The sequence below is a fragment of the Brassica napus genome, chromosome C5, assembly GCF_020379485.1.
Source record: "Brassica napus cultivar Da-Ae chromosome C5, Da-Ae, whole genome shotgun sequence".
Lineage (NCBI taxonomy): Eukaryota > Viridiplantae > Streptophyta > Magnoliopsida > Brassicales > Brassicaceae > Brassica > Brassica napus.
In genome coordinates, this window is record NC_063448.1 from 18,796,352 (window position 1) to 18,868,440 (window position 72,089).

Sequence of the window (72,089 nt, forward strand, 5' to 3'; positions counted from 1 at the left end):
ATGGAACGTACGAGAAACTCAATAATAATCACAAGAAATTATATAATACTAGGGTCGGCCCGGGCGTAGCCCGGGTTTTTTGTTTAAATTTTAATATTAATTATATATTTAGTATGTTTATCTTAATATATAAATAATATAATATATTATAATAGTATAAGTAGCTAGCTAATTATAAAATAAATTTAAATTATTCATTGTTTTTTGTTTTATGTAAATCTAAATTTTTAGTATTCAATTTTTTTATTGAAAATTATATAAAATGATGAGTAGAATAAATAAAATTAATTAAATTTTAGTTATGATGTTTAATTGGCTGAATCGTAGACATGTTTCCTTTGCAACTTTTCTTCTACGAAATTGTATACAAAAGTGTAATTATATATTTTGTATAAAGATGCAGATAAATGGAGATTTTTCTTGGTCGTCTTGTTTGTCACATCACATGGGATAATGTAATACTACTTATTCTAATTTTTCCTTTAGTTTTCCTTCAAAAAGTTTCCCCTTTAATTTTCTACGAATATATAAAGTTTGTATGTGTTTTTTGTATGATAATGAGTCTGATTGGTTGAAGCTGTATCTGCTCTAAGATTTAGGTTTTAAATTTTTAGTTTTGGCTTTAATTTATTTTGCTGTAAATATTTTTTTAAAGCACTAAATAAAAGCTCTAGAGAAGTGTTTTATAAAGCTAACATATTTCATATTTTAATGTTTTAGCTTTGGATTCAATTTTAAAAATAAAAGCATGATTGCTTTTAAAAATGGCTGTAGAAATTAAAAGTCTATCTACAACTTCTAAAATAAAAACATGATTGTTTTAAAAGATGCCTTTAGAAATTAAAAATGATGTCCACAACTTCTACGGACACTACCAATTACCCCAATGTAAAATATTATGTAGAGTGACTAACATGAAACCAAGAAAATCCATGCCAAGGTTATTGGTAGAAGAATTATTTTATTCAGACTAATTTCAAGCGATCATTAATCATTTATAATCAGTATTGCATATATATTTTATATTCTTTTATGCATTGTTTTAGTTGTGTCAAATTGAACTAAAATCTCTATATATTGTAATTGGGTAGATTATGTATTAAAATAATTACGTACATAGTGTAGCAAGAAATTCAACTGCAACTTTGCATAATTCAGAATTACCATGGAGATTTTGAAGGCTTTAAGTAAATAAATAACATAACCTTGTTGTTCTTACCACTGTTTTCGATATTCTATGAAACTTTTGATTAATAAGCTCTAAGCGTTTAACTTCTATTCGTTTACAATAGTCTCTCTCTCCTGCGATTTTGCTCTCAGACACGATTCTAGAGGAAATCTTTGACCACTGGTTACTACTCTGCTACTTGCTTTACCCTACGGCTCTTTCACCTTTTCAGCTCTTTACCCTCTGAAATTCCCTGGAACTTTTTAAAAGTTTACCTGTTTTGGAAGTACCCATCGGTCAATAGACAGCTCCCCCCCCGTTAATCTCGTCTCTGGTCAGAACCTCGCCGGGTTCAGCCCCTGACGACGTCGGAGGGTCAGCCAGGACCTCCCGTGCCGGTACATCACCTCCCTTTATTCTCTCACCCTTCCAAGTTGTGCTCCACTCAAGCTATAGATCTACTTATGGAAGAGCTCAGCTGAAATTGATGGAAGGTAGTTTCAAAATCGGTTGTTATAACCTCTTATTACGCCTCCCCAACCAACAACACTCAGGAGCATTTACCACAAAACGCATTTAATACGCCTGGAAATGATATATAAACTCTCAAGCTGGTCCTAGGTTGTTATAACCTCCTTTCCAAAGGTTTCAAATCTTCTCAAGTCTCAAACCACCAATATGTTTACTTTCCAACAAAGCGACAAACCGGTTTCTGCTACTCAAGCTATGGCTAGACGCTACAGTCGCTCTGAGAAAGAAAAATGGCAGTCTCCCTCTGAGCCACCAGCCAAACGACCTCCGGTGCGCATACCGGCAAACGACTGCGAAGATCTCATAGAGGCCAACAGACTAACTATCATTGGGCGGCTAACGAACCCTCTGGTCCAAAAGCCTCGAGCGGTTATCGACTTCATTGGTCAGGTTTGGAACCTGGAAGGACGAATGGAGGGACGAGTGCTGGGACTAGACAAGTTTCAGGTCAAGTTTCAAACTGAAGATGACCTCCTCCAGGTCCTTGAAAAGGGGCCCTATCACTATAAGCGATGGATGCTACTACTACAACAATGGGAACCAACTGTATCTGATCAGTTCCCATCTACCATCTCCTTCCATGTGAGAATCCATGGAATACCACTCCACTTCTGGTCAAAAGGCACCATTCTCACCATTGGAAAGGAACTTGGAGTGTGCTCAGTTAAAGATGTCAAAGAAGCCAAGATATGGGTTGAGGTTAATGGTCTTATGCCCCTGGTCATGAAAATGGAAATTGAATTGCCTACAGACGATGTAACTGAAGTTGAGTTTGAGTACATCAAGATTGAAAAACATTGCTTCACATGTTACTCTTTGTTTCATGAGGAAACTGACTGCCCTCAACGACCTCGTAATGCTCTCCCTCCGAAGGAAAGGATACTGGGAATAACTCAAAATATTGCTCTACAAAGAATTGAGGCGGAAAAGATGAGACACAATGACAGACGAGGTTATAGATGAACCGATGATCTCCGCTCAACAATAAAACTTAACACAGATAGCTATCTCCCCAGAAGAGACAGAGCTACGAGTAGGAGTTATTACACTCAAAGGAATGATCAGAGAGGACAATCTATCCTGTCCAGAACAGCACGATCAAACTCCGGTTCCTATAGACACGATGCTCCCTCAATGCAGTATCGAGTGGTAGATAAGAGCAGGCACAGCTCAGGTTCCTCTGGTTTTCACCACAATACAGAAACTCGAGCAATACGAGCAGTAGGAAGGAATACTCCAAACTCTGCTAGAATGGAAGTCACACCAACACGCAACCTGCAAGACCGCCTGGGAGTTCCATTAAATGGGCTTGAAGGTTCACTTTCGGGGTCTAGGGAGAGAAGGTCAGCTGTTGAGCGTCTTTCTGAACCAACTATTAACCCACCGATGAGAGTACCGCCAAGCTTTGAGTCAGGACGGCTTCAGGAAGCTGATACTATGATAGAAGGAGATGAACAAAATGAACACGCTGCTGTTGAAGCCCCTACACAGGAACCAGACAGAGTCCCTGCAGGCCTCAGACTTGGAGGATACAGTGCGGAGCAAAGAAGAAGTGGAAGGGCTACACCTATCGCACCCCAGAGCAAGGCGGCGGGCAAGAGGAAAGTTCTAACCAGGAAACGAATAGCGAGAAGCCCACTTCAAACACTACTTCAAAGAAAGCCAAGAACTGTCCGATCATCACCAATTGCTACTAGAAGAAAGCTGGTTGTAGACAAAGACAGTGATATTCCTTGTAATAAGGCAGGTACTAGTAACCAACGTAAGAAGACTGGGCCTCCAACTACGGTGTTCATACCGGGAAGTACCAGAGGAGGGGTGGATTTTCGGCCCCAACAAAACCCTCTTCCTTAGCTATTCTAAGCTGGAATTGTCAAGGACTGGGGAACGTCCTTACAATCCGGCGAATTAAGGAGATGCATAGGAATATGGCTCCTAATGTAATGTTCCTAATGGAGACAAAGAACAATGATGATTTTATAAAGATGATTGCAAAGTCTCAACTTTGTTCATTATTTCTCAGTTCCCCCCGTCGGCCTTAGCGGTGGACTTTCCTTGTTTTGGAATGATGATTCTGATATTACTATCTTGGAGTATTCTCCCAACTTAGTAGACACAAAGATCACACATAAGGGAGTCACATCTTTCGTTTCATTTGTATATGGAACCCCTGCAGCGGAAAACAGAGCATCCTTTTGGAACAAACTCACTACAGTGGGACATGGCAGGGACTCTCCTTGGCTGATCACAGGACTTCAACGACATTCTCAACAATGCGGAGAAAGTGGGTGGTCCAGCTCGCCCTGAAGGTTCCTTCACGGCCTTTCGATCCTTTGTTGCTCAGAATGGCTTATGGGATCTCAAACACTCCGGTGAGCAATTATCATGGCGAGGCAACCGATTTACTCATTTCATAAGGGCGAGGCTGGACAGGTCTATGGTGAACTGTTCGTGGGCTGAAGCTTTCCCTATGGGGCGATGCAGATACCTAAGATTTGAGGGTTCTGATCATAGGCCTTTGATGTCTTATTTCAATGCTGACAGACCTAGAAGAAGAGGCATGTTTCGATTCAACAGATCACTTACTGAGCAGGAGGAAGTGACAGAGGTTATAGCCGAAGCTTGGAATCACTCACCTTTGGACTCAGTTATTCAGAAACTAAATGAGTGCAGGAGAGGCATCATTAAGTGGGCAAAAGAACAACAAGCGCAAAGTAATCTGATCATTCAAAGGACTCAGGAAGCCTTAGAAGCCGCACTCTCTAATGATACTCCGGATCCTACACTCATTGAGGAGCTCAACTCCACTCTGCGCAAAGCTTACATAACTGAAGAACAATTCTGGCAGCAAAGAAGCAGAATACAGTGGCTCAAACAAGGAGATAGAAATACCGGGTTCTTTCATGCTGCCACCAGAACTAGAAGAACAATAAATTCTATACCGGTAATTGAGGATGCACAAGGAGGAGTTGTTTATGAAGAACAAGACATTACTAGAGTGATCTCTGACTATTTCACTCAAATCTTCAAGACTAATGGCAACGAGTCCTTCTCTCAAATCCAAGATCTCCTCAGCCAGAAGGTAACTCCGGAGATGAATGCGATGCTGATAACAATACCGAGCGATTCGGATATTAGAGAGGCGTTAAAGTCTATAAACGGAGGCAAGGCCCCAGGGCCAGATGGGTTCTCAGCCACCTTCTATCAGGCTTATTGGCACATAGTAGGACCAGATGTGACCAAAGATGTCAGGAGCTTCTTCACCTCTTCGCATTTACACCCACAGCAGAATGAAACTCATATCCGGCTTATTCCAAAGATCACAGGCCCGAGATCAGTGGCTGACTATCGACCCATAGCGCTGTGTAATACCCACTATAAGATCATCGCAAAGATACTCACGCGGAGACTCAAGCCGCTCCTGCCAGCTCTCATCTCTAATACACAGTCGGCTTTTGTAGCGGGACGAGCGATCTCGGACAATGTCCTTATCACGCATGAAACGCTCCACTATCTGCGAACTTCAGAGGCTAAAAAACGTTGCTCAATGGCTGTGAAAACAGACATGAGCAAAGTTTACAATCGGATAGAGTGGGGTTTCGTCAAGGAAGTGATGAAGCTGCTTGGTTTCGATCCGATATGGATCTCGTGGATCATGAGCTGTATTGAATCAGTGTCCTATTCTTTCTTGATTAATCGCTCACCACAGGGACTTGTGAAACCCTTACGGGGACTGCGACAAGGCGACCCTCTCTCACCTCATATCTTCATACTCTGTACGGAGGTACTATCAGCGCTATGCGAGAAAGGCCAAGCCGACGGCTCGCTCCCGGGTGTCAGGGTATCTCGCAACAGCCCACCTATCAATCACCTACTCTTCGCTGATGACACTATGTTCTTCTGCCGATCATCTCCAGCGAGTGTCGCAGCGTTAAGTAAGATTCTATCTACTTATGAATCGGTTTCGGGGCAGCGGATCAATCCACAGAAGTCAGCTATCACCTTCTCGGCCAAAACACCTGTTTGTGTTCGAGCCCGGGTAAAGGAAACCTTGGAGATTTACACGGAAGGAGGGATAGGAAAATATCTCGGGTTGCCCGAGCAATTTGGGCGCCGGAAGCGGGATATATTTGCGTCTATCCTGGATAGGATAAGACAAAAATCCCATAGTTGGACGGCTAAGTTTCTCTCCGGAGCCGGTAAACAAGTTATGCTCAAGTCGGTCCTCTCCGCGATGCCGTGCCATGCTATGTCATGCTTCAAGCTGCCTATATCCTTATGTAAGCAGATACAGTCACTGCTTACCCGATTCTGGTGGGACGCTAACCCGGAGAAGAAGAAGATGTGTTGGGTTTCATGGGATACGATGGCAATGCCGAAGTACGCATGAGGTCTTGGATTCCAAGACATAGAAACTTTTAACGATGCTTTGCTTGCGAAGATCGGCTGGAGACTAATAAAAGAACTACAGTCCCTACTGGCTCGGGTCCTCATGGGGAAGTACGCGCGCAACTGTTCCTTTTTGGACTGTCCATCACCAGATATAGCCTCACACGGATGGAGAAGTGTCCTAGCCGGGAGAGACATACTTCGGAAAGGCCTCAGCTGGGCAGTGGGCAATGGCGACACTATACGTTTATGGGACGAACCTTGGCTCTTCTTTCAGCGGCCAATGCAACCGATAGGGCCACCCAGCTTGGACAGTAACTCTTTGAAAGTTAGTGAGCTATTATGCCCTCTGACTAACAGATGGGATGTGGAGAAAATCAGAAGAATATTACCTCAGTATGAGGACACTATTTTGCAAATAAAAACCAGCTCTACAACATCCCCTGACACTTTACTCTGGCTCCCCGAAAAGACTGGGATTTACTCCACAAAGACTGGATATGGTGTGGGAATGACAGCCGACAAAGATCAACATTTTATAAATGAACCTGTGAACTGGCTGAAGCACATATGGAATGTGAAGACAGGACCGAAGCTCAAAGATTTTCTGTGGAGAGTGGTGAAAAAAGCAATTCCAGTTAGCTCCAATTTGGAGAGGAGAGGATTCCCGAGCTTTAACTGTAAGTCGTGTGGCGGTCATGAAGATGATCTCCATGTCTTCCTCAAGTGTCCACTGGCTGAGGAGGTTTGGAATCACATGCCAACTGTTCGAGAACCACAAAATTCAATCACTTCACTGGCAGAACTGATCAAGCAAGGAGACTCTTATACACCATTACCACCAACCGGATTAACTACTCCTCTCTGGCCTTGGGTGGTATGGAACTTATGGAAAGCCAGAAATAAACTTGTGTTTGAGAACAGAGTGTTTACAGGTCAAGAAATTATGCTCAAGAGCATTAAAGATGCGAAGGAATGGAGTTATGCACAAGCGGACCCCAAAGTATCAATCACCCGCAGCTCCACCACAAATCAGTCACGACCTTCCCCTGTATGCCCTCCGCCAATGTCTCCGTCTAGTACACTAGTCTGCAAGGTCGATGCGGCGTGGGATGCCAGTTCTGGTAGGTACGGCATAGGAGGGTTCTTCACGGGAGTTTCGACACCATACGTCTCCAACATCTCTGAAGCACACAGTCATGTATCATCAGCTTTAATGGCAGAAGCCATTGCTGTCCATCGAGCGGTTTCTCTAGCCGTTTATTCAAACGTCCGATCCCTGGCGGTTCTATCCGATTCCTTATCTCTGATCAAGCTCTTGAAGAAGGGATGGTATCAACCTGAACTGTTCGATATCATGTTTGATATCTATCACTTTATGCCTTTCTTTGATGTTATCACCTTTGATTTTATTTCTCGAAACTTCAACTCTGAGGCTGATTCTGTGGCAAAATCAGTGCTTGCTATGTCTGTAACTCACTCCACTATTGGAGTGTAGAATCCACTTTAAGTAATGCAATGCTTTGTTTGATCAAAAAAAAAAAAAAAGCTCTAAGCGTTTCTTCCTATCTGGAAGGAGAGCTAAATTTAGAAATAAGTAACAAAAGTTTGCTAAACTAAAATAATGGGAGGAACTGAGGAAGCATAAACTTAAATATGTCTTTGACATCTAATTAGTCGATAGTTCGAACATTTTTATCATCCGCAAATAATTTTATCGGCCTGAAAAGCAATTAAATTAATATTAGTTTCACATACGATTATTATAAGTAAGGTATTGGAGAACAACGAAACAGCTGTTATAAAAGCTAAAATAAATTATTTTGTCTTTCAAAAATGATACATCGGATGTATAAACTACCGAAAACAAATCAACTTTAGTTCAGCGAAAACAATAAGTGTGAAAATTCTTTACAAATAGGTACAGCATACTGTAATAATAATTAACGTCAGTTTGCATGTTCATTCAGTATGTATAATTCAAGATGAGCAAACCAAATTTATGAAAAATAGAGCCAAAAAAATTTTACTTACTAAGTTAGAATGTTATTTTTTTTTTTTTTTTGAGATACAGAATGTTATTCATGATTAAGATTAATCTATTGAGAGCATAGTTTACCAAAAAAAAGCCTACGGTGACACTGGTAAGTAGAAGCCTAGGATTTGGCAAAAGAAAGAGTTACGTTTCTATTTGGAGTTAGAAAATTAGAAAGCTTTATAATAACTGGGACAAAATTGTTAAATTAAATATAGAACGAAAATAATGTTCAAACAACACTATGAAACAACACACATCAAAAGGAACATTTAGCTATATGATAGTTTTATGGCAAAAACCAGCATTATCTTCGACCAATGTATTAACCACTACCCATTCTTCATTTTATCAAATTTGCAAGAAGAGGAAGACTGAAAAAGGACTGAAATATAAGTGGTAAGTCAATGTATTCCCATAATATGACAATCATAACATTACAAAATCTCAGGTCTCATCTCGAATGTATATTACAACACACCACAACTCCAAACAATCTTTTTCCCATACTATCTATTCATATGAATAGGTTGAAGCAATTCTCTTGCGCACCATGTGAAATCTTTAGGCATGGTACGTCTACATAGGTTGAAGCAATTCTCTTGCGCACTCGATCTTCTTCCCTTTATCTTTAGTTCTTTCTTCACCAGTCTCTCGCCCTATTATCAGGTGTATTCTCAGAAGCGAGACTAACATTGTGTCAAGCTCTTTTCACTCTCTATCTTCTTCTCTACTAAGCAACTTCACACAGAGAAAATGCAGCAACCCTAAAGCGTACTGTAAGCTTTCTTCTATATACACATGGCTGAACATATTAAAAGAACACTACTGATTCCATCTACCACTTTGGAATTACCTTTCACCAACGAAACTATGGTATTTCTCAGCCTTTTGAGTGCCGAGAAGATAAGATACTGAGGTGTCATCGAGTTTCTGTAGCCGGTGATTCGCACATGTAAAAGAAGCCATGTCGGATATCATAGTTCGATGTGGTTGAATGTGAATATCAGAGGTGAATCTGAAAACTGGAACATTAAATTGCATTACACCACTATTTACACATCTTATTATGAAAGGTGATCTGAGAGCCAACATTTCACCTATTAAGAACTCAAACAAACAAATGATATATTACCTTCTTTAGTATTATCTGGGACAGCAGGCTCCACACGGTATCTTGAAGACGTAATCCATATAAGTTGTTAGTTCAACGGGGAGAAGGAAGAACTTTGGTGATGCTTGATAATATGAACAATATGAAAGTAATGTCAACCTAAGAACACCGATTGCGTTTGTATCCGATACATGTAAATGATGAGACCCCTTGGCGTGTTTTCAAACTGTTTAGGGTCAACGGTTCCATGCATAAGGGTTGTCTAAAAGGCGGAAAAATTAAAGTTTCAGAACTCATAGGTAATCAGAAAGTATAATCTCTCATGAAATTGGAAAATACCTTTGCGTTGAAGAAGAGCATATCAGCACCTATAAGCTCGCCGAATTTCTTAACGTAGCGAGTCTCCCAGAATTTCAAGAGACGTACTTCAACGGTGGAGATACAACATCCCACCTTCAAATCACCGAGTAGCAGACTGGAACCATCTACTCTTCCAAGTAACCTTGGCGGTTTGTGTGTCAATGCAGAGTGTGTCTATTTCAAGGTTGGTAAGAAAAACAATGGGAAACTCTTTAAGTTGTTGCAGAATCTCCAACACAGCAAGACGCAACCTGAGGAAGCGCCCTCCTCCGAACTCGGCTGAGCGGCATCGCCGTCGCAAGTGGTGGCGATTTTGCCGAGACGACGACGACGACGGAAACAGGATGCACCGTGGGTCCAGAGATTGTAGACGGTGGTCATCGCTCGGAGAGTATTTGGATGTGGAAAGGAGGTCTGGAGACGAAGCTGTATATGGCTCCGCCGAGGTGGAGCTAGAGGGTGCGGTGGCGGAAAGAGCATTGTTCGCCGACGGGAGGGTTCTTCCTCCGGCTTCAGCTGAGGTTGTTAGCGGAGAAGGTACGCTGGCGATTACGGCACTTTGTAGATTCCCGGTTTCCTTAACCGGCATATGCAGCGGAGGCGGAGGATAGATCCGTCGGTTATATTTTAATATTTCCTCCCAGAACCGCAGAAGCCGAGCCTCAACAGCGGATGAGCACTTTCCGGACTTGAGGTCTGAGAAGAAAACTCTCGGAGTAGACATGACTAAACTGAAGCAGAATCTATATAAGTAATAAGCAACAAAGATTGGATGAGTTGAGGATGAGAGATCTGACATCTATTTATACGCAAAAACCCCACCGCCTCTGAGACGCAAGGATAGCATTGAAGACACATAGTGGAAGTACCAATCAATGGGAGTAAAGGCTGAATCGTTTCTCTGCGGAAGGTACCGGAAACGTCAAGCCAGTGCGGAGGCGACGACCTGCTGAAAACGTGATTTAGGGTTAGTCTCTCACCAGAGAACGGATCTTTTCCTCTAATGCTAACCGAAGCCCAAACAATAGAGAATGTATTAAACAAAATTAAGCCCGGCTTGGGGGCAGAGATGAGGACACGCGTCGCCCCTATATTGAAAGACTTTCCACGTGGCATCACAGGATGATCAGCAACATCTTTTTATATATATACATAGATAGATGTATCCAAAATGAAACGTTAAAGCCTCTGGTAGAAGTCGTGTTCCTAGTAATATTTCACGGCTTCATCCATTCCTTCAACAGCATCTTCTTCTTCCCCGCTATAAATGTCTCCACCGTCGATCTAAACTCATCACTACTCAGATCATCCATGTCACACAACCGTCTCATGCTCCTACGAAACTCTCCCCGCACATCAAGCCTCTCTGATCTCGACCTCCTGTAAACCTGATGATCACTACTACTCTCAGTAGCGATTGGGGGCAGAAAAGTCATTTCATTCTTCCTTCTTATGACATGAGCTGTCTCCTCCACGGAACTGGCCGCCCGGACCATCTCTCGCCTCACCGGTCGAGCCTCTTCGGCGGTTAGTGTAACGGAGCTCAAGTCCGTCCCTGACTTTTCACCTGAAGTCTTTTCTTCGTTTTCTGACTCCGGCGGTTTAGAGACGACGGCGGAGGAGGAAGAATAACCACCGAGAGGAGTGGTGGTGGTTGCGGAGGATAAACCACCGAGAGTATTGGTGGTTTCGGAGGAAGAAACGGATTGAAAATACAGATCGGGTTCGGTTACTTTTTGGTGGTGGTTAGATAAGGAGAAAATAAGGGCGATGAGAACGTTCACAATGACGAATATGAATACACCACCGGTCCAACCACCGGAAAGAATCCGCTGGAGGTACTCACCCACGGAAAGAGACGGCGTCAACCAAGAGAGGAGAAGTAACACGACGACAAAAGCTTCAACCACTGGAAGAAACTTCCACAAGTATCTCGTTCTCTCGAACCTCCTCATGGCGTCAACTTTCTCAGCCGCAACATCTTGGGAAACAAACCAAGCCATTTTTTTTTGTAAATCCAACCGGGAATAAACTTTTTAGTAAAGTGGATGGATGATCACTTTGACTTGTCTGAACAATTAGTTGAGGGTTTTATATATAGATGTAAAGACTCTCTATAATTGGTTGAATTATTGAAACCAATGGATATATCATCATCATCTATTTCTTTATAGGTTAGTCGTGGAAATTTCATGACTACAAGCATTAGGTGAATAAGTCCAATTCCAGAAAGAAAGAAAAAATGATCCCATTATTGGGGACAACTTGAATAAAGTGATTAAGTAATATATAAAAAAGTGAAGAATGGTTGGAACGAGTTGGCGAGAAATAAAAGAGCAGGTGAAGCTGCAGTGAACAGCAACGACCGGGCCAATGTAAGCACGCTTGGGCAACGTACACCGCCGGAAAAAACTTGACACGTGTTTGTTGAAACCATTTAATATTTTTTATTTTATTTTGGTAAGTGTTAAGGTTACCCATATTATATTTGTTTTGTACTCTTCAAACTACTACATTCATTGTACGTTTTAAAAATAATAATAGAGTGACTACATTAATCATTTGATAAATTTTCTTGCATTTTTTTTTTTGAAATAATAGAGTATCAGCGACAGGATTTATCATAAGAGAAACTTCTTTGGCATTGCATTTTTTAAATAAAAGAGTTCGTCACTAGATTTTCATTTTGGAAGTAAGATTTTCATTTTGAAATAATGGAGGTAGAATTAGTTGCGTGTTCGATCATTGATACGTATAAGTTTGATGCCAAAAAGACGTATAAGTTTGATTTCGGTTTAAAATTGTAGTCTCTAAGAACAAAGCAAATCTTAAAAATGTGAATACTACATGTAAGGAAAACAATTATGGACAACCAATGAGTTTTAAAAAACTTGATACTAAATAAAACGGCAGCTAAATGCATAATACCATATGATTCTGGCAGCAAATTGAAACACTAAAATTGGATCTTAATCTACTGCAAGTTAACAGTAGTAGTTGCAATACTTTTGATTCAATTCCAGAGTACATTTTCTATACTTTGTTCTTGTGGGATCAATATCAAATTAAAACAATTGATGGTTTTAAACTAAAATAAATTGTAACAAATAACATGATTGATTTTGGGTTTTCAGATTATAAAGAAGCTAAGCCTTAAGGTGAAGGATTGGGTGTGAAACAATAATGAGCCAAACAACATCTATTCAAAATTTTATCAAGCGCGAGTCTAGAACTCGAAATACACAAATAGATTGATCCACTTTCTGGCATCTTTCCTTTTATCAATCGATCTCAATGCCTAAACTTTCATTTGGATTAAAACTCGATGAGAAACATTATGTCCAGATTCGATTAGTTCACAAGTTTCCCTAATATATAATTTCGCCGATTAGGGACAAGATGCACATTCGTGTAGTTTCTAGCAACCTAAGTACTTTTGACTATTAGATTAAGCCTATCTTCAAGCATTAAGTGGTCAGTTTATTGCAGGCAGTAAGCGCGACAATGAATGGAGATAATAAATCAATGACCTTATTTGTGTTTAGCTCATCGATATAAACACCCTATCACCATAGACTAAGCAAATCGACTACTCAGCCATTAACAAAGAAAATACAGAGATAGATGATGAACAAAACATGAATAATGATTGCAAGAATGAAAATAGAGTTTAGGGGTTCTTCTCCAGAACATGAGAGATCCTTCTCCCTTACAAAGAAGCAAATCGCAAGTAATCTCCTTAGAGTATGTGTTCTACATAAAAGTTGAGTGATTTAAAAAACAAAAGAGAAAGAAAGAATATATAGAAGAGGTCGCAGGTGGCTGGAAGAAAGAGATGTGATCCCTAGGAAAAATCTCCGATTCTTTGGAACTTTCGTTAAAAATCTTAAGTGATGCAGCGGCTGCTCCATTCGGCTGCTCCACACGGAATTCTCCAAATTGCATTCTTTTATGCATCCGTCCCTCCAAACGTTCCACAACGACTCCAAACCTGTAATGACTCAAAAAAGACTAAAAGAACTTGAAAAAAAATTAGAAAACATATATACAATGTATTAAAAACACAATATATGACAAATCCAAACTTAGCTGGTTTACACATCACATGGATGGTTGTAGTTTCTCGTTTTTAGAGCATCTCTAAATTAAAACTCTATTTTTCATTAAAATTGAGTAAAAGATAATATGAAGTAAAAATGTTCAATCCTACTCTATTTCCCACTCTATTTGTCACTCTGCAATGGATAATGAACGAACGAAAAATAGATTACTCCATATTTATATATATATATAAAGTAGACTTTTCTCTCTTCTTATGACATGTGGAAGGATGATTTGTTGACATGTGTCCTCTTTTTTTTTGTCTTTTTACATTTTAGATCCCTCTTCTTTTAGATTATTTATATATATAAAGTAGACTTTTCTCTCTTCTTATGGCATGTGGAAGGATGATTTGTTGACATGTGTCATCTTTTTTTTTCTTTTTACATTTTAGATCCCACTTCTTTTAGATTATTGCAATTTGGTTCACTATTTTCTAATTATGCACTATCTAATCATTCTCACGCTAACTAGCTATCATCATTTGAAGTTTGATAATCTATTTTATTGTTCAAAACATTGCAAAACGAATAAAGAAATAAGTAAAAAAATATAAATGTATTTTAAATATTTAATTTATTCACAGCTAAAAATAACATAAACTTTCGCTATTTTATTATTTTTTACTATTTTCTATTATTTCATTTACAACTATATATTTATCTTAATATAAACCAAACTAAAGCAGAACACATAATTTAAACATAAAACCTCCACAATGACAGAGAAAAAAATGCCAAAGTAACACTAACTCAATAAAGGTCCAGAGCTCAAAGGCGATCAAGAACGAAAACTAACTCACCCCAGTTTATCATAGAGTGTCTTGGCCAGAACAATCAAAAGTCAGAAAAATGTAGAAAGATAATCTTGAGATAAAGCAATCTCTCGAACACAAAGGAGTGTGATCAAGGACCAATGCAAAGAACCAAGAAAGCGGGTTAGAGGAAAAGTAATCAACATAAGGCCAAAATCACCACAGAGCAGGAAGAGACATACATAACGAACGATAAGCACAACCACCAGCTAAGAGGTAAGAATCACCTCACAAACTAAACAAGCACAAACAAGACACATATGCCAGTGCAGAACCACAAAGCTCTGGATAGAAGGGACCAAAGCTCCAAGACACTAATACCGCACACTTATACTAAGGGAAGCAATGGAAGAGGAGAACAACCTGAGTGAGGGAGAACGGAAGCCAACCCCCGAGAAACAAGAGCCTAGACATGGGACCATAAACAATCTTCCAAATCTACAGAGCATACTCGGAGGAAAACACTATCCAAACCTGGAGTGGCAAATATGGCGAAAGGGAGAGTCACAGAGACGCAAGCAGCGATGAAAGCTGCAACGAGATGAGGGAACATAGATGGAAGGGTAGACAAAACGAAATCATCCGGAACCGTCCTCGAGCTATAGAAGCCAGATCACCAAAAATCATATCTTGAAAAATAAGACGAGAAGGGACTGTTGATGGTAAGCCAACGACGAGGAAAACAACTTCAAAGACGACTAAACTCTGACCCAACCTAAGGAGATGCAGTTCCTAACATGAGCCGAAATCTAAGGAAGAAGAGGAGAAAAATGTGAGGAAGAACAAAAGCACATATGTGAATCTTTTTCGGTGATGGTGAGAATCAAAACATACCGGAAAGGTAAACGAAATGCATAGATGGTGACGACTCAATATAAAAATATAGGGTGAGAGCACAAAACATCTTTAAAAAGTAATGTTCAAATAATTGGAAAAAATATTAATTTTTACCCTGAAACTATTAGCCTTAGAATAAACAAAGGTCTAAATGTAAAATTATTGAAATTCAATATGGATTACATCACAAACTCACTCCACCATTAATAAGTACTATTATACCCACAATAACATACTATTAAATAAACAAACACATAATATGTTAGTATATCACCTATTACTACATAACATAATAAAAATGCAAAATAATGCTCTTAGCAAATAAAGACGATCACATAATTAGTTTACTATATCAGCAAAAAATAATAATTAACAACAATAAAACAATATTCCGCGCGAACCGCGGACACGCCCCTTGTATGGAATAAACTCCATTGAAATGAAAAATGGAGTTGGATTGTAATATTTTTTACTTCATAATACATCACTTTTACTCTATTTTAGAGTAAAAAAATAGAATAGGGTCAGAGATGCCCTCGTTAGTTTTTTCAGCATCTAGTGTAGTTTCCTGTCTTCCCATGGATGAGAGGTGTGTCTTAGGATCATGAAACATATCACATCATTCAGTATATGTGTCTGAGATCGAGTTATCCTAGATCCAACGACTTTGGTTCTGAGATCATCACATTGGCCGTGAAAGAGCATAATGTCCAGGTTTCTTTAATTTTGTGTTTAGCATTTCATATCATTCAGTATATGTACTTCCTCCCTGACTTTAATTTTATTTTGTTGGCTAGGCTTTTTTGTTCAGTGACTATTGGCAGGATATTGGAACTATACTCATTCTTTGACGCCAACTTAACTCTCACGGAACAGGTAACTCTTATCTACAAGAACAGTCTCGTGACTCGGGTGAAATCTACTCACACCGGATCATTCTTTTATCTCTCTTTTAGAATATCTGATCTGAAAATATTATTTTAATATTTAGCTAAATAATTACATCTTAATTTTAATAAAACTAAAACCAATAAAAGTTGACATGTGTACTAAAAATATTTTGACAGGTATCTGAGAAATCATTGTTGAGATGTTTATGCCAAAAGTTTCTTCCTCCTTCTTCTACTTTTGATTTTTTAATATTTTTTTATCTAGATATTGGAGTAAGAACTCTCTTCTTCACGTCTCCATGGTTCTTGCCACCTACCAAAGTTGATAAATGCAGGGTACGGTTCTTGAATGTGTTTACTACCGTTGTTTCAGTTGATAATAATATTCATCGATCCTAGCTTGTTCAAAATGTGTTCTTGAATTGTAGATACTTGACTCCATAGTTTCACATGGATGTTTCTTGAGAGAGTGCAGTGTGCAACACTCTGTTGTGAGAATACGATCACGTGTAGAGTCTGAAGTAGAGCTTTTTTTTTCAAAAGGCTAATCGGCGGTATGTTTGATTCTTTAAGCCATCTCTGATTATAATTTTCGTTTATATGTTGTTTGTTCCAATGCTTCAATATCTATGAGTTTGTTTAAGGTTTTAGTTCTCTTGTCTCAGTTATTTTAGAAGTTACAGAACAATTTATTACCACTTTAATCATTTTTATATTGCTAGTGCTTGCTCATTGCCTTTTATCAGATCTTCATATGATGGAGGGGAAAACGGCTAATCCGTACCCGCACTGTTAGTTCTAAGAATATTCATACCTGTACTTTTGTAGCGTGCTAAAAACCTTCCCATACTGAGTTAAAATTTGAATTACATACCTGCACTTTGAGCGAACATGCAAATACATGCATTAACCTAACACCGGTTACAACGGCGTTAACGTAGGGTGACTCAGCAGCTTAGTTGGCATTATTTTGATATCATTCCGAAACATTGCTGGACCCACGGAAATATCTAACCTTCCTCAAATTCTTCTTTTTCTTTCTTTATTGACGACAAAACTAATTAAACGGAAAAAGGTCGAATTTTTCTCTGAAAATAACCAAATCTCTGTCCAATCGACGTTCGAAGTCTGGGTTACAGATTACCCAGAAAAAAATTAGGTTAGTGATTATGATTAGGCCTGGGCAAAATAACCGGAACCGAAATACCCGAAACCGGAACCGGACCAATACCCTCAAATATCCGAACGGTTCCTATATTTTTATATCTGAAATAACCGAACCCAACCGGAACCGAACCGAAAACCGAATGGGTACCCAAATATATAAAAATATTAATTATATATACATTTAACATAACTAAATATATATTTTTAATTTAAAATTCTATTAAAAGTATCTGAAAATAGTTGAGGATAAATAAATTATTATAAAGTATCCGAAATTTTGCTCAAAAAAAGTATCCGAACTAGCCGAAAGTATCTGAAACCATCCGGATAGTTTTATCCGAAATATCCAAAGTAATCCGAAATATCCAAAGTAATCAGAAATATCGAAATTTTTTATCTAAATTATCCTAATTATTTGATATATTACCCTAAATAACCGATATTTTATCCAAATTATCCAAACTACCCAAACTATCCGAACCGAACCGGATCCAAATGAGAACCAAATTTTTCTGGGTATTTTCCGGTTCCTACACTTACTATCCAAACCGAACTGAACCTGAAACTATCCGAACCGAACCAAAAATAGGTCAAGTAGTACATGGATCATCTATCCGAACTACCTGAAATCCGAAATACTCGAACCGAACCGAACCGATATCCGAAATGCCCAGGCCTAATTGTGATTGTCCAAAAAAATTTTTTTTTAAAGTGGTCGATTATATTATTTGATTTTTGTGATATGCTTTTTCATTTCCCCAAGCTCTTTTTCCAATCCAGTTGCGTTAATATGAACATCAAAAATCAAGTGAAACAGATACCAGATCCTGACGGCGACATGGCTTTTGAGGCAGCAGATATTATACTCTTTGAATTAAGAAATCCTAGTCCCTGGACATTCTTCGTTATGTGGGAGAAGAAGACCAAATAAATTTTAAGAGAGACCAAATACAAATGTAAAAATAACCACGTTTCGAGATGATGCCAAAATAATGCCAACTAAGCTGCTGAGTCATCCTCCGTTAATGCAAATGTAAACAGTGTTACGGGCAAAGTGCAGGTATGTAATTCAAAATTTAAGTCAGTGTGGGAAAGTTTTAGCATGCTACAGAAGTGCAGGTATGAATATTCTTAGAATTAACGGTGCGGTATGGATTAGCCGTTTTCCCTACGATGGAGCATATTGAATCTAATGAGGAATTCATTATTGTGAGAGATTCAGCTAATAGGAATCTTGATGAGGACAAATTAAAAGGAAGAATATCTTCTATGTTTTGCCAGAGTGTGTGTCATGTTCCTCCAGTATATTTCATTCCTCATGTTCTGAAACATATAATAGTGGTGATATCCAAGAAGTGAATCTCCAAGATGGAAAAGCGTATGTTGGTAAATTCCAGGATGGTGAGTGTTTAAATCATATACTTGGAGATATAAAGCACTGAAAGATATTTAATAAATGACAAAATTTGAAACTTTCATGAATCATTCTAGGAGGTGTTTACTTGACTTGTAAGATACATAAAAAGTTCATAAATGCTTGTCTAAAATGAATTATTTCGTAATTTGTAATATATGTGTGCTTGGATTCAGGCATTACAGGGAAATGTGTGACGCAAGCAGCTATGGAGACATTCCATAATCTTATTACTGAAGAGGAACTTGTAAAGATCATAATAGGTATTAAATACCTCGGATTTCTTGGACTTAGATTAGATAGATGTTATCTCATTAATAACTTATCCGTTACTGATGTAGGGAAAGTGCTGCAACAACAAAAGAGAATCAAGAGAGACTTTGAGGGTGAGAGAGTACACAAAATCTTAATGTTCCTCCTATATGAAATGTCATGTTCTGATATTTGTTTGTTAATAAATATAGCAACACTCTTTGGGAAACCTAGTAAATGGGAGAATCCTAGGCGTTCTCGTTTAGAAGACTTCTAAAATTTAATAATTGGGCAAGTTATAAATTGCATCTACAAATGTATAGTGGTAAATTACAAGATGGTGAGACTCTGAATCATATTATTTATTTTAGATATGTAAGAAATTTATATACGTATTTTGAAACTTTCAGGAATCATTCTAGAAGAAGCATCCTTGATTGATCAAGAAGGTTAGGTCACAAATGGCATAAATAGACTAGTCTTTGTACATGTTGTGATAAGATGTGTGCTTGTTTTTATTGAATGTTGTAGAGATGCCAACTATCGGCACATGCTTAATTGTCCTTGTTAAAAATAAGAACCATAGCTCAGACTTTGATGAATATGCCTCTACCGTTGAGGGTCCGTATGATGTCCCTACCGTTGTGGATGTAGTGGATGAATATTTCTCTGCCAAAGAGGGTCTGCATGATGTTGATGTCCAGATGGTAGGTTACTCCCTTCTTTTGTCATAAAAGTTTGTTGATCTCTTCACATTACCTTTTAGGATCTGTATGGTGTCCCTGCCGTTGAAGGTCCGTATAATGTTCCTGTCATTGAGAGTATAGTGGATGAATATTTATCTGCCGAAGAGGGTCCATATGACGCTGATATCTAGATGGTAGGTTATTCTCTTCTATTGTCATAAAATTTTGAAGCAAAGTTGGTTATCTCTTCACATTACATTTCAAGAAATCATGTCACCTCCAATATACAACTATGGAACTGATCTTTTTAAACTCAACGGGTTTCCGCAACCAAAGCTAGGGGAGGCGATATGGCTAGTTGGACGAAACACACGGATAAAACAATGGTGCTCACCATATTGGCTGGAAATTAATGTTGAATATATGCAAGCCAGATGTATATTAAATATTAAATGCTCTGTTATTTCTACATGAACATTAACTGATTGTTATTTTTTAAACCATATGCAACAACCATTACACTGGCAAGCTATCATGGATCATTTAGATATTATCAAGGACCAACATATAACTAAATAATTCATGAGCCACTTAGCCTGAATCAGAACAAATGATCTTAAGGTAAGTGAAGTTTATCTATCTTTCCTGAGAAATTGTTACATTTGGATCTAATATTGTGTTTTGGTAGGTTTCTATGAAGACACAACTTATATCACTGGAAGATTTACTCGAGATACAACAATATCAAACATTTCGGAAAATAGTTCGAGAAATCCTTGTGCACTACAGCAGAAGGTGAAGATTGCGACTGCTTTGCTGAAAGAAGCATGCGATTATTTGTTAGACGAGCCTTCCACCTACCTGACTAGGAAAGAAAGTCTAGGCATCGGACGGGATCCCAAATCAAATAGGTCACGTGAAACCATTTCCTTACCGTCGGTCTTAAGTGGTGCAGAATGTCCAATTGCATATCATCGCTTCAATTGAATAGGAAAAACCTTTTTTGTATGCAATCATGATTTTTTTTTACATATTGTTAAAGCCAATAACAAATGTTCCATGATGCTACAGAAAAAAAATTGCGTGTTACAGATATTACATTTAGTTGCAGAAATGTTTTAACACATAAGTAACAACATATAGATTTTAGAAACTATAACGGATTGACTTGATGGATGCTCTTTTATTATTTGAGTACTAGTGTATGCCAAAAGAACTGTTTATTTTGCAGAGCATAATTGAGCAATATATTTGGGAAATTGCATTGTATAACCTTCAAACAAATTATAATTCAATGCCTAACTAAAAACCCTACATCACATATACAACTTGCCTCTTATACATAATTGTCATATTGCCCTCATATGCAACCGCTGAAACCTGAAAAACAAAATTAATAATAATAATACTAAGTAACTCGTGGCCTCTTGAAAATCACACACCCTCTCATATGTAATTTATTTGGTGACTTTGCAGAAGGTGAAAGTCTTCTTCCCAGGCGACGTTTTGTTGAGAAGAAGATAGTTTTCAAAAGCTCTGCCGGTAGCAAAAAGGAGAGGCTTTTCTAAAAGCGACAGAATGAATGTTTGACGGTGGACCGGTAAATATGTGGCCGTGTCATAAAAAGAAGAAGAGATAATGGCTTGTCGACTTTATATGATGGTGAAAAATAAGGATGGTAGACCCGTAAATATGTATCACCATGTCTGCAAAAGAGGAGAAGGTGAAGAAGATGAAGTCGTCGACTATACGATGTATATGGTGTCCATACTATTTAATAGAAGGACCATACTATGTATCAGTTACTATTTACTTAAATTTGATCAGAGAATGACATGCATGTGTTGCACTGTATCAAAGATCCTACTAGCAGTGATGCAACAGACATAGAAGTCACATACGCATGAAGTGGAATTAACTGGCCTTACTATTCCATTGATAAATTCTTGTTCTATTCTACATAGACATATATGTAATGCGATATATTTTGTTAGTATTCTACTTTATCATGTTCCATTCCATTTAACATTTACTAAAAAGTGCTATTTTGTTTAGAAATATAGTTTGTAAACTTTAGCCCAATAGTTTTTGAACCTAATGATGCTATGTTACAAAGTTTTAATAAATGCCAAAATTACAGATGCTATATTGAATTTTGCAAATGATACACTAGAGCTTGATCCGTACATTTAAACAGATATTTGTTTAATATAATAGACATATGAAATTAATGTAATAGCTGCATAAATATGTGTCTGTATGGATGTTTATTTGATTTATAATATTTAACATTTGTGATAGATTGATGGTTTTTAATTTTTTTTATAATTTGTTGATTTCTCATATTGTGGTTGGATATAAAACCAATCAAAATGATATGATATATAACATATTCGTCAATTAATACTTTTAACTATAGCACTAGTTCATTTTTCAGAAAATATTAAATTAAAATTAATTTGTTGTATTATTATAATTCAAATATATATATATATATATGAATTATATTAACCATCAAATTATTTAAGATATATTTGAAAAATAATTACTCTCCAAAATCGGGTGGATCACTTACTTGGCGAGGAGCTTCAGGCTGAGAAAGACAAGCGATCTTCTTTTGAAAATTCTGGAATTGGAAAACCCACCACGGAGACTGTTGAAACAATTGAAGATGGTTCTAGATCCGGTGAGATCACTACAAGAAACAAGTGAATTAGCCATGGATTTATTTATAGCTAGAATAGAAAATATGTCGCTAAAATGCAATAGGCGACAGTTGGCGATGGATGGAAGTCCTGGCCTCAGCACCGACGCTAATTACAATCTGTCGCCAATTCGTAGCCAGTTCGCAACGGATTCGCGAGAGCACAAGCCGTCACAAGCCGTAGCTGATAGCGACGACATAGCTACTACAATTTTTGTTGCTCATTAGCAACGCTTTTAGCGAGGGATTTTGCGTGGCTAAGTATAGCTACAGAGTTTAACTACGATATATGCTCAGTAATTTTGTAGCTAATGTAGCTATAGATTCAGCTACAAATTTTGTGCCTAAAATGTTGTATTCGAGTATAGCAATGGCCACAGTTTTATCCCTTGTTCGGAAACTCGCTAGGTGTTACGCGTGCGCTCGGGTTAGGCCTAGTGCGTAATGAGAAAAGCGGAGATTATTCCAAGATTAATCGGCGATTAATTTTGAATATATTTAGTAACATATATGAAAACAGAAAGATCGCGTGTAGTCTGGTGGGTGTTTTCGTGAGTCATTCGCATCAGGTCCTGAGTTCGAAGGCCGACATCTTCATTTTTGCTATTTATTTTTTTAGGAGTGGCAATATGGTAATATTCTCATCGTCTTCCTCTGTCCCAAATATTAAGGGTTAGCTGTTTCTGCAATATTTAGCAGCCGCTATAAAAAGTTTCGTTAAATCCTTTAATTTATTGCTTTTTAATTGTTGTTTACACCTTGAAGCTATAGATCTACACTATATTGAAGGATTATGGACTTCAAAATATCCAAAAAATTCAAGTTTTGGAACAGTTCCGTACAATCAACCGAATTTAGCATAATCGCCACGGTATGTTCCCGTGCAGCGTATAACCGCCGCGTTTTCGGCAGCGTTAACCGCGTTTTCGAACAAGGGTTTTATCTAGTGTCGTGGCAAAAGAATTGTTAATACATGAACACTTACCAACAGAAAAAAACAACAAATCAAATGACCAAATATTTAAGATTAGCATAACAATATCATAGTGTCATTACAAAATATAGGACTAATCAAATGTTTACAAAAAAAAACATAAGAACAAAAGCAAATAAAAAAGAAACAGAAACAAAATTATTGAACATCTACCGTGTAAAATGCTTATCTCGCATAAAAGGTGTGACTGATGTTTGTAAGTTGGAGCTTTGGCTGTCATCCTCATCGTGATCAGTGTTGGAGAAGTGTTGTTAAACAACAATGAACTTAACCGCTTGGAGAAGTGTTGTTAAACAACAATGAACTTAACCGCTTCAGTGATCTTCTGTGCAAGTTTGTCTGCAATAAGAGAAGAGAGACAAAACCACAATTAGCCTTCTGATTCAGAAATGAGAGAAGAGAAAAAACTACAATTAGATACGGTGTTTGAAAGAGAATCATAGGCTGTCAAACAGAGTAGAATGAGAGAGTACCTGTGAAGTCAAGGATGCGTGTCATGATTGGTATGGAGAACTCTGATGAAAAAGTATTGGACTTGTCTGTGACTCTCTGGATGCTTTATATGCCAGTGATATAGCTGTGGAGCAGCTTGTCCTGAGTCGCTTAGGAAAACTTGACTTCTTTATTTGCTTCGAACTCAAGAAGCATAGCTCCCTAGAACCTGACTCCTTTATTTTATTTAGTAGAGAGATTCTTCTATGGAGAGCATTGACACAGGTTCACGATCTGCAAAAAAGGGAAAATTATCAATAACTGCCTACTAAGGTGGTTGAAATCAGATAGAAAACAAGGGGCACAAGATAAACAACTAAAAACATCTGGGTCAGAATTGAAGCCATTTGAATCACTAACGGCAAGGGCAGCAAAGACAAGTATAATCCTTGGAACTATGGTACCGGTTACTGTAAAACAAACTCAAAGGAAACTAACTGTTACTCTTATAGATAAAAAAGGTAGAGACTTTAGGATTTAATCTTGTTAAAAATGTTCACAGCTTACAACGTGATACAAGGCGACTGAGAAGATGCTCATCGAGCTTTAAGGTTGAGGAAAGCAGCCACTATTTTCTGAAGCTCGAACCTTCTTTTAACTGAATATAAAGCATCTTGCTAATATATAAAATTGTCAAATTTCCAATCAAACACACTATAAGAAATACTTTTGAGACCGAAACAAACTAAATATGAATCGTACGAACACTTGATCTAAGAATTAAAAACCTTAGGGTGTGTACTTGTGAGCATCTTTGCCGAGAGAACTGGGAGGCTTCTTCTTCCTTAGAGAAACGCTGCAGAGACGTCTAAGAGAAAAAGATAAGAAACAAAATAATTTTGGATATACAGAGACGAAGGAGAGAAACTCGAAATCAAACTGAAACCCTAATCGAGACACATTGATACATAAACAGATAGTCTACAAAATCGAAACCCTATAACACAAAGGGATAGTGAGGAAAAATCGAAACCCTAATCAAAAAACCCAAATCAAAGAGGGGGGTATGCAAAACGTACCCAGGAGATTCAACTTCGGTGGCCATGGACGACGACGATTATAGGTTTTTCCGGTGTGAGCCATGAAGAAAGGACCAGATAACATGACCGAGAAGAAGACACTGAGTTTCGAGAGAAAGTTTAAGAGTTTTGTCTTTTTTTGTTCTGTCGTAACACTTAAGCGGTAACAAGTTTTTGGACTAAAATATTCTGGAGCTAACCCTGAAAATACTTGGGAGGGAAATGAAAAAAAAAATAAAGGTAATTATTGGAGTAAAAAATACTTAAGAAGGGAAATGTGTTGAGGTAAAATAACTAATGGAGTGAAATAAAATTTGTGATGTTAAACATTAAAAAAAATATTTATAATAACCAAATGTATACATTTTTAATTGTCTAATATAAACTTCTAACCAATTTAAATTTACTAACCAAGTTTTTATATTTTTAACAACCTTTTAGATAAACTTATTACCCTAAACCACAAGCCCTAAAATCTAAACTCTATACCATAATCCCTAGCAAAAGTTATAACCAAATATTTTCACAAATTTATATATTTTTAATAATGTAATATTAATTTCTAACCAATTATAGTTTACTATGTTTTTGATAACTTTTTAACAATAAATCATTCAACTCTTAACCCTAAACCACAGTCCTTAAAATCAAAACCTATACTATAATCTCTATCTCAAGTATCAACTAAACAAATAAGCGCAAAAAGTAAAATATTTCAAACATATAACACAATTACACAGTATCTTAATTAAAACATTACTAGTTTCAAACTTTCAATCATACATCACAAATGCAAATTTCAAACATATAACACATACATATCAATTAGACACATATATATTTATAACCAGAGAATGCCTATGGATCATACTTGTAGCTAGATAGCTATAGATCGCAACAAATTAGCTACGAACTTATCATTTTTTCTGTTTTGTCGCTATCCGTCGCAACTGTCGTCGCTAATAATTATGGCTACGGAAATGTCTTCGCCAGTCCTTTGCTATTTTTAATGATTCTTGTGGTGGATGGCTAGTGTGGCCCGTGATACAAAGCCCAGGACGCCCATGAAGGTGACCGGCTCTCCTGTCAGTCGCAGCTCTGTTCCATCAACGAAGAAGAAGAAAGGAGCGAGAAGCCCTACGTCGATTAGTGTCTCGCTGAGACAGCGTAACCTGATGTCAGGGCTTGGGTCTCCTAAGGCTTTTGGAGCAGGACATGGGCTGAGTGGAACAAAAGCAGACCAGTTAGGTCCATCTCTTTCAGTGGACCAGAAAAAACCCAGAAACACACAAGACAAACAACGCTAAAGTGGCGAGTGGCATGCCACCGAAAATCCCGTGATGAATAATATCGCTTGGAATTGTCAAGGAGCTGGTGCTTCTTTGACTAAGAAAATCTCAATGAACTATTTCACTGCTTTCTTCCTAGATTTTTATTTTTATCGGAGACAAAAAACAATCGATCCTTTTTGCAAGATGTGCAAGTTTCTTTTGGTTACGATCAAATTTACACCGTCGATCCATGTGGTCATAGCAGGGGTTTAGCTCTTTTTACATGGATGACCCAGCTGTTTCTATTTTGTAGGCGGATAAACATATGATTGATATCAAATCTACTTTTGAAGGACATGCTATCTATATAAATTTTGTTTATGGTGATCCAGTTATTAAAAATCGTGATTTAGTTTGGGAATGACTAACACGTATGAGTTTAAACCAGAGCCAAGCATGGTTTATGATTGGTGACTTCAATGAAATTACGGGTAATCATGAAAAAAGAGGCGGAAGGAGGAGACCAGAAAACACATTCCTCCCTTTCCGTACCATGTTGGATAATTGTGGAATCATAGGATTCCCATATAAAGGAAAATATTTCTCGTGGGTGGGAAAAAGACGCTCGGGAAAGGTGAAATGCAAACTAGACATAGCAGTTGCAAATGAAGAATGACACTCGCTCTTCCCGGCTACAAATGTGGAATTTTTACAGCTTTGAGGATCAGATCATAGACCGGTGCTAGCACGTATACGATCTATATACAGAAGATCGAGAAAAAAGTTTTAGATTTGACAAAAGATGCTTGTGGAGACCAAGATTTATAGAGGCAATTGTCTCAGGTTGAGGCCATTTCAGTGAAGTCCACGATATGGACTTTCACCATAAAGTGGCCTCCTGCCGACAAAATATAATCTCTTGGAAAAAGAATAACCCGACAAATTCGGCAAAACTGATTGAGGAGCTAAAAAGTAAGATTGATCTAGCCTAAGAGGATGATCATACTACTCTTGAGGAACTAGAAGACCTCAGATCCCAACTTATCAACGCCTTTCGGGATGAGGATCAATATTGGCAGCAGAAAAGTAGGACGAAATGGCATAGAGCAGGTGACAGAAATGTTGAGATGAAGCAATAAAGATCAAGAGAGGAAGAACCAGAAGTTGTGGAGATAAGAAGAGGAGAAGCATTTGAATCAATCCGTACAAGGTTCCTTAGAAGTGGCTTCGAAGGCAAGTAAAAGAGTGGGCGGATTCAAATACATTGCCATCAGTCTCCATAAGGTCTGGAGGAGTTTAAACAAGTGGGAGCAAGTGGATGGAGCCGTTGGAGCTTAAGGACAACACAAAGTCACATGTTGAGCTAAGGATGGAAGAGAAAGAGGAGATGTCACTTTCATAATACATCCGAGAGTGACTTGTTCCTGATCTTGTCTACAATTACTTATTAGTTCCTTTTGTCTTATTTTCTATCCTTGTATCTATTTATGTAACATGTCCAAGATCTATATCAGTAAGGGAATAAGAGATTTCTCCTTCTTACCCTCTCAATTTGCAACATACTCTCTCTCTCTCTCTCTCATTCTTATTCTTATGTTTCTCACTTAATCTCTTCACACAATCAGATAATAAATCACTAAATCTCACATGTATCAGAGCACTAAGCTCTTGAAACCTATTACTTCCGCAAATCTTTCACTCTGATTATTTCTTTTTCACAAATCTTTTCTATTTTCTCTCACTGTTCTTGAACTGTTCTTGAGCTGTTCTTGATGGATTCAGGGAAAAACTCAAAAATGGTTGTGATTCCGGTTACTCTTAAGGGAACTAACTATCTGTTGTGGGCAAGGCTTGCTAAAACAGCTCTTGGAGGCAGAGGCTTCTGGGATATAGTTGAAGAAGGCAAGAACCCAAAGAAAACCACCCTAGGAGAGGATGGTAAAGAAATTGTGGTAATTGAGGCTAGTGACAAGAAGAAGAATCAAGAGGATCTCATGGTGCTGTCCATCCTTCAGTCTAGCCTTGATGCTTCACTCCAGGAAGCTTATGGCTACTGTGAAACTTTCAAAGACCTATGGGATACACTCAAGAAGGTGTATGGCAACCAGTCTAACATCGGTAGGTTGTTTAAAGTCAAGAGGGCTATCAATACTGTCAGTGAAGAGGACAATGACTTTGATAAACACTTTGGGAAGTTCAGATCTCTGTGGGCCGAGCTAGAGATGCTGAGGCCAAGGAATATTGATCTGGATGTGTTGAATGAAAGGAGAGAACAAGATAATGTGTTTGCACTGCTCTCTACTCTCAACCCTTGGTACAATGATCTAATCAAGCACATCCTAAGAGACAAGGAACTCCCATCCCTTGAAGAAGTTTGTGCTCAGATTCAAAAAGAACAAGGGTCAGTGGGGCTCTTTGGAGGCAAGCGGGACTTGGTTCTAGCAAACCAAGCTGAAGGAGTTTCAAATAAAGGCACCTACAAGACTGAAGACAAGAAGGTGTGGATCTGATACCATTGCAAGAAGAAAGGCCATGGAAAGGACAAGTGCTGGATCCTCCATCCTCACCTCAAGCCGCAGAAGTTCAGAACCAACTACAATGAGGCAAGAGCCAACTTCTCTGGTGACATGGGCGAGCCATCTACTCCAGCAACCATGCGCTCTGCTCCAGAAGGTGGTGAAGGCAAAGCCCTAGCTTCCAGTAGCAATCTGACCTTGAGAAACAATCAAGATGAAGCCATCAGACGTTCTGACATTGTCAAACTCCTCAAGGATAACTCTGGTAACACACTTGGTGCCTCTTTACATGCCTCTACTTGTGGTATCTTGTTGAATGCTTTAACTGAACCTAAAATTACAAAACCTTTAGTTATAGATTCAGGGGCAAGTCACCACATGATTAGTGATCTTAGCTTAATTAAAAACATTGTTCCTGCCCTAGGAAATGTTATGATAACTAATGGAGAAAAAGTACCAATTAAAGGAGTAGGTGATCTTAGGCTATTTGATAAAGATTCTAAAGCTTTCTATATGCCTACCTCAAACCTGTTATCAGTCAAAAGAGCTACTAATAACTTGAATTGCAATGTTACCTTCACTCCTAATGATCTATAATTTCAGGATATTGAAACTAGTAAGTTGTTTGGCAAAGGTGTAACCAAGGGAGACTTGTACTTACTTGAAGACACTAAGCTATCAACCGATTTATTTTTTGCTCTAAATTCCATTTCTACTTTACCTAAAGATGTATTATGGCATGCTAGATTAAGGCATCTCCATTCTCATGCTTTGAACATCATGCTTCCTAGTATTTCCTTTAAAAGTGACTGTGAGGCTTGTATCCTAGGCAAACATTGCAAGACTGTGTTCTCTAAATCAAGTACTATTTATGAAAATTGCTTTGACCTAATTCACTCTGATGTATGGACTGCTCCATGCATATCTAGAGAACATCATAAGTATTTTATGACCTTTATAAATGAGAAATCAAAGTATACATGGATCACATTATTACAATCTAAAGATAAGGTCTTAGAAGCTTTCATAAACTTTCAAACCTATGTATCTAATCACTTTAATGCCAAGATTAAGATTTTGAGATCAGATAATGGAGGAGAATACACAAGCAATGCCTTCAAACAACACTTAGCCAAACATGGGATGATCCACCAAACTAGCTGTCCATATACTCCACAAAAAAATGGTGTAGCTGAGAGGAAGAATAGACATCTCATGGAGATGGCAAGGAGCATGATGTTTCATACCAGTGTGCCCAAGCGATTTTGGGGAGATTCAGTCTTAACAGCTTGCTATCTAATAAACAGAATCCCAACCAAAGTCCTTCAAGATCAATCCCCTTATGAGGTACTTAACATATGCGTGTGTTTGGGTGTCTTTGTTTTGTTTTGATACCAGGAGAACAAAAAGATAAGCTGTCAGCCAAGAGCATAAAGACATTATTTATTGGGTACTCTTCTTACCAGGCTATAAGTGTTATGTACCAGAGACCAGGAGGGTCTTAATCTCAAGGGATGTGAAGTTTGTTGAATCCAGAGGCTACTATGATGGAAAGAGTTGGGAAGAGTTAGAAAATCTGTCCCAATCAGCCTCAGATAGAGCTAACAATCTTAGGAGAGTAATGGAGAGACTTGGAATCAGTATACACCAAGAGAAAGTGGCCACTACACCTGAGGCGACCCCCCACCAATCCACTCCATCTACTGAAGCTGATACTGATGTGATTGAGATTCCTCACCTTGATCCTGAGGGGGACAATCAAGCTGAACAGAATCAGGAGGATTCAGCAAGTCATGATCAAGCTGAGCATCTTGCGCAAGAGGAGCAGGATGATCACACTACTCAAGAGGAGCCAGTAGTGATTGCAAGCCAGCGTCAGCCTAATAATGATCAAGTAACAACTGAAGACAGTAGTTTACAACTGGCCCTAAGAAGGAGTACTAAGATCAGAAAGCCTGTTGATTTAAACTGGAAGAACAACATAGTCTACTTCAACTCTCAAGCTGTAGCCCATCCTATACAAGCAGTGTGCTCTGTAGCTCATTATCCACAAGAACATGTGGTGTTTATTGGAGAATTGGATCAGGAATACATTCCAAGGTCTTATGAGGAAGCTATGGAGCATGGGGAATGGAAAGAATCAGTGGGCAGTGAGACTAATGCCATGATCATCAATGATACATGGTATGAAGCTGAACTACCTAAAGACAAGAGAGCTGTAACAAGCCGCTGGATCTTCACCATCAAGTACAATGCTGATGGGACAGTAGAAAGGCACAAGACAAGACTAGTAGCAAGGGGCTTCACTCAAACATATGGGGAGGATTACCTAGATACCTTTGCACCAGTTGTTAAACTCCACACCATAAGGATAATCCTATCTTTGGCAGTCAACCTAGAGTGGGATCTATGGCAAATGGATGTGAAGAATGCTTTCCTACAGGGAGAACTGGAAGATGAAGTCTATATGAGGTCACCTCCTGGCCTAGAACACCTAGTAAAGCCTGGAAATGTTCTTAGACTCAAGAAAGCTATTTATGGGTTAAAGCAATCACCTAGGGCCTGGTGTCACAAGCTCAGCACCACACTCAATGGAAGGGGGCTTTGCAAAATCTGAGGCAGATCATACTCTCTTCACACTCACCAGCAAGCAAGGAATTGTTGTGATCTTAGTATATGTGGATGATATCATCATCACAAGGAGTGACAAAGAAGGTATACTCCTAACTAAAGCTTTCCTTAGATCATCTTTTGATATCAAAGACCTGGGAGAGTTAAAGTACTTTCTAGGGATTGAGATATGCCGATCCAAGGAATGGCTATTCTTATCCCAAAGAAAGTACACACTTGATCTTCTGAATGAGGCAGGTGATCTAGGAGGGAGAGCAACCAAGACTCCACTAGAAGATGGATATAAGGTGCTGCGTGAGGGGGAGATTGAAGACAAGCCCTATGTATATGTTAAACACTATAGGAGAATGGTGGGAACGCTGATATACCTCACTATCACCAGGCCGGATGTATGCTTTGCATTTAACTAAGTAAGCCAGCATATGCAAGCTCCCAGGATACACCATTGGAACATGGTTGAGAGGATCCTAAGGTACCTAAGAGAGGCGCCAGGGCAAGGAGAATGGATGGGATGCAACAAAAGCACATAGATAGTTGGGTATTGTGATGCTGATTGGGCAGGAGACAGAGTGGATAGGAGATCCACCACAGGCTATTGTACCTTTATTGGAGGCAATCTGGTCACTTGGAAGAGCAAGAAACAGAAGATAGTGTCATGCTCAAGTGTTGAAGCGGAATATAGGGTAATGAGAACGCTCACTAGTGAGTTGATCTGGATCAGAAACTTACTTCAAGACTTGGGTATAGAGACATCAACTCCAATCACCATGCATTGTGATAATCAAGCTGCAATACACATAGCATCCAACAGTGTGTTCCATGAGAGGACTAAACACATTAAGGTGGACTGTCATAAAGTTAGGCAAGCAGTGGAGCAATGAGCAAAGGATCATCCTACCTTGCTACACAAGAAGTGAGGATTAATTGGCTGACATCTTCACCAAGGTATGCTAGTTCATACACTCTAAGTTAGGACTCGTGGATCTTTCATCACTCTGATCCTCTTAGACTGTTCTACTCTTTTTCCTTGGTTTGGTTTTTATCCCATGAGGTTTTTCCAAGCTAAAGGTTTTAATGAGGGAATGCTTCATGGTTTCCAAGCTTGAGCAGTTCGTATGCTCAAGTTTGAGGGGGAGTGTTGAGATGAAGCAATAAAGATCAAGAGATGAAGAACCATAAGTTGTGGAGATAAGAAGAGGAGAAGCATTTGAATCAATCCGTACAAGTTGCCCTAGAAGTGGCTTCGAAGGCAAGTAAAGGAGTGGGCGGATTCAAATACATTGCCATCAGTCTCCATAAGGTCTAGAGAAGTTTAAACAAGTGAGAGCAAGTGGATGGAGCTGTTGGAGCTTAAGGACAACACAAAGTCACATGTTGAGCTAAGGATGGAAGAGAAAGAGGAGATGTCACTTTCATAGTACATCCGAGAGTGACTTGTTCCTGATCTTGTCTACAATTGTTTATTAGTTCCTTTTGTCTCATTTCCTATCCTTGTATCTATTTATGTAACATGTCCAAGATCTAAATCAGTAAGGGAATAAGAGATCCCCCCCTTCTTACCCTCTCAATTTGCAACATACTCTCCCTCTCTCTCTCATTCTTATTCTTATGTTTCTCACTTAATCTCTTTAATCTCTTCACACAATCATCTCATAAGTCACTAAATCTCACAAGACATACAAAATTCCACCATGCGACCACAAAACATAGGCGAGCAAGAAATAAAGTCACTTGTATCAAAGAAAAAGAGGGCAAGATGGTTGAGAGCGATTTTGGAATAGAAAAGGTGGCTGTTGACTATTTCCACGAACTCTTCTCTACCTCTGTACCCACAGACATGGATACTTCTCTTCGCTACATAAAAAATAAAGTTCCAGCGTCCGCAAATGAAATTTTGACAGCAGGACCTATGGAGCAGGAAATCAAGAAAGCCATGTTTGATATAAAACTGAATAAAGCTCCAGGTCTAGATGGCATGACGAGTAAACTTTTTCAGAGATTTTGGCATGTTATGCAAAAAGATATTATTCGACTAGTGAAAGATTTATTTACTGATGGATGTTTTGACCCGAGACTGAACCAGACCAACATTTGTTTGATCCCGAAGAAGGTGAGACCAAGAGAAATGACTGAGTTTCGTTATATTAGTCTTTGTAACGTCAGTTACAAGATCATCTCCAAATTGTTATCTAAACGGCTCAAGAGGTTCCTCCCGGATCTGATTTCAGAGACCCAATCAGCTTTTGTAGCACGCCGTTTGATCACTGACAACATTTTGCTAGCACAAGAGAATTTCCATGCTCTTCGGACGAACACTAGAGCTCGAGAAGAATTCATGGCTATCAAGACGGACATGAGTAAAGCATACGACAGTGTTGAATGGAGTTTTATTCGATCCTTGATGCGTCAATTGGGTTTTGCGGAAAAGTTGGTAGACCTCTAGATGTTTTGTGTTACATCTGTCACATACCAAGTGATCATTAATGGAGAACCCATGCGAAAAATCACACCCACGAGAGGGTTGAGGCAGGGTGATCTGCAATCCTCTTTCCTCTTTATTTTGTGCACTGAAGCTCTGATCTCCCTCCTTCAAGGAGCGGAGGAGGAGAAGCGTATCCTAGGACTTCGTGTTGCCCGTGCCAGCCCCAGGATCTCACATCTTCTATTTGCCGATAATAGCCTCCTTTTTTGCAAGGCGGAAGTGAGACAGTGCAAGGAAATAAGGTTGATCATAACGTTAAGCAAGATATTAAACGTGTTCTTGGGATTACTATTGAAGGAGGGATGGGCAAATACCTCAGACTACTAGAGCAAATTTGTGGCTCAAAGATGAAAGTGTTCTCCTATGTGCAAGATCGCCTCAATGGATGTGTGACCTCGTGGTCGGCTAGATTACTTTCGAAAGGGGGTAAAAAGGTCCAGATAAAATCAGTGGCGCAAGCTGTTCCGACATTTAGTATGTCGTGTTACTAGCTTCCACAATGCATTGTGGAGAAACTTAAGAGTGCTATCTCAAATTTTTGGTGGAGTTCGAGTCAAAATAACCGTGGATTACATTGGATTGCTTGGGATAAGATTTGTGTTCCACATGATCAAGGTGGACTTGGTTTCTTAGACTTACATGATTTTAATATTGCTTTATTAGCAAAACAGCTTTGGAGATTGATATAGTTCCCGAACTCCCTACTTCCCCGAGTTTTGAGAGGAAGATACTATAATCAATCAAGTCCTTTGGAAGACCGTAAGGTTTACTCATCTTCCTATGGTTGGCATGGTATTATGGCAGCAAAACCGCTACTAAAATCAGGAATACAAAAGACTATAGGATCAGGCCTTAATACATGTGTTTGGACCGAGCCCTGGATCCCAGACACTCATGCATGTCCATCGAGACCGTCAGATCGTGTTACTTATAGACACCCAAAGCACCTTGTTCACTCCTTCATTAGGCGAGATAAAAGGGATTGGGATACTAACCTTTTATTGGAGTTTTTTCATCCTGAGGATATCCCGCTAATCCTCAAACTGCGACCAAGTAATACATGGTCTATGGATGGGTATGCGTGGAACTATACAAAGTCAGGAGTTTATACTGTAAAATCAGGATATAACCGGCTACAATTGACTAAAGTGAGCGACACAGAAGCTCACATTGTACAATCAAGTATCACTGGTTTACAGAGCCATGTGTGGAGTATCCCTGCTCCTGGGAAGATGAGACACTATATGTGGCAAACTTTGACAGGTTGTATTGTGACAACCGAGAGACTCGCCTATAGACGCCTGGGCACTAATAGGAGCTGTCCTAGATGCGGTGACTCTGAGGAAACCATTAACCATCTTCTTTTTGAATGTCCTCCTGCCCTTCAGGTGTGGGCTTTTATCGGACTATATGTCCCTTTCGAGTTACTTCCCGGGTACTTCTGTTTATCAGAACATGAGCTTCTTTTTTTGGAAGAATAAAAATGTGGCCTTCATGGAACCACTAATCGAGACCTTCCCATGGATCTTTTGGTACATTTGGAAGGCACGCAATGACAAAATTTTCAATGGAAAGGAGATATCACCGGTGGACACCCTTCAGCTAGTTGCTGCTGAAGCCGAGTGCTGGAGGAAAGCAAACTTACCTGAGGATGAAGAGGAAGAGGAGACCTTACCTGCCCCGTCAGTTAGTTCGTCTCTTCCTGTGGACCCTCAACGCCTGACTTGTCAAATCGATGCATCATGGATCGATAATGGCACGGTTAGTGGACTAGGGTGGTTCTACAAGGATCAAATGGGAGTCGAGAGATTTGGACTACAAGGATGTCGGAAGAGCCTATCAGCCCTCCATGCCGAAATGGAGGAACTCATTTGGGCGATGTCTTGCCTAAGAAAGTTCCATTGTACCGCGATTCACATAGAGACGGATTGTTCGGACTTGGTGGACATGTTAGATAGCCCTGCTGACTGGCCGGCTTTTGCCTTCGAGCTAGTATCTTTCCGTCTTCTGAAAGACGGTTTCTCAGATTTCAGCATCTCTGCATACCCAGGACTAGGAATTTGCGAGCGAATTCTCTCGCTAAAGAAGCAAGAAATAGCAGTACTCTTTTTTCCCATGTAGATCAGGCCCAGCCGGACAGAGCGTCTCTTCGAAACGCCTCAGACTCGACTATCACTTGATCTCAACAGATGGAAGCCGACAAAAAAAATATTTTAAAAATAATTTTATATGTTTCAACTAAATATTTATAGTTTATATTTTGTATGTGAAAAGAAATAATAACATACATGAATATACAACATTTAAAGTTTGTAATCACATTTTAAATAAATTTGTTTAATTTATTGACAAATTTGGTTAGAGTATAATCCGGTTAGAAGATAATTATAATTTTGATATGTGTGGTTAGAGAATAATCTAACAAAATAATTGATTTTTTAATTAATTAAGTTTGGTAAGTTTGGATAGAGAAAATCTAACAAATTAATTAATTAATTAATTGATAGTTATTAATTCACTGATGCAAGTTAGTAAATATTAAAATGAAGTAAGGATTATTTTTAAAAAGTACTTCGATTTTACTCCATCCGTTTCAAAATAGATGATGTTTTGGAGAGTTTTTGATGTTTCAAAATACGTGATGTTTTGATATTTTATATTAGTTTTAGTTTTATTGAAAATTGTGTGACCAATGATGTTTTATAGTTTTTGTGATGATTGTTTGAATTAATTTTACTTTATATTTTTAATGCTACTTTATAGATAAAAGATTAATGTCTTAATTCTTGTGCATTTAACCAAAACATCAACTATTTTGAAACAGAAGGAGAGAAAGTAATACTGATAATATAGATAAATGTGATGTAGGTGGCAATATATTAACCTAATGCAAAAGAAGCAAGAAGAGATATTCCTTTCAATTTATATAAACCAAACCGGTTTGTTTGTTAAAAATAAATTTTGTTTCGAACTGACCCAAATTGATCCAATTATTCAATAAACAGAAGTCACAACCTTGATTCATGTGTAATTTTTTAAAAGATGGACTTAATGGGCATATTCCTAAAAAGTCATGTTACATTTAATATTTAATCTTATCATTTAAATTTTGGGTCTACCAGAAATTTTTATTGGGCTATCAATAATTGGATTTAAACAATAGATGATCCATTGGATTTATAGATAGTATAAATTAAATAGATTTACTTTAATGTTGTAATACTATACCTCTATATGCTAAATATTTAAAAATTTGTCGATGTAAACTTTTAAAATTATAAAGATTTTTTTTAAATAACAAAAATCATATTATCTAACAATGATTAATCTTTACTACCTTAAACCAATGAAAACAAATTTTAAACTATATAGTTTATTTTAAAAATTAAACAAAAACTAAATGTTTAATTATTTATTCGAAAATATAAATCTATGAAACGAAAAGTTTAATTATTTAAAAACTTTATAAATTTGTGAAATGTTACAATATCTTTGAATATGACAATAAAACAATATTTTACTAATCTTTATATATATAGTTACGATTTAAATAATGAAATAATAATCCAAAAATATATATATAGAAGAAGATACAAATACATGTGAAAGTTTGATACAATCTATTCAATGAAAAAATATATAGTAAACTTATTATGTTTTAAAAATTGATAGACACATATATATTATAATATATACTAATTTAGATTTGAAAACAAAATTTTTATATAAAAATAAATGAAAACAAAACCTGCGCGGTTGCCCGGATCGAGATATAGTTTCCTTTTAAATTATACAAACTAAACCCGATTTCCTTATTAGTTCCTAATATAAAAGAGGACTCGAATAGAGAAAAGAAAAAGAAGAAATATAGGAAGCAAGCAAGTTAAGTTAAGAAGGTGGAGAGGATGAAAACAATAATGGATCTTCGAGAGGTTCTGTTAACAAAGGAGATATTGGCTAGGGTTCCATTGAATTCTATAAAATCAGTGCGATCTACTTGCAAAAAGTGGAACACTTTATCTAAAAGGATGATTATCGGTAAAGCCGCAGCAAGGAAGCAGCAGTTCATTACGGAGGGATTCGTGATAAAGGATCAGAGGGTTTGTTTTATGAAATTCAATCTCCAAGGAATCCGCATCTACCAAAACTCTGTTCATCCGTGCAGCAGCAATGAACAAGTAAGTATACTTGATCAAATCGACATATCTAAAAAGTCATTCACTGTGACGGCTTATTACTATGCGTCGCCAAAGACGAGCTCTTGGTATGGAATCCCTATTTAGGATAGACGAGGTGGATCCAACACAGAACAAAATTTGAGGGGTTCGAAAGTTTGTCCTTGGGATATGACAAGAAGAACCGTAATCACAAAATCTTGAGGTTTTGCTTTGTTCCTCTGCCAGGCATAAGCAACTCCATTGTAGGGTTCGAAATCTACGATTTTAGCTCTAATTCATGGAAGGTTCTTGATGTCACTCCTCCCGAATGGGGGATAAGGCATTGTCGACATAACAGCGTGTCTCTCAAGGGTAATGCTTATTTTTCTGCAGTGGAAAGAAGACAAGTTCCCCCATCAAGGAATGTTGGAGAAGATTTTTTAGTCTGTTTTGATTTTACAACCAAGTGCTTTGGACCGCGTCTGCCTCTTCCTTTTGACACTGGCGATTGTTGTGGAATTCTCGTGTCTCTCTCTTGTGTTAGAGATGAGCAGCTCGCGGTCTTGTTTCAACGCTGGGAGATGCATGAAAGGATTGATATTTGTATTACCACTAAGATTGGTCCTAATTCCGTTTCCTGGACCAAGCTTATGGTAGGGGTCCCTGGTTTTATGCTTGACCTTTATGGTGGGAGTTTTTTCATTGACGAGGAGAATAAACTTGCTGTAGTTTTTGATCTAGACATGAGATCTAGGTTCCAAACAGCTCACATCATTGCAACAGATTATGGATACTTGAAATCTGTTGATATCAGAGTTTCTCCAGCCGATTGCCCACTTGTCTACTCTTCATATGCTCCAAGCTTAGTGCAACTGCAATAATTTGTGTTTTGCCCTTTCTCATCTTTTAAAACTTATCACTGTCGAGAAGAAGATATGCTTCATAATTTTTTTTCCTTTTTTTTTCATATTTTTTTGCATTTCGATTTATGTTCAGTGAATGAGAAATTAAGGAATCAGTACCACATGTTATTATTTTTTTTTTGGAAACACAACAAACTTTCATTAATGCAAGTTGGTTAGGCAGCAGCCATTACATCTTCCACACCTAACAAAACCTGTTTTTCTATTCTAACTGGACTGCAATATGTTTTTTTTTTTTTTTCTCTCATGAGATCCTATTCAAAAGAGATACACTCAAAGCAATCCAATCATAAACAAAATATCAGCTATAACTCCTTGATGGTATTTCCTTCATTGATTGGCATCTGACTTCTTTGATACCATAAGTCTGCAAAACCGAAGAGCATCTCTAAGCGCTAGACTCTCTGCAACAAGAGCAGAGCTGGTGTACCACATATGTTATAAATCAATTAATTGATGCTTTACCTTTCCAATACATTTTTTTACTCACATTTCATTAAAAGAGCAATTTAATGTTTCAAAATGGAACTCAGATTTTCTGTATTGTGTGTGTCTCACCTAGTTATATCATGTCATATTGGTAACCGGGTTTGCTTTTGCACTGTGGGCTCACCGATACAAGAGAGTCAAAGATGGCAGGAGATAGCAGATAAGTCATTATACTGTGTTTGAAAACCATTCCCCGAACATTCTCGTGGCCAGTGGAGGATTTGATTCTCTGACAACAGAGATTTTGTTTCTCAGCAGGTTCGTACTGAAGACGATGGAGCCGGTTATTTCGCTCTGGCCAAATGTTATAGATGAGGTGTTTAAACCGAGACTGTCGATAAACTAGTAAAGAGAAAGGACGAGTTCTCGTCGGTGGGTCAAGACAAAGACGTGTTTTATTAGATCAATTAGTCAAAACGATGTTACAAATGGGGAGAGAACAAAGGAATTAGTCCGGCGAAGGCTGGTTCGTCGGACTGTACAAGTCTGTGAGAGGTATGATATGAAAACCTAGATCTAGCCGAAAGTGAGTGTGTAGTGATTTGCGGATCCCCTTCCTTGTTGCATTTCCTCCTCCTTTTATAGACACATGCTCGTTAACCTAATGTGCTTTGTCCTGATGGGCCTCCTCGAGTGGTTGGGCCGAGGTGTCAGGCCGCTGACTCAAGTCATCGAGCCGACGGCTTTTGGTTAGTCGCCTCGCCGATCAAAAGCAGTCTAAAGCCGAGTCGATCACCGGCTTGCAAGTCGACGAGCCGACTTTCTTTGTTGTGATCATGTGTCTGGATAATTATCTTGTGGGACTTTTGGGAGGGCTAGGCCCATACCCAACAGTAAGTCCCCCCAGTTCACTGGTGAGTAGCGTAGCCTACTCAGCGAATTTGGAAGTAGGGTTTGTAAGACAATAGTTCCAGATTTATGATCTCACTCGATTCCTCGACTATGTGAGCAGCTCGTTTATTCTCACTCCGTGACTTGACCGATTAGATTCGGACCGGCGGTTTCTTTCGGTTTTGATTTTGACTGTTGGTCTCGATTTAAACCGGTCTTGGTTTCCCTCGAGAATTCGAAACGTCGCGAGATGTGGTGAGCTTCACGCGCTCAAATGGGCCGGTCTAGGCCCTTCTAGGCCTAATGATGACGCCTCAGGGTGCGATGAACTCCTTCCCTTATAAATACCCCCCTCGCATCTCATTTTCTCCACTCTTCATCCGGCTCAGGTACTTTCTCTCTCTTGCTCTCCACTTCTCTCTCTAACTTTGTAATCTTAGTCTTTTGAGAATGTCGTCGGGCGGTAGCGGTAGGCTTACCAGGTCACAGAAAGGGAAGGCTATGGCGAGGGCGACCAAATCAAGTCCTGCTCGTGTTATCGAGTCGAGCTCTCCCTCTGACTTCGAGACGATTTATCGCCTCAGCGAGTCCTCGTAGCTGAGTCGGCACGTCAACTCCGCGAGGAGAGAGAGGCTGCTTTTATGATGGCGAGAGACGGTCAGGGTGGGGCAAGTGAAGGAGAGGCTTCTCTCCCTGACTCCGTTCCATGTTGTTATCACCCCAAAGGGATCTTCGAGGACCTCCCGGCTTTGGCGCCGGAACAGATGCATTCTTCTGTCGTGGAAGGACAACGTGGGAGAACGTTGAGGAGACTCGTTCGACTCCTAGCAGCGTGAAAGCTTTGCTGAGAGAGTGCGGAGGAGTCGGAGTAACTTTCCTAATCCCGACGAGGTCTCAGAGGCCGTGGTCTCCTCCGTTAGGGTTTCAGTGCGTCTATGAGTCATACTTTCAGAGCGAGACCAAGCTCTGGTTTCCGATTCTTCGACTCATCACGTCTTATGTGAGCCGTTGTGACGCAGCGATGAGTCAATTCTTGAATGGCGCATTCCGTATTTCGGTAGCGTTGATGGTGACGGCGGCGGAGATCGATATCTCGATGAGTGTGCGGACTCTTGAGGAGCTGACCTACGTCAAGTCTATGGGGGACAGATTGTTCTCGATTCAGATGAGGCCAAATTACAATGTGATCATTGACCACCCCAGCAGAACGGCCAATTGGCAGCGCTTCTATTTTTACGTCAAATCTGATGGTTTTTCCTTCTAGGAGCCGCCCGGCGATTCCTTTCGATTTTTATGGAATCATAAGCTCGGTAGAGCACTACTGTTAGCTTACCGACTGTTTCTTTCTTTCGTTTTCTGACTGACGAGTCCTCGTTTGATTGCAGTTGATCACCCAGATTCGGCCTCCTATCCAGAAGAGTTCATTGCTAACGCTCGTGCCGTCGTATCGCTTGTTCAAGTAAGCTGGAAAGACGTCACTGTTGAGAGGATTCGACGAGCCATCGATAGGATCTCAAAGAGTAAGTTTTCTTTTCGTGATTACATAGTTTTCCTGGCTCGTGTCTGTTCACTCGAGGCCTTTATCCGGATTTGAATCGTCGTCCTCTTGCAAGGGACTGGAGATCCGACTTACCACCTTTGATTACCGGTAACAAGAGGCGCTTTTCGATATTCAATCGTGCCGAGCAAAAGGTGATCAACGCAGCTAGGGAGATGAAGGAACTTCCGGATTTGAGCGCACTGATCAAGAAGAAGCTGAGCGGAGCGAAAAAGACGTCTTCTGCGACTCCTGGCGGGACGACTCCTGGTAGGACGACTCCTGGCGAGACGACTCCTAATAAGGCGACTCCTAGCAAGACGACTCCTGGTGAGACGACTCCTAGTAAGACGACTCCTAGTGAGACGACTCCTTCAGAGCCTCCCCCTCTTGCTGTTTCCCCAGGACCATCCGTAGGCCCGATTAATATCGAGTCCTCGAGGGAGGATCTCGTGCAGTCTTCTGAACGAGAGACTGCTGAGCCATCGGTAACGGACGGTAACAAGAAGAAAAGGTCTGCTCCCGATTATTCTGCTTCAATCGATGCCCAAGCGAGGACCGGATCTGATGAACCTCCGAGGAAGAAGAAGAAGAAGGAGAAGAAAAAAAGGAAGAAGTCTATTGAGGGGCAGTCGGAACCTATCGGGGACTCCGAGGGTCACGAACCCGTCGTTCATGGGGGCTCTTCTCGTGATGCTGCGACTCGAGCTGTTGTTGCGTCGAGCAGTTCCCCGAACGTTCCGCTAGAGAAGAAGAAGAAAACTTTCAGTGAGCGTGACGCGTCCACTTCTGCTGCAGAGACTCCTCCCGCGGCGCCTTCAGCGACCACGGGGGGTGGTTCAACTTCGGAGGAACGTCGAATCAAATTCCGCGATCACGTTGAATTCAAGTATAACGGCGACTGTAACACCCCCGAACCGTCCTAAGCATAGGTCGACCCACCGGCCAACAATCAAACAAGAACATGACCGACAGACGACCCACACCAAGGGTTGGAAATGAAAGGCCAACCAGCCAGCCAACAATCAAACAAGAACATGACTGACCGTCCAACCCAACACCATGGTCCGGAAGCGCTACGTGACGGGCTAGGGACGATCCGGTCAGAGTCACAAAATTTACTCCACGACCTCGACCAGTTCATCCACTAACTCGTCCCGCTGCGTCAAGGCACAAGGCTTTGCAACCCGTACCTAGAGTTAGCGTTTTCCGTTAGATCGAGGCCTAAGGCTTTTCAACCAATACTACGACCTAACGTTGTGTTAGACCGGACTAGTCAAATATCAGAGTACTCATGAAGCGCATATAAAACAATTACTTTTATTGATTTAAGAAATATTCATACATTGAAATAATTCAAGACTGGGCCCGGCCTAATGCCAAATCGAGCCAACAAAATACATAACGCAATACCGTTTACAAAAGGCATGAAATCTACTCCGGCGGTCCTAACGTCCAACACCAAGCTATCCGATCATCCTTACCTAAAGCGACCTGCAAAATGGACAACGGAGTTGGATGAGTAACCTAATGTTACTCAGCGAGTTACAATCCCCAACTAACAAATACAACCCCTCACTATCCCACACCAAACAATCTAAAGCGAGAAGTTCACCTAACAACACAATTCAATAACAATAAACAATATCCGAAATACGCAGCGGTAAACGATAGCAAGATAACTAGCATTATGCTAATTACTAGCTCATCACCAAAAATCAAACTCGATTTAAACCAGAGTTTAACAACCCGAAACACGATATAATATATATAAAAAACTCGGGCTCTGGTGACGTTATGCTCCTCCTTCACTATCGGCAATATCCTATCTTCCTACCACAAAGGCCAGAAGAAGGAACTTTCAACCGACCGCGGCCCACAGTCCTTCGGGTCACCGCGCGACAGCCCACAGTCCTTCGGGTCACTGCCACATTACACCGTCGTGTAATCACTCAGCCATAGGCCATGACCCCGTCTATCTGAGTCTTCCCGATCCAGCGAATAAGGGGTTTCCTTGAACCCGCCGGGTACGAGGTCTGAAGGAACACTAACTCACCCCAATATGCCTAGCATTGTGGGTTACACAAATGCTATCGGCCAATATACGATTAATACTAAACCCGGTAAAAATAACACAAGGTTCCTAATATTAATCACCACACAATCAACACATTCCACCTCAAACATGCCTAGCATTGTGGGTTACACAAATGCTATATGGCCAAAATATGATTAATACTAAACCCGGTAAAAATAACACAAGATTCCTAGTATTAATCGCAAAATAACACAATCAATCATATTCCAGAATCTAGCATAAAGACTAATTCCAGAATACCTAACTATCCAGAACTTAGCGATATCATCTAAGCATTCCGCATTCGCTAACTAAGCAATCAACCTAACCATTAGCATGCTACTACGGTTCTCAAACAATAACAAGCATGCCATCAACTCAATTAACATAACCTCAATTATTCAAACCGTTACTCAGTTAGATCCGGCCTCCTGCCATGATCCAACTTCCAAGTAACAGGACCCTGCATGAAAACAACTCAGCAATCAATCGATTATAACTCACAGTGTTCTTTGCCGATAAGCAGCTGGTTGATCGGAGAAGACTTGGCCAAAACCCAATGGACGACTTTACTGGACTGGACTGGACTGATCTTGACTTGGACATAACCTCGGCTTCACCATGTAGAAACTGACAGGCCTCGACAGGCTGATCTGGACTCTGACAGAACCTCCTTTAGCTTCTGGACAGTTCTTCGGACTTCCCGGCAGAGTATCGAGTAGCACTTCGACTGATCTGAACCCGTGGATCTGAACTAACTCCGGACAGTACCTCCACTTGATCATCAAAGGAATTGACTGGCCTGTACGAATTCAGTTGGACAGAACCGTCCCTAGGCGCTGACTCGAAATCAGTAGAGAACTGACCTCGAAAACTCTCTAAAATTCTCGAAATAGCTCGGAATCACTTGCTTTCTTTTTCTACTTCTCTCTCACGTTTTTAACTTGGTTTGGACAGGTCTGGATGTGTAGAAATGAGCTGGGGTCGTGGGGTATTTATAGGAGACATCAACCAATTAGCTTCAGGTTGGTGGCAGCTCGTGTGTCGCTTCGCATGGCTCCGGACGCATGCGCGGCGGCACCTCGTGCTCCACATGGCTGGCTGCATGTCCAGTACACATGCAGGACACCACCACTCCTCCCAGATGTCAGGCTGCATGACTGGAACTCACACAAGGCGCCACAGCATCACACACATGGCTGGCCGCATGCTTCGGTTGCATGCGCGGAGACACCTCGTGCTTGGTCGATCCACCTCGTGCTTCTACATGTCAGGCTGCATGTACAGCTTCCATGCACAGCGACACCTCGTGCTTCTGGAGACACTCAGCTGCTTAGATGGTAGTTATCACGTCCTGGCCATATACGTAGAGACACCTCGAGCTTCTTGGTCGGTTTACGCGAGTTTTGACCCTTCCGGCAAATTTCTGACCCGTGATCAATCCCGAATATTTTTCCGCTCCCGTTCTGATGCTCTAAATATTTTTAATAGACTCCAGATGAATTCTGATATCCTGTAAAAATATTTCCCGAGCCTCCGGCTTTCTCGAAGAATTCCATAATGCCAAAATTAGGGTTTTCGCCCAATATCCGATCTTCCTGTTGTGCTTCGATCCCGTCGTGTTTGCTTCCCGTCCTGCTTAATTCCCGTCCCGCTTCCAACTTATTATGTCTCCATAATAATATTTTACTGATACGAAGATTTTCCGAGAAAACTTCATGATGAAGAAACGTCGGTCTTCAAAAACGTCGAGCTTCTAAACCTTCGTGCTTCCAAAATTGTTATGCTTCCAAAACATCCTTCACATCAATCTAAGACATCTTCTAACTATGGTCGAGCAACTTATTCGACTCATAGTTCACCCACAATCACTTCTTCGCCCACCTCGTACTTTAAAACTTCTCGATCGATCCTTATTGCCCGCGACTCGACCACCACAAAGATACTCGACCATTCTCTTTTTTTTTTTTTTTTTAACGGGTTTCTACATTCTCCCCCCCTTAATAGAATTCGTCCTCGAATTCTTAGTTGCGCAATTGCTCATCTTCACAACATCCTCCACTCGTCTCCATAGCCTCTTTATTCTGTCCACCACGGTTCCTTGAGTGTCCTCTTCAAGGCCTCCACAATCGTCTTCATATCTCATCACTGGAATAATCACTGAGTCATCCTCTTTCTTTTACTCTGTCATAACACACTCATTGCCCATGATAATATATTGTCCATGATCGTTTCTGATTACTCCAACCTTTTTCTCAATCTTCGTCTTCCCAACTACTGATGAAGTCCTTTCCCAACGAAGTCTTGTTTCCTCCCATCTGTCCAGTCCATACCACAGCCCAGTTCTCTGAATCTGTCTCTCCTCTTTCGCTTCGGGTTTGGGTTTGGCCTCGAACTCCCTCGACTTTAAGGTTTTCATCCCTTAAAGTTCCGATCAACGAACACACTTACTCGCTGCAATTCAAAAGAACACCTCACACGCAAGTTAGTAGACAACTAATCCCAACAGTCTACTAACAACAACCTAGCAATGCTAACCAGCAACCTAACAGTTCTAGATTCCACTATCTCAATCCTAATTCCTAAAACAATAAATACTATCGTTGGACGTGACCGGATTCCCTAATGCCTTTTGTGACTCTTTTTGACTCGAGAAAATATTTGAAAACCGATTAAATCATGAGTTCCGGAAGCATGGACGAAACCATGCTCTGATACCACCTCTGTAACATCCCCGAACCGTCCTAAGCATAGGTCGACCCACCGGCCAACAATCAAACAAGAACATGACCGACGGACGACCCACACCAAGGGTTGGAGATGAAAGGCCAACCGGCCAGCCAACAATCAAACAAGAACGTGACTGACCGTCCAACCCAACACCATGGTCTGGAAGCGCTACGTGACGGGCTAGGGACGATCCGGTCAGAGTCACAAAATTTACTCCACGACCTCGACCAGTTCATCCACTAACTCGTCCCGCTGCGTCAAGGCACAAGGCTTTGCAACCCGTACCTAGAGTTAGCGTTTTCCGTTAGATCCAGGCCTAAGGCTTTTCAACCCGTACTACGACCTAACGTTGTGTTAGACCGGACTAGTCAAATATCAGAGTACTCATGAAGCGCATATAAAACAATTACTTTTATTGATTTAAGAAATATTCATACATTGAAATAATTCAAGACTGGGCCCGGCCTAATGCCAAATCGAGCCAACAAAACACATAACGCAATACCGTTTACAAAAGGCATGAAATCTACTCCGGCGGTCCTAACGTCCAACACCAAGCTATCCGATCATCCTTACCTAAAGCGACCTGCAAAAAGGACAACGGAGTTGGATGAGTAACCTAATGTTACTCAGCGAGTTACAATCCCCAACTAACAAATACAACCCCTCACTATCCAACCCCAAACAATCTAAAGCGAGAGGTTCACCTAACAACACAATTTAATAACAATAAGCAATATCCGAAATACGCATCGGTAAACGATAGCAAGATAACTAGCATTATGCTAATTACTAGCTCATCACCAAAAATCAAACTCGATTTAAACCAGGGTTTAACAACCCGAAACACGATATAATATATATAACAAACTCGGGTCCTGGTGACGTTATGCTCCTCCTTCACTATCGGCAATATCCTATCTTCCTACCACAAAGGCCAGAAGAAAAAACTTTCAACCGACCGCGGCCCACAGTCCTTCGGGTCACCGCGCGATAGCCCACAGTCCTTCGGGTCACTCCCACATTACACCGTCGTGTAATCACTCAGCCATAGGCCATGATCCCGTCTATCTGAGTCTTCCCGATCCAGCGAATAAGAGGTTTCCTTGAACCCGTCGAGTACAAGGTCTGAAGGAACACTAACTCACCCCAATATGCCTAGCATTGTGGGTTACACAAATGCTATCGGCCAATATACGATTAATACTAAACCCGGTAAAACTAACACAAGGTTCCTAATATTAATCAGCACACAATCAACACATTCCACCTCAAACATGCCTAGCATTGTGGGTTACACAAATGCTATATGGCCAAAATATGATTAATACTAAACCCGGTAAAAATAACACAAGGTTCCAAGTATTAATCGCAAATTAACACAGTCAATCATATTCCAGAATCTAGCATAAAGACTAATTCCAGAATACCTAACTATCCAGAACTTAGCGATATCATCTAAGCATTCCGCATTCGCTAACTAAACAAACAACCTAACCATTAGCATGCTACTACGGTTCTCAAACAATAACAAGCATGCCATCAACTCAATTAACATAACCTCAATTATTCAAACCGTTACTCAGTTAGATCCGGCCTCCTGCCATGATCCAACTTCCAAGTAACAGGACCCTGCATGAAAACAACTCAGCAATCAATCGATTATAACTCACAGTGTTCTTTGCCGATAAGCAGCTGGTTGATCGGAGAAGACTTGGCCAAAACCCAATGGACGACTTGACTGGACTGACTGGACTGATCTTGACTTGGACATAACCTCGGCTTCACCATGTAGAAACTGACAGGCCTCGACAGGCTGATCTGGACTCTGACAGAACCTCCTTTAGCTTCTGGACAGTTCTTCGGACTTCCCGGCAGAGTATCGAGTAGCACTTCGACTGATCTGAACCCGTGGATCTGAACTAACTCCGTACAGTACCTCCACTTGATCATCAAAGGAATTGACTGGCCTGGACGAATTCAGTTGGACAGAACCGTCCCTAGGCGCTGACTCGAAATCAGTAGAGAACTGACCTCGAAAACTCTCTAAAATTCTCGAAATAGCTCAGAATCACTTGCTTTCTTTTTCTACTTCTCTCTCACGTTTTTAACTTGGTTTGGACAGGTATGGATGTTTAGATATGAGCTGGGGTCGTGGGGTATTTATAGGAGACAGCACCCAATCAGCTTCAGGTTGGTGGCAGCCCGTGTGTCGCTTCGCATGGCTCCGGGCGCATGCGCGGCGGCACCTCGTGCTCCACATGTCTGGATTCATGTCCAGTACACATGAAGGACGCAACCACTCCTCTCAGATGTCAGGATGCATGACTGGAACTCATGCAAGGCGCCACAGCACCACACACATGGCTGGCCGCATGCTTCGGTTGCATGCGCGGAGACACCTCGTGCTTGGTCGATCCACCTCGTGCTTCCACATGTCAGGCTGCATGTACAGCTGCCATGTACGGTGACACCTCATGATTCTGGAGACACTCAGCTGCTTAGATGGTAGTTATCACGTCCTGGCCATATACGTAGAGACACCTCGAGCTTCTTGGTCGGTTTACGCGATTTTTGACCCTTCCGGCAAATTTCTGACCCGTGATCAATCCCGAGTATTTTTCCGCTCCCGTTCTGATGCTCAAAATATTTTTAATAGACTCCAGATGAATTATGATATCCTGTAAAAATATTTCCCGAGCCTCCGGCTTCCTCGAAGAATTCCATAATACCGAAATTAGGGTTTTCGCCCAATTTCTGATCTTCCTGTTGTGCTTCGATCCCGTCGTGCTTGCTTCCCGTCCTTCTTAATTCCCGTCCTGCTTCCAACTTATTATGTCTCCAGAATAATATTTTACTGATACGAAGATTTTCCGAGAAAACTTCGTGATTAAGAAACGTCGGTCTTCAAAAACGTCGAGCTTCTAAACCGTCGTGCTTCCAAAATTGTTATGTTTCCAAAACATCCTTCACATCAATCTAAGACATCTTCTAACTATGGTCGAGCAACTTATTCGCCTCATAGTTCACCCATGATAACTTCTTCGCCCACCTCGTACTTTAAAACTTCTTGATCGATCCTTATTGCTCGCGACTCGACCACCATAAAGATACTCGACCATTCTCTTTTTTTTTTTTTTTTTTTTTAACGGGTTTCTACAGCGACACCCCTCTTGCTTACGCTCCATCGGAGTGCGCTGAGCTTATCCGACATATTCGAGGTGGTGCCAAGGATATGCCTCCAGTTAAAAATCTCATCTTCAAAGATGCGTATGTTGATGCAGCGAGGACCAAGGTTTTGGTAAGGATAACTCTCCTCGTCTCGCCTTCTCTATATTCCTAGTTCCGATCCTCGTTTGTTTGTGCAGAGCGATGGGAGCATGAACTACGTCATTGAATTGTACGACTCAGCCCTTAAAGAGACCATCTCCAAGCTGAAGCAATCTGACAGCCTCGCGCGAGCGAGGGACACGGCTCTCAACCGCAAGACGAGTGAATTCAGGGCGGCGATCGACAAGGCAGCAGCGGAGCAGAATCGGTTACTCGCAGAAAAGAAAGCTCAGAAAGAGAAGTTTATGGAGAAGTTCGGGGAGCTGAAGGAAAAATTCACAAATGCCGGCGAGAAGATCAGAGGACTCGAACGAGAGAAGGCTGCTTTGGAAAAAGAGAAAGCTGCTTTGGAAGAAAAGAGGGTGGCTACGGCTTTACGGCATCTGAAGGAGGTCAACCGGTTAAGGGACTCTCGAAGTTACGAGGTTACACATGAGCGAGTCCGCGTTCAAACAGCTGTGATCGTAAAGAGCAATCACTGTTTTGCTAAAATTCGAGACCTCGAGAAGCGTCGTGGTGACTTCGAGACGGCGAGATCCCTGCAGAGCCAAGCCTTTGGAACGAAGAAGTGTCTTGAAGCGCTTAAGGAGAGTGGGATTGATATCCCGCAAGAGACGATTGACCTGTTTACTGAGCAGGAGAAGGAGTTCGAAGCTGAGGCTAAGCGCCTAACTGTTGGCGGGATTCCCAAAGAGTTTCTCTGTCTGTCTCCACTTCATCTCCCGTCCACCTTCTTGAACGAGAATGTGTTGGCAACGATCGACCCGTACGGGTCGAACACAGGTATGATTGACACAGGAACCGCGGCTTCTCTCCAAACTCCAACTAGTTCTCAGGGAGATCACGCGACCGAAAGGTCGAAAGAACCGACCGGGAGAGAGCTCGGTGAGTCGTCTGTTCAGGGACATGAGGTAGTTAGCAGGGTTGAAAGGTCCGAGGATGAAACTGCTCCACTTGTATTGGACCCCGCTCCGTCGACATCCGACCTCGTCGTGAGTGAGGAGTCGTTGATCCCGATACTCGGAGTTAGCGACGCGAATCCGACTACTCCTTTGGGAGTCAAGGAGTCGGTATCGGGGCCTGTTGACCTGCTCGAACTCTCAGACTCTTCAGCCGAAGAAGAGGGTGGTGAAAAATCGGACGAACGGGTCCCCGGGGATAATCCGCAAGGAACAGAGGAAGGAGTGGTCGACGAAGTTGAGAATCCGCCTGCTTCGACAACAGACGAGGCTAGAGGTGCCCCTAATCGGCTCGCAGCTCGAGTCGCCGAGGGAGACCTTGACCGTGTCGAGAACTAGCCTCATATGTTGTTGTTGATTTTCTTTAACTTTCTGTTTTTAGCCCCTTGAGGCTTTTGTTGATGTGATTTCTGAACTCTTTACTTTGCGGCTGTTTTTCGTTTCAGACCTTCAGTAAGCCTTATGGTTTGTTTTCCTTTTGGACCTTAGAAGTTGTCTTTTTTAAAACGAAGTTCGCCTTAGTCGTGAAACACAGTCTCGTGGACTTGGAAGTGCTAGTTGCCTTTCGACGAGTCGCTGAATTGTGTTTCAGACATTAGATTCTAACGATTTTGATTTGGCGATTCGGTCAGTGTTTCGAATTAAACCGGAGAGTTGATTGTCCGGTCTTATCGAGTCTTGACGCGTTATGCCGTCAGTTCGAGTCCTCGAAAAAGTATAAATTTTCGAATTCGAAGACAATCGTTTATTGTTTCGAGACGACAGCGGTTCTCATTCGATCTTAAAGTTGGACAGAACCTACCCTAGGCGCTAACTCGAAATCAGTAGAGAACTGATCTCGAAAACTCTCTAAAACTCTCGAAATAGCTCGTAATCACTTGCTTTCTTTTTCAACTTCTCTCTCACATTTTTAACTTGGTTTGGAAAGGTCTGGGTGTGAAAAAATGAGCTGGGGTCGTGGGGTATTTATAGGAGACAGCAACCAATCAGCTTCAGGTTGGTGGCAGCCCGTGTGTCGCTTCGCATGGCTCCGGACGCATGCGCGGCGGCACCTCGTGCTCCATATGTCTGGCTGCATGTCCAGGACACATGCAGGACGCCACCACTCCTCCCACATGTCAGGATGCATGCCTGGAGTGCATGCAAGACACCACACCAGTACACACATGTCGATCAGCATGCTTCGGTTGCATGCGCGGAGACACCTCGTGCTTGGTCGCTCCACCTCGTGCTTCTATGTGTCAGGCTGCATGGACTGCTTCCATGCACGGCGACACCTCGAGCTTCTGTAGACACTCAGCTTCTTAGATGGTTGCCACCACGTCCTGATCCCTTAGATCAAGCCACCTCGAGCTTCTCGGTCGGTTTACGCAATTTTTGACCCTTCCGGCAAATTTCTGACCCGTGATCAATCCCAGATATTTTTCCGCTCCCGTTCTGATGCTCTAAATATTTTTAATAAACTCCAAATTAATCCTGACTTGATGGAAAATATTTCCCGAGTTTCCGGCTTCTTCGAAAATATCCATAATACCGAAATTTAGGGTTTTTCGCCCAATTTCCGATCTTCTTGTTGTGCTTCGATCCCGTTGTGCTTGCTTCCCGTCCTGCTTAATTCTTGTCCTGCTTCCAGCTTATAATGTCTCCAGAATAATATTTTACTGATACGAAGATTTTCCGAGAAAACTTCGTGATGAAGAAACGTCGGTCTTCAAAAACGTCGAGCTTCTAAACCGTCGTGCTTCCAAAAATGTTGTGCTTCCAAAACATCCTTCACATCAATCTAAGACATCTTCTAACTATGGTCGAGCAACTTATTGGACTCATAGTTCACTCACGATCACTTCTTCGCCCACCTCGTACTTCAAAGCTTCTCGATCGATCGTTATCACCTGTGACTCGACCACCACAAAGATACTCGACCAATCTCTCTTTTTTTTTTTAACGGGTTTCTACATTGACCTTCTTGTTGTAGTATCTTTCGATCTGATGCTGATAATTTTGGATGCGGAGCAGGGCTTGGTCGCGGTGTTCTTCTATAGCGTCCAGAGCGTCGAAGAGCATGTCGCTGCTGAGTTCAATGTTCTGCGACATTCTTTACCGTCGTAGACTGGTTATGTTCACTTAGGCGGGGGCCATAGCTTCGACTCCGTGTGCCATTGAGAAAGGATTTGATTTTGTTGCTCCTCGAGGAGTTATTCTATGTGACCAGAGAACACCGTCGAGTTCGTCGGCCCAGCATCCTTTTTTCAAGTCGAGGCGTTTCTTCAAACCGTCGATTATGATCTTGCTGGATTCCTCGGCTTGACCGTTGCTCTGTGGGTATCGCGGACACGCTGTGTTGAGTCGAATTTTCCATCACTCGCAGAATTCTTGGAACTTGTTCGATATGAACTGGGAACCGTTGTCAGTCACTATTTCGTAAGGTAGGCCGTGGCGGCAGATGATGTTCTTCCACACGAACCGTTGAACCTCTTTTTCTGTTATGCTAGCGAAGCCTTCCGCCTCAATCCACTTTGTGAAGTAATCTGTCAAAACTAGGACGAAACGCTTCTGTCGAGAGCTAGGCATACGGCCGATTATGTCCATTCCCCATCGCATAAAAGGGTATGGAGCAGCCATCGTTCGCAGCAACTGCATCGGGGAGTGGATTGTCGAGGCATGTCGCTGGCATTGGTCGCATCGCCAGGAGTAAGCCTCACAGTCTGCATTCATTGTTGGCCAGTAAAAGCCGAGGCTTTTGACTTTTAACGCGAATGCTTGACCTCCGGAGTGATTTCATGCGGCGCCTTCATGCGTTTCTGCCATGACAAGGTGCGTCTCCTCACCGTTGATGCACTTCAGAAGCACCTTGGTTGCGGTCCATAGATGGAGCTCTCCATCCAGGACAACGTAGTGGGCACTCCTTGTCTTGAGTCGTCTTGCAATCCATTTTTCGTAAGGTAGCTTCCCATCGGCCAAGTAGTCAATAAGTTCTGTCCTCCAGTCGGTGGCGTCGGTCGGATCCGCTTCGGGATCTTGGTCCATGGGGATGGCTTCGGTTATTGGTGCTATGATAGTCATCTCATTAGGGGGGAGGTCGATGCTTGGTTCGTCGATCTTGTGGATAGGAATTGTCCGTTTCACTTGATCGCGCAATCTGCTACCTAGGGCAGCGAGGGCGTCAGCACACACGTTCTCTCCTCTGGGGACTTTGGTGAGTTCGAAGAATTCGAAGTCTTTGGCGAGTGCTTGAACGATTTTAAGGTATACATCAATTCGCTCGTTGCGGGCATCGTAGTCTCCACTGAAATGACTGGTAACGAGTGGCGAGTTGCAGTACGCACTGAGGCGTTTTGCCTTGACTGCCTTAGCGAGTCGCAGTCCTGCAATCAGGAACTCGTACTCCGCTTCGTTGTTCGAAGCGGCGAAGCCGAAGCTAAACGACTGCGTGATTAGTTCTCCTGTTGGTGATTGCAGCTGGACCCCAGCTCCTGATCCTTTGTTTGTCGAAGATCCGTCGACGTGGAGAATCCAATTTTGACTTGGAAGGATTAGGTCTTGCTCGAGTTCTGGCGCGAGCTCGATTAGGAAGTCAGCGAGGACTTGAGATTTTGAAGCTGTTCGATTCTTGAACACAATGTCGTGCTCGCTGAGCTCGATAGCCCACTTCGATAGCCGTCTGGACTGATTTGTGTTTTGCATTACAGTTCGGAGCGGTTGATTCATTAGTACATCAATCGTGTGCGACTGGAAGTAAGGGCGGAGCTTTCTTGCTGACGTGATAACGGTGAGGGCCATCTTCTCGAGGGTGGGGTATCGAGTTTCTGGGTCAGTCATTCGCTTGCTCGTGTAGAAGATAGGCCTCTGCTCTCCTCGATCCTCTCGGATGAGGACGCTGCTGACTGCGGTCGAGGATACGGCGATATAGAGAGAGAGCGTATCACCGACTTCGGGTTTGGATAACACGGGAGGAGTTGTAAGATACTGTTTGAGTTGTTCGAATGCCTCCTCGCACTTCTCGTCCCAGACGAAACAATTGTTTCCGCGCATCGTTGAAAGGGAGGTATTTATCTGTGGACCTGGAGATGAAGCGGTTCAGCGCCGCAATCCTCCCCGTGAGCCGCTGGACCTAACTGCTATTCTTTGGACTAGGGAGGTCTAGTATGGCGGTGACGATGTATCCCAAATATTCGCCTGAGGTTACGCCGAAGGTGCATTTGGCCGGATTGAGTTTCATTCTTTATTCGTTCAGCGTTTTAAAGCACTCTTTTAGATGGTTCAAATGGTCTGTCAAGTAGAGTGACTTTACTAGCATGTTGTCGATGTAGACCTCCATCGTTTTCCCCAGTTTGTCGGCGAACATTCGATTGACGAGTCTTTGGTAAGTCGCGCCGGCGTTCTTAATACCGAATGGCATCACTTTGTAGCAGTACGTCCCTCTATCAGTGATGAACGCAGTTTTCTCTCGATCATCCGGATGCATCATGATTTGATCGTAGCCTGAGAATGTGTCCATGAAGGTCAGGAGCTCATTTCCAGCAGTCGACTCGACTAGTCTGTCGATATGCGGAAGCGGGTAACTGTCTTTGGGGCAAGCCTTGTTTAGATCGGTAAAGTCGACACAGACGCGCCACTTCCCATTCTTCTTCTTGACGACGACCGGTTAGCCAACCACTCGGGGTATCGCACTTCAGTGATTGAACCTGCTGCGAGGAGTCGTTCGACTTCTTCATTGACAGCTTTACTTCGGTCGTGGTCGAGCTTGCGTCTCTTCTGACGAACAGGCTTGATGGTTGGATCGACATTCAACTCGTGGGACGTGATGGCGGGATTTATTCCTTTCATATCCGATGTCTTCCAAGCGAATGTTGATGCGTTCTTCTTCAGGAAGTCGACGATTGCCTGTTGCATCTTTTCGGAGAGGAAGGCGCCGACTCGAACTACCTTGCTTTTGTCGGAGTCGTCTATCGTGACTTCTAGGATCTCATCTTTTTGAGGTTGGATTTGCTTTGCTACTGCGTTGATGCGAGGACTCGATTGTTGCATCTTCACTGTTGCAATTAGTAGATCACGAGCAGCCTGCTGGTCTCCGCGAAGTGTTTGCACCTGGCCGTTCAGTCCTGGAAAGTTAACGCACTGATGGTACGTCGAGGATACTGCCTTGACCGAATGTAACCAGGGGGTCCCGAGGATCGCGTTATAATGGGCCTTTGTGTGGATAACGGAGAACTTGATTGTGCGTGTCACGCCGCATGCATAGACTGGGAGTTTGATTGTCCCGATCATCGTCTCGAAAGCTCGGTTGAATCCCGTGAGGGAGCGAGATGATGGTTTCATGTCACGCAACTCGACTACTATCTTATCGAGCGTATCTCGAAAGATCAGATCGACCGAACTGCCAGTATCGATCAGGACTTTAGCGACGTCACACTTCGCGATTCCTACTTCAACGAGTAGGGGGTCGTTATGAGGTAGGTGGACGCCGATGGCATCGTCAGGTGAGAAAGTGATCGAGTAATCATTCTCAGGTTTCGATGGCCATTTCTTCGAGGTTATTGCCTGCCGTCGATGGTCCTTTACTGACCGGACTGAATCTCCGCAAGGAGGTGATCCACCCATAATTAGGTTTAAGAAATTCGGCTCGTCGATCCGTTTGTTTCTTAGTTGAGTTCTCAAGTCGCTAGGCGAGTCCTCGACAATGGGTTCGTGTTTGCTGTCGCTTTGGGACTTCGCTTCCTCGAGCTTTCGTCGTAGGTCTGAACTTTTAGGTCGACTGAGCTTGATCCTGAGGTCTTCTGACTTCGAGTTGAGCTGATCGCAAAGATCGATGACTCGGGGCCTGAGGTGGGATCGAGCACTAGAGTCCTCGACCTTTCGGGCCTTGGATTCTTCAATGATTGAGCGGAGATCGTCGTTAAAGTCGTGAATACGATCGGTCGTCTGCGACTTTCGCCTGAGCTTGTTCCTCAAATCGTTTGACCCTTCTGGCCCGACGTTCTCATTTGGTCGCTTGCTGGAGTTCTCGTGTGAGTCGTGGACCTGTTTGTCCTCTTCTTCATCCGAGGAAGGATTTGGTCGTGCGAGGATGACTTGGACACGTCGACGATTACGAGGTTGCTCTTCTTCGACTTGTGCTTCGCCCTCGTCTTCGTCTCGCTCTTCTGGCTTGTCATCCTCTGTGCACTTTGGCCGAGTTCCAGAATTATTTTGATTCTTCTGAGGTTTCCTTTCTTTGTTCTTGCTCCAGCTCTTGGCGTTGTTTGGTCTGGGCTTGGGAAGCTCGACGTTGGCTGTTCCGTTTTCGTAGGATGAGAAGAGGGCATCGACCAGATGCCTGCAGTTCCTCATATCGTGCGTCTTGGACTTATGGTAGCTGCACCATAAGTTTGGCTCGGCCGAGCCAGGACTCGAAGTTGAAGGCACCGAAGTGGATTGCGGCCTCTCGTCATTCTCCCAGATGTTCCAACCTTTCTCGCGTACGACGACAGTCGATCCTGGGGATGGATTTTTGTCTTCGACCACATAGACGAAGCTTTTTTTGCTGGTTAGACTTGTTGCTTGAGGCGTGCTGTCGAGGTTCTTGGCGTGCGTCGGGAGCTTTTGGAGCAGTTGTCAGTTTAGCAGCTGTGTTGAGTTTCTTGAGTATCGCTGCTGTATCTTCCTCCATTCGGATGAAGTTGTTCGACCTCGCGATAGCATCCTGGAGCGAAGTGGTGGGGTTTCTGTAGAGATCCTCGCGAAACAGGGACTTGAAGTAGAGGGTATTCATCTATGCGTCGACGGCGACGCTGTCTGGAATTTGCACCTTCGAGGCGACCGTTTTGAACTTTTCCATGAAGTCGCGGAGGCTTTGGCTCGCTCCTTGAGATAGATTCCAAAGGTCAGATAAGGTCGCTCCTTGCCTCGTAAACATAATGTACTGCTTGAGAAATGCAGTCGTCAGGTCGTGAAAGTTGTGGATGGAGTCTCGCTCCAATCCAGTGAGCCACCCGAGGGCTGGTCCTTGAAGACTTTCGACAAAGAGGCGACAATAGCCTGCATCTCTTTCCTCTTCGGAGAAGTTGGTTCGACCCAACGCGATGTTGAAAGCAGTGATGTGGTCGGTTGGGTCTGCCTTTCCAGCGTATGTCGGAAGGCGAATTTTCTCGGCTGGTCGGTACCGAACGTCGGTGATTCGCCAGGAAAAAGGGTTTTTAGGGTTTCGGCCAGGACGCGTTTGATCAGCGGCGATGCTGTAGGCCCTTCGAGCATCCGGTCTTTCATGTCCAGGAACGATTGCTTAAGCTCAGCGAGTTCTCGGACGGTGACGAGGTCCACGCCGCCGGGTGTTTGAGCCTGTACGGCGTCCGCGTTTGCAGGGTTTCCGACACTGACAGTTCTGTAAGTGTCAAACAGCTGTTTTCGGACCGTCGTAGCTGGATCTCCTGAGCTCCCGGCCAAAGGAGCCAAAATGGCAGCAATGGCGGCGAGTTGCTCGGTCGTCGCCTTTTGGACGGCGTCTTGCTGCGCCATCCTCTTGAGTATTGTTTCTGCGAAGGCCGCTGCTGTCGGAGCGCCTTCAGTCACAGGTGACTCGTCGTCGGACGGCAAGTCGGGTCGAGTCATGATCTTTTATTGACGCTACTCTGTCTGTCCCACGGTGGGCGCCAACTATCTGAACCGAGACTGTCGATAAACTAGTAAAGAGAAAGGACGAGTTCTCGTCGGTGGGTCAAGACAAAGACGTGTTTTATTAGATCAATGAGTCAAAACGATGTTACAAATGGGGAGAGAACAAAGGAATTAGTCCGGCGAAGGCTGGTTCGTCGGACCGTACAAGTCGGCGAGAGGTAAGATATGAAAACCTAGATCTAGCCGAAAGTGAGTGTGTAGTGATTTGCGAATCCCCTTCCTTGTTGCCTTTCATCCTCCTTTTATAGACACATGCTCGTTAACGTAATGTGCTCTGTCCTGATGGGCCTCCTCGAGTGGTTGGGCCGAGGTGTCAGGCCGCTGACTTTTGGTTATCAAAAGCATTCTAAAGCCGAGTCGATCACCGGCTTGCAAGTCGACGAGCCGACTTTCTTTGTTGTGATCATGTGTCTGGATAATTATCTTGTGGACCTTTTGGGAGGGCTAGGCCCATACCCAACATGAGGCATTGCCAAGCTAGTAACAGAACTCTCATGCGAGCAATCGGGGCAGTCCAAGTACTCAGGTCGAATAGTGTTTGGCTCCAAGATGCAGTGGATGGGAATTGACATCTTGTTGCAATGGGATCCAGAATCGGTTTTTGTTTATATGAGTTACAGAGGAGACAAGACAAGTAGGGTCTGTCTGAAGTCCCCATTGTAGCAGTCTGTCCTTCGTTGGGCTTCTGTCCAGAGTGAAGAGCCAGCAAAGGAAACTGTGTTTTGGGATCCCACCGGATGGCCATACAATCCGTGACCAAAAAGACTGGCTCAGCCGGTTGGCATTGTTCATGATATACCTGAGCAGTTGAGAGTACTTATTTCTGGTTTTCCCTTTCAATTCCCATTCATAATACTCTTCTGCATCTGTGAAGCAGATAGTAGAAAGGAAAGCGTGCAAAGCAACTTGATCTTTCGAGCGAGCTGGACGAAGAAGCCAGCGGCCATTAGCTTAAATAAAGAGAGCTTGTAACTAGATGGGGAATGCAAACCAGAAATGACAAGGATTTTACGCTTATGTAAATAACATTAAAAAAACTATTAAGATTTTCTATAATTTGATTTCTCTTATATATCAGAAGTTAGTTTATTTCTTTTTTAAAAACTTAGCTGGTTTATACATCACATGGATGTTGTAGTTTTTGGGTTTTATTAGACTTTTCTGCAGTTAGTGTTTATTACTCAACCAAGATGGATAACTAATGTTTTCATTTCTAGTGTACAACCATGAAGAGCATCTGCGTCCCTTAGTTAATTGTATGATAATAAAGATGCCATTAATAAGTAGTTTTTTACATAGTTTTTCACCATTAAAACAATTAAATTTTCAAAAATTACGAGAGAAAGCAAAAAAGGTTTTTTTTAAAAAAATTATTTCAGAAACTCTAATGTTTTTATGAGAGATATTCATTACACTTGTCACCAGTGTCGGCCCGGGACCCAAGCAGATGAAGCATGAGCTTCCAGCAGCCACAAGAATAAGTATTTAATTGACCACAAATTTTCCAAATTTGGCTTTAGCCTAGCGGTTCCGAGTGATATTTCTACTGTGAGAGAGGATGGGTTTGACTCCACCTTAATGCATAAATATTATTCTGGCCTTTATTTTATTTTTGGCTTGTAGCTTTGACACCACTCAAATTATCCTAAGAAGTGAATTACTCCTTCAAATAAGAGGTTCAATTGCAGTACCTAGGGATCGAATCCACAAGGAGTTAGGGAACCTATTAAATCTAGTCAAATTATTAATTCTAAGTGTTTGTTGTTTTATGGTTTAAAAGTAAATAGCAATCCTAATTGAGCAAGTCTATTGCTCGACTAACAAGATGATTGGGGGTGTAACTCATTGGAAGATATTAGATGCAGAGTTTCTATTCAGGTGTTGGAGATTATAATCCTGTAGATGCCTAACAGTTGTATGCATGATATATTAGAGCTCAACTCTTTAATCACAGTGATTAGCGATGGCAATGTTTCACTGGTTAACTAACTAGATCTTGGATCTCAACCGTCGTCTTTTGACCACAAGAAAGTGTCGATCGATGATCCTATAGGGATATCGATCAATGATCCTATACGGATATCGATCGATACACCTTTCACAATGTCAATCAATTGTCAGAAGACAATATCGATCGATGCTTCTAGCTAAGCCCTAGGCGCAGGTTGATAATGCTCACTAGTCTCATACATCAGCGGTTAGCATCTCTCTAGCAGTCCTAGCATGACAGATTAGATTCAGGACAGGATGGTCAAGGATGCTTGACTCATGCTAATTCCTAGGTTCATGTTCTAGTTAGCATTGCTAAAACAAGCATTAATGAACAATCAATCAATGAATATAACAACTTAGCAAATCTATAGTTGGGGCTAATCCCTCTAACCTATTTGAACCCTGAATCTAACAAGTGAACTACTCAGACATAGCTAAGAAATTCATGACACAAAATATAGATAAAAACTGCATAGAATAGAATGGATGAATCAATGGAGTTCCAATCACAAATCTCTCTACTACGGTGTCGTGAGAAGTAATCTGGGGTGCAAAACTCCTTATATAGGTATTGGTAAACCTACTTGGAATTGGAATATTCCCTTTTTCCTTTTCAAAGGCGGCGGCTTTAATATCGATCGATGTACCTGGTGTGGTATCGATCGATGCATAGGATCGTTTTGCTGGATGAGGGTGGGTATCGACCGATGCTGAGTAGACTCTGTTGATCGATGGTGGAGACGTGTTGTTGAAGGAATGTCTTGAATATCTTTCATCCTGCATAGCAATCTCTATAGCTCTTTCCTTCCAGTAATCCTCATCATACTCCTCAGTAGGATCCTCATTGGATGAAGGAATTATAGTCTCTACTGCAAAACTTTCATGGAATCCACTGTCTGTCCAATTGCATATGGAATAGTCATCACGTCCTTTTTTATCGGGTTGTTGAAAGGCAAAGTCTGGATAAAACTGATCTGGTAATGTGAAGTGGTCTACCGGATGCTTCCCGTCGAGCGACGTGGGATAGTGTTCATCGGTCGTCGGTGACTCATTGGAATCGATCAATGAAACAGTGTGAGTGTTGATCGATTCTGAGTACTCTGTTTCGTACTCTGCTCCACAATGGCATGCTGCAATGTAGCCAAGATCATTTCCAAGCTCCACGAGGTTGACCTATTGTCTCACAACTCGAACTAGGTCATAGTGGACGTCTGGATTTATCAGTGTCAGACACAATCTGTTGGTGTTCTTGTCACATACAACTCCTACTGTAGCCAGGAAAGCTCTTCCAAACAGAAGTGAAGAGTTCCAGTTATGCTTGATGTCTAGGACATGAAAATCTACTGGGACAAGGGCATTACCAATCAGTACCTTAAGGTCTCTTATGATGCCTCCTGAGCTTCTTTCTGAAAGGTCCACGAAGGTGAAAGATTCTGATGAAGGCTCTATTTTCAGACCCAGCAGGTCTGCCATAACCCTAGGTAGAATGCTGACTGATGCTCCTGTGTCACAAAGTGCATGGGGGAATTCAATACCCTTCACCACACATGGTATTGCGAACTTCCCAGGATCACTCTTCTTCTTTAATGTGATCCTTAGTTTCATCCTTTCCCTGACATGATGAAACATTCTCCTAATGTCCTCCTCAGTATCCTTAGTCTCTCTGAAGAACATCCACAACTGGTGTGTGTAATAAACTTCATCAAAAGGTTTCTCCACTGGGATTCTGAGGACTCTCTTAGTGAAACCATCCATCTCCTTCTCATTAGCTTCCCTCTTAAGGTTCTTAGGAATCTTCTCCTTTCTTTTCCTTAACCTTCTTCCTTCAGTAGCCTCTTCAACTGTTATAGGCTCTGGTGTAGTGTCTGAAGGGTTGGTTGTAGGTTCTGGTTGGTTTGCTAAAGGTTTAGGTGGTGGTCTGAGTGCGTTGATTCGGTCACTATCAATAGATGGTAATCGCACTCGATAGGTGAGAGGTGCCCATCGATCGATGGGAGGTGAGGGGGGTCGATCGATATTAGTCTCTCTCTGTCAGTCGACTGCTGGCTCATGCTATCAATAGATTTTGACGTAGAAAGGGGAGGGTGGGTGAGGATATTTTATGTGAATTCCTCATGTGTCATGATCCGAACTGCACTACACTCCGCAGTCGATTTAGCAGATGACGTCGATCGATTGTTAGAGTAATCCGTCGATCGATCTTCGTCATGGTCTGTCGAGCGATGTGCATCCATTGACATCGGTCGATACCAAAGTGATCCGCTGAAACTCATGGAGCTTTCAACTTCGAAGTTTCCTTCTCCAAGCTTCTCATGCTTCACCACTTGCCAGAAATCATCATCTATGATGGCATTTACGTGGTGTTTTGCTTTCTCAACTCCTGCCTTTCTAGCCAAGGCTTCTTGCCTCTTTACATTGTCTCCAGTCTGAATGACTTACATTTCAAGCTTCCTCACCTGAGTCCCTAAGGCCTCAATTCTCGTGTTCAGACTGTTGTAGGCGGAATCTATCTTGTTGTTGTCCCTCCAGAACACTGTCAAGCATTGCTTCAATCTTGCTTTCCTGAGTCTGTGGTGGTGGATTATGGTAAAATGAGTTTCCATAGCCTCTGCTGTTGTTGCTGAAAGGTTTCTGGAACTGTGAACTCTGGTTACTCCTCTGACCATTGCCATAGAAGTTTCTGTTTCCACCCTGGTTTCCAGACATCTGAAATCCAGTACCTCCAATGTAGTTCACTTCTTCTTCTCCTTCCATGTCTACAGCTACTTCTCCTTCAGCTGAGCAGACCTGCTTCCTAAGAAGCTCATGAACCACATCTAACTTTGCTCTAACTTCGTCCATCTGCTCTTTCCCTAGGGATGCAACAGACTTCTTCCTCTCAAAGTCAGTGTTCTTGGTGCTGCTGCTGTTTGCTAGATTTTCTATCAGTCTCAAAGCTTCCACCGGATTCCTGGTGTTGAAGTTTCCCTCGCTAGCTGTATCAAGAGCCATCTGATACCTCAAGGCGATACCTCTGAAGAAAGTGCTCAGTAGTTGCACTTCGTTGAATCCATGGTGTGGACAGTCTTGCTGGAAGAACTTGAATTTGATCCACGCATCTTTGAAAGACTCTCTAGTGTCATGCGCGAATGTAGCAATTTTGCTCCTCAAGTCTTCAGCACGTGCCTCATCGAAGAAGTTTCGCAAGAAAGCATTCTTGATGTCGGTCCAGGATGTTAGAGATCTTGTGGGTAGCTGCTTAAGCCAGTGCATCGCTTCTCCAGTCAGGGAATACTTGAAGAGCTTGCACAATAGGTAGTCCTCGGGGACTCCATCCATACGAATAGCAGCGATAAGATCCTCAAACCTCTCTAGATGGTCCATAGGATGCTCGTGCGGTAACCCAGAGTAGGGTATCTGCGACACGAGTGTGTAGTACTGAGGCTTCAGCTCAAAATTCTGCTTCTGAATCTCTGGAAGTCGAATAGCTGATCTGTTGGCGTAGTACTCATCTGGACGATTGTAGTCAGCCAGTGCCCTTGGTCGAGCAGCCTCTTCTACAGGTTGAGCAGCTCCTGTAGCATCAGTATCAGGGATTACATTCCCCTGAGCGTCTAGTTTCTGACCTGTTGCATTACGCAGATGACCATCCTGGTCATACAGGTTTCCATTCTCGTCCTGTCTGAGAATAACAATCGCAACCATATTTCGCGACTGATGATCGATCGATGTACGCGGTGTAGTATCGATCGATGTCGAACGATGTAGATCGGTCGACAATGAAGGTCGGGTGTCAGTCGACGGTTGGGTGTGAGAATCGTTCGACGTGAAAGCTGCTGCGTCGAGCGATGTGGAACGTTGGTCTTTGCGGATCGTTCGTTCCAAGTGAGCAGGATCTTCTGAGAATAGCAGGTGTTTGTCCTTGTTGCTTCTGGTACTGCTGGACATGCACCTGAAAAGACAAGAAAAAATTTTGTGTCAGAATGGGGGTAGAGAAAATAATAAGAATTAATAACACTAAATCTAATGGCGATCAAAGCTCCCCGGCAACGGCGCTAAATTTGATACCACTCAAATTACCCTAAGGAGTGAATTACTCTCTCAAATAAGAGGTTCAGTTGCAGTACTTAAGGATAGGGATCTAATCCACAATGAGCTAGGGAACCTATTAAATCTAGTCAAATTATTAATTCTAAGTGTTTGTTGTTTTATGGTTTAAAAGTAAATAGCAATCCTAATTGAGCAAGTCTATTGCTCGACTAACAAGATGATTGGGGGTGTAACTTATTGGAAGATATTAGATGCAGGGTTTCTATTCAGGTGTTGGAGATTATAATCCTATAGATGCCTAACAGTTGCATGCATGATATATTACAGCTCAACTCCTTAATCACAGTGACACTGGTTAACTAACTAGATCTTGGATCTCAACTGTCGTCTTTTGATCACAAGAAAGTGTCGATCGATGATCCTATAGGGATATCGATCGATACACCTTTCGCAATATCGATCGATTGTCAGAAGACAATATCGATCGAATGCTTCTAGCTAAGCCCTAAGCGCAGGTTGATAATGCTCACTAGTCTCCTAGATCAGCGGTTAGCATCTCTCTAGCAGTCCTAGCATGACAGATTAGATTCAGGACAGGATGGTCAAGGATGCTTGACTCATGCTAATTCCTAGGTTCATGTTCTAGTTAGCAAGGCTAAAACAAGCATTAATGAACAATCAATCAATGAATATCACAACTTAGCAAATCTATAGTTGGGGCTAATCCCTCTAACCTATTTGAACCCTTAATCTAACAAGTTAACTACTCAGACATAGCTAAGCAATTCATGACACAAAATATAGATAAAAACTGTATAGAATAGAATGGATGAATCAATGGAGTTCCAATCACAAATCTCTCTATGATTTTCTCTCCTAAAACTCTCTGCTGAAAATAAGAATACAATGGTGGCCAAAAGCTCTTTTGCCTCCTAACACTTAGACAAATATATAACTATTAGATTAAAAACTCGTCAGGGGTAACCTTGTAATTTGGTGAAGCCTTGGGTTTAAAGTCGGCTGGAACCAAGTCGCGCATCTCGCGTCTCGACATCGATCGATGGTATAGGATGTACATCACTCGATCATAATCTTCAATCGTCGAGGCTTCTCTTCTGTATCGATCGACGGCACTGGATGTGCGTCGAACGATTGCTTCTTCTTCGTATCGACCTCTAATAGTCAGCTCGGATGAAATCTCTTTTAAGCTTCTAAATGCTCCATAATCATCACTTTACTCCAAGATACTCTTGAACCTGAAAACATACCTAATAGGATAGAATATATAATATATAGATAGTAAAACACTTATATACCATGGATGAAAATGGGTCAAATCCATGGTATATCAAGCCTCCAAATGTATAGGACCGGCTTTGCTTGTCACCCATATAGTTGATTCAATTATACTTAGGAACTCTCTGATGCTCGTATACGCAGACGATAATGCGACAACTGAGAAAATTGCAGCAGCGTTGAAGGAACTCTCTGATGCTCTTAAAACAGAAGAAATGTTCTGAAAATAGAAGAGTAGAGTGTTTTGGCTGAGAGAGGGAGATAAAAATACAAAATTCTTCCATGCCTTAACGAAGCAAAAAAGAGCAAGGAACAAAATCACGCAGCTACTGGATGCAAATGGTAACATAGTTGAGGACGAGAAAGGTCTGGTAGCCATTGCTACTATCTATTTTCGGAAAATCTTTGAGTCTTCTAATCCAGAAGACATTGAAGAGGCGCTATCTGAAGTTCCTACGACGATTACAAGATCAATGAATGACAGCCTCACAGCTCATGTTTCCGAATGGGAAGTCAAATTAGCTCTCTTTGTCATGCATCCAGACAAGGCGCCAGGACCAGATGAGATGACTGCACTTTTTTACCAGAAGTTTTGGGATATAGTCAAGGAGGATTTAACTCTTATGGTTAATAAATTCTTTTTTGAGGGGACTGTGGCCAATGGTCTGAATGATACAAATATATGTCTTATCCCAAAGACAACTAAGCCTAATGATATGGCTCAATTCAGACCCATAAGCGTGTGCAATGTCAGCTACAAGATCGTCTAAGGTCTTATGATAGAGACTAAAGAAAGTCTTGCCAGGATTGATATCAAAAACCCAGTCAGCCTTTGTTGCTAGAAGACAGATTTCAGATAATATCATGATTGCTCAAGAAATGTTTAATGCTCTGCGAACTAAACCGAGTGGACGTAATAAAAGGATGGCCATCAACACAGATATGAATAAAGCATATGATAGGATGAAATGGTCATTTATTGAAGCTGTGATGCGAAAGATGGGCTTCTCCGAAACATGGATCACCTGGATTATGAGGTGCATTACGTCGGTAAAATATAAAGTTCTTATGAATGGGCAGCCAAGAGGAAATATTGTTCCAGGTAGAGGTCTGCGTCAAGGAGATCCTTTGTCTCCTTTCATTTTTATTCTATGCACGGAAGCGCTCGTTAGCCTTCTCAATCATGCAGAGAACCAAGGGAAGATAACAGGGATGCGCATCACACGCGCATGTCCTTCGGTATCTCACATTCTCTTTGCTGATGATAGCATTTTCTTTTGTAAGGCGGAGCCCCGTGAATGTGAAGGAGTAATGAAAGTAGTCAAGACATATGGTAAAGCATCTGGCCAATGTATTAACGTTGACAAATCTTCCTTACTCTTTGGTAAGAGGATTAATGCAGCTACTAGGCAAGAGATTAAAGATGCACTTGGAATACATAATGATGGTGGGATGGGAAAGTACTTGGGAATCCCAAAGGATATTAGTGGCTCCAAATGCAAACTCTTTGCATTTCTAAAGGATAACCTGATGCATAGAGTAAATGAATGGACATGTAGATGGCTTTCAAAAGGGGGGGGGGAGGAGGTAATGATCAAATCCATGTTACTCGCTCTTCCGACATACGTTATGTCAACGTTCTACTCCCATTGGAGATTTGTGAAAACCTCGCTAGTGCCATTGCACAATTTTGGTGGAGTTCGAATCCACCAAAAAGAGGAATACACTGGGCGAAATGGGAAAATGTTTGTCTACCAAAAGAAGAGGGCGAGATTGGCCTCCGTTTTTTAATTCATGATTATAATCTAGCACTATTGGCAAAGCAATTTTGGAGACTGGTTCAGTACCCTGATTCACTGGTTGCCCGAGTCTTGAGGGGCAGATATTATAAAATGACCTCGCCATTAAGAGCAATCTCTGCAAGTAGTCCATCATATGTGTGGACAAGCATCTCCGCCGCAAGGAAACTTTTGCTTCTAGGGATCAGACAAAATATTCATTCTGGTTATGAAGTCAAGGTGTGGGAGGATCCGTGGATTACAACGACACCTGCTAGACCAGCTACACCTGTAGCGCATGTGATGCACCCGAATATGAGAGTTAGTGACCTCATTAATCAGGAATCGAAGAATGGGACGTAGGTCTACTAGAGGATTATGTCCATCCTGATGATATACCACTTATACGTAGTATCGCCATAAGCTCTACTCATCGCCGTGATACTTTCTAATGGAACTACACGAGGAATGGCCAATACACATTTAAATCTGGATACTGGCTTGCTCAGAATCTTTTGAAGCCAGAAGAGGAAAAGGAAATACTGGAACCAAGTATCACTAAACTCCAAGCCTTTGCTTGGAAGTTGAAAGCGCCAAGGAAGATGTCCCATCTTATATGGCAATTGATAACGGGTCAGGTGGCAGTAACGAGGAATCTAGTAAGGCGGAATATGAGGTGTGATAATTATTGCCCAAGGTGTGGAGAAATAGAAGAATCTGTAACTCATGCAATATTTGAATGCCCTCCAGCTCTCCAAGTATTGTCTTTATCAGCAACTCCTACAAGTCCAGGTACATTTTCAGTGTCAAGCGTCTACACAAACATGGACTATCCAGAAGAATGGTATCTTAGAACCAGACCAAGACAGGGATCCTTATCCCTGGATAATATGGTATATTTGGAAGGCTCGTAATGGTTCAGGGGAATAGACAGAGACCCTTTGGAACTAGTTCGATATGCAGAAAGTGAATGCCAAGCCTGGTTTAATGCAAATGAGATGATACCACCAGTAGTACAGGCCAACAATAGTGAGGAAAACTAAGTCTTAAGCTTGGGTAATATTTGTCTGTTAGATGGATCTTGGACAGCTTTTGATCGCTTTAGTAGATGTGGATTGGTCTGGATGGATAGTGGGGAGAACATACAACTTATGGGAACACGGAATTTCAATCAATGTGAATTAGCATTGCATTCAGAGGTAGAAGCACTGCGATGGGCGATGGAGAATATGCTTCAACACTCGCCATGCCAGAGCTTCGGAACAGACTGCAATGAGCTGACTGCAATGATAAAGGAACCCCAGGAGTGGGCCAGCTTCGCGACAGAATTGGAGAAGATAGTGCGCTGCAGATTTGTTTTCCGGACTTCAAAATCACTCATGTGCCACGAGTGCGCAACCAGTTTTCTGATTTTTTAGCAAAAACTGTTAGGACCTTTCGTAGGGAGTTACTTTTCATTGGTTGTTCTATTCCGGTCTGGTTACCCAGACCACCTCAAGTTTGAGTAATAGAATGGCCGTTCGACGTAAAAAAAAAAAAAAAAAAAGAAGAATATCACCTATATTTTCATTGTCTTTTATACCACATATGTGAGTTTAAAGATAACAGGATAAAACAGTCATCTTCATAATTCGTGCTCGTTTACTTTAATTATGTTTTTGTCATCCGAAACATCATCTTAGTCGGACCGATCCGTATATGCTGGTATCATAATTTTAACAAATATATATTTGAACGTACATAAGTCTAGTTATACCCATGATGTCGTGTTTCTTCGAGGTAATTCTACATTTCCATGAGTAAGGCCGTAAGGGAATATGGACTTGTCGTAGGTAGGCGGGTTTTACGTACCTCGAAGCTCATTGCGACACATTTTCTTCCATCTGATCTAATTACATGCATGACGACATTGACGAGGTAACTGTTCGTGGGTCATATGTTGAAGTTGGCATAACTCATCGAGTTATTTGAGCTTTTCCTATAGGATCAGACAAACACTCTTATGATAAAGAAAAAATGTATATGTGTATGTGTTTGGCGCTAATATAACTCAGCTAGATTAAGTTGTCGTGAAATTAAGTTAATTAGTCATTAGATTAACCTAAAAAGAGACTATTATTTACATAAACAAAAATTCACACCGAACTGTATAGCCAGGATCGGTTATATATACCTCTGTTTAGAAACTTGCCAGACGAAACGAGTGCGGTTGATCTATGCCGAGAATAAAAATCCCCCAATTTTTTGGTTGGGTATTTGCGATGGTGCACCACGATCGAGCGTTTAACCGCCGCATAATTGACCACTCCGAGCGAGTTTTAGAACATGGTTCTATAATAAAGCGGTAAGTTATATTATAAATTCTTTGAAAAATTGGTTATTATCTTTCTTTTGTCATAGACTATGAACAATGATTCTATTATTCAACAGTCTCCTTTTTATCGGTAGGACCTGTTTTTTTAAGTCATTGTATCTTTAAAAACAAACAAAGCAATGTCACTCTAAAACCCATGAATTCATGTCCCCTGCAAGAGGCAAGAGCATTCGCCTTTGGAGACGGCAAGGAAAAAAAGCATGTTCCACATCCCAAAGTGATTCTTCAATTTCTCTCCATGCAGTTACGGTGCCGTGTCCAAAATGAGATATAGCTTCAATGGCATCACATCTGAAACAAAGAACTACCTTCTTACATGGAAAGTTATTAAGTTTCTTAAAAACACATGAAAATTATAAAAATGATAGTTAAGGATGGTAGCTGTCATCTTTCGATTACATTTATCTTACGTTTTGACCAAGGAAGTGATGATTAAGCTAGTGGAACGTAAGAGAAAGCTCTCAATTTTATAGAACTATGATATTTCGTAGATATGCACTCACTAGTGATCACAAGAAATTATATAATATATATCCAAAATGAACGTTAAAGCCTAGTAAATGTCGTGTTCCTAATAATATTTCACGGCTTCATCCATTCCTTCAACAGCATCTTCTTCTTCCCCGCTATAAACGTCTCCACCGTTGATCTAAACTCATCACTACTCAGATCATCCATGTCACACAACCGTCTCATGCTCCTACGAAACTCTCCCCGCACATCAAGCCTCTCTGATCTCGACCTCCTGTAAACCTGATGATCACTACTACTCTCAGTAGCGACTGGGGGCAGAAACGTCATTTCATGCTTCCTTCTTATAGCATGAGCTGTCTCCGTCACGGAACTGACCGCCCGGACCATCTCTCGCCTCACCGGTCGAGCCTCTTTGTTGGTTAGTGAAACGGAGGTCAAGTCCGTCCCTGACTTTCCATCTGAAGTATTTTCTTCGTTTTCAGACGCCGGCGTTTCAGAGACGACGGCGGAGGAGGAAGAATAACCACCGAGAAGAGTGGTGGTGGTTGCGGAGGATAAGCCACCGAGAGTAGTGGTGGTTGCGGAGGAAGAAACGTATTGAAAATACAGATCGGGTTCGGTTACTTTTTGGTGGTGGTTAGATAAGGAGAAAATAAGGGCGATGAGAACGTTCACAATGACGAATATGAATACACCGCCGGTCCAACCACCGGAAAGGATCCGCCGGAGATACTCACCGACGGAAAGAGACGGTGTCAACCAAGAGAGGAGAAGTAGCATGATGACAAGAGCTTCAATCACTGGAAGAAACTTCCACAAGTATCTCGTTCTCTCGAATCTCCTCATGGCGTCAACTTTCTCAGCGGCAACATCTTGGGAGACAAACGAAGCCATGTTTTTTGTAAATCCAACCGGAAATAAACTTTTTAGTAAAGTGGATATGGATGATCACTTTGACTTGTCTGAACAATTAATTGAGGGTTTTATATAGAGATGCAAAGACTCTCTATAATTGGTTGAATTATTGAAACCAATGGATATATCATCATCATCTATTTCTTTATAGGTTGGTCGTGGAAATTTCATGACTACAAGCATTAGGTGAATAAGTCCAATTCCAGAAAGAAAGAAAAATGATCGCATTATTGGGGACAACTTGAATAAAGTGATTAAGTAATATATAAAAAAGTGAAGCAGATTTGGTTAAGAGACACCAGCATACCTTGAATAATATTGGTATTTGGATCAATTTTCTCAAGAACTGGAATGCAGAAGGCACCAGTCTGATAACGAGTATCAGGAGGTGGGACCCTCAACGTTGCCTTCCAATCTTGGCCGCCACTGAGAGTAACGGAGCCACTGAATCTATCAGCACAACAGAAATATCAGCTTCACCCTTCTAATCCAATCAATTCATAAAAAGGTCTGAAGATCAAAACACATCGAACTTGAGGTAATTAGCCATTGGTTTAACAAAACACAACAATATCTCAAAACCACATTATTAAAACAAGTTGTTTCATTACAATGATCCTATGATCTACAATCCAAGACCAAGCAGGGACAGATTGAAGCATATCAAATCAATTTTCG

General features: G+C 41.5%; 4 protein-coding genes, 1 long non-coding RNA gene and 1 pseudogene across 14 annotated transcripts in view; 1 reads left to right on the top strand and 5 right to left on the bottom strand.

Moving 5' to 3' along the window:
• Positions 1–8,495: 8,495 nt before the first annotated feature.
• LOC111202844 lies at positions 8,496–12,073 on the bottom strand. Of its 7 annotated transcripts, none has more exons than XM_048759060.1 (5): positions 10,395–10,762; positions 9,577–10,293; positions 9,397–9,499; positions 9,259–9,299; positions 8,496–9,148 (listed from the first exon to the last, which is right to left on the bottom strand). In XM_048759060.1, exons 1-2 carry the CDS (start codon positions 10,711–10,713, stop codon positions 9,698–9,700), a joined length of 915 nt encoding a protein of 304 aa, XP_048615017.1. In that variant the 5' UTR covers positions 10,714–10,762; the 3' UTR covers positions 8,496–9,148; positions 9,259–9,299; positions 9,397–9,499; positions 9,577–9,697. The 7 variants fall into 7 exon arrangements, with proteins under 7 accessions (XP_048615017.1, XP_048615016.1, XP_048615019.1 ...); XM_048759059.1 differs by having other exon boundaries at positions 8,496–8,782; positions 8,980–9,148; positions 9,259–9,499; positions 10,395–10,761; XM_048759062.1 differs by having other exon boundaries at positions 9,259–9,499; positions 9,577–10,340; positions 10,467–12,073.
• An 11,399-nt stretch (positions 12,074–23,472) lies between these two features.
• Positions 23,473–25,142, bottom strand: LOC106388520. 4 transcript variants are annotated; one of them, XR_001277866.3, is made up of 4 exons: positions 24,968–25,141; positions 24,456–24,744; positions 23,930–24,358; positions 23,473–23,795 (listed from the first exon to the last, which is right to left on the bottom strand). It is a non-coding gene; the product is annotated as an uncharacterized LOC106388520 (long non-coding RNA). The 4 variants fall into 4 exon arrangements; XR_001277867.3 differs by having other exon boundaries at positions 23,930–24,182; positions 24,968–25,135; XR_001277865.3 differs by having other exon boundaries at positions 23,930–24,756; positions 24,968–25,142.
• Positions 25,143–37,487: 12,345 nt separating this feature from the next.
• Positions 37,488–39,119, top strand: LOC106385561 (annotated as a pseudogene).
• A 14,559-nt stretch (positions 39,120–53,678) lies between these two features.
• On the bottom strand, positions 53,679–54,932 carry LOC106431636. The gene has a single exon (XM_013872441.1). It carries the CDS (start codon positions 54,930–54,932, stop codon positions 53,679–53,681), a length of 1,254 nt encoding a protein of 417 aa, XP_013727895.1.
• A 15,068-nt stretch (positions 54,933–70,000) lies between these two features.
• The window catches only part of LOC106431647, a 2,772-nt gene continuing 683 nt past the window's right edge, over positions 70,001–72,089 (bottom strand). Inside the window, exons 2-3 of the mRNA XM_022702489.2 lie at positions 71,719–71,861; positions 70,001–70,313 (exon numbers count right to left, since the gene is read on the bottom strand). Coding sequence (XP_022558210.1) covers positions 70,267–70,313; positions 71,719–71,861 — 190 coding nt within the window. The 3' untranslated portion in view covers positions 70,001–70,266. The remainder of the gene's footprint in view (positions 70,314–71,718; positions 71,862–72,089) is intronic.
• On the bottom strand, positions 70,471–71,451 carry LOC111206574. Its single transcript, XM_022703815.2, has one exon. The coding sequence runs from the start codon at positions 71,388–71,390 to the stop codon at positions 70,605–70,607; it is 786 nt and encodes a 261-aa protein (XP_022559536.1). The 5' UTR covers positions 71,391–71,451; the 3' UTR covers positions 70,471–70,604.

Bases quoted from the DNA above. Each gene is read 5' to 3' on its own strand.
- LOC111202844 (XM_048759060.1), bottom strand. From the start codon at position 10,713: ATGCCACGTGGAAAGTCTTTCAATATAGGGGCGACGCGTGTCCTCATC. The intron at 10,294-10,394 runs GTCAGATCTCTC...TTTTCTTCTCAG, and splicing joins GTTTTTGCGTATAAATAGAT to ACCTCAAGTCCGGAAAGTGC.
- LOC106431636 (XM_013872441.1), bottom strand. From the start codon at position 54,932: ATGCGCGGAAACAATTGTTTCGTCTGGGACGAGAAGTGCGAGGAGGCA.
- LOC111206574 (XM_022703815.2), bottom strand. From the start codon at position 71,390: ATGGCTTCGTTTGTCTCCCAAGATGTTGCCGCTGAGAAAGTTGACGCC.